This window comes from Amphiura filiformis, chromosome 14 (assembly GCF_039555335.1).
Source record: "Amphiura filiformis chromosome 14, Afil_fr2py, whole genome shotgun sequence".
NCBI lineage: Eukaryota > Metazoa > Echinodermata > Ophiuroidea > Amphilepidida > Amphiuridae > Amphiura > Amphiura filiformis.
The window spans coordinates 22,648,747-22,720,835 of record NC_092641.1 but is presented as its reverse complement, the minus strand read 5'-3'; the positions used below and the strand labels follow the sequence as shown (position 1 = coordinate 22,720,835).

Below are 72,089 nucleotides of genomic sequence, written 5' to 3'. Positions count from 1 at the left end.
CCTGCATCATTTTGTCGGCACTCGCAAACGGCTTTACGGGCTTAACGCGGCTGTGTACTCTAGCCATTGTTTCTTTCTCAAAATTGAGGTTTTTTTGATATGTTTGTACCTTGTTATGTTTTTTATAAATACAAGGAATGAAAATCCAGATTTGTAAACTCCAACTGCAATATTTTAAGGATTTTATTTCACTATTCCACTCGTGTTTGAAATTGAAAAGGAAAGAAAATCTTTGTTGTACCAGCAAGGTACACGCGCGCAACAACGCATCGCGTTGCGTATCGCGCAATTTGTTAACGCACAAATACGCTACGTATACGCGACGCTTATCTGCATGCGCGGCGCATCTTATGGAAACACCACGGAAGCACTGATTTCACAAAAACCTAGTGGTCAAATGGCTCCGTTTTAGCTGTTCTCAAGGGGCTGTGGATTTCGGTGTTTATGTAATGTAAGGTAGAAAAATAAAAACTGCCGCATTCTCCTGTCAAATTCGATGAAAGTGCAAAATGTGACCACTTTAAACTTCAACGGCCATTATTTCAATGTTCATTTTCTCGGTAAAATGACGATTTAGGTACACGATAACTCAATAAATACTGCATCTATAGGTACGCAAATATGATCATCATAAAAAGCATGATCGACTCAAGAAACGGTTTTCTCATTTTTTATATTTTAGTCTATTTCCGATTTTAGGCATCATTTTTGGCAAATAGGCGTTTGTGAATTTAAAAAAGTTCAATTTGATGCCTTATATGGTCAATATCTCAAAAAATATGGCCAATATCAAAAAAATAAAAAAAACGTTTTTGGAATGGAGCCTCAAGATTGAGCTAAAAACAAAATAAAATACTTTGGAAAGATTGTTTTTTGTTATGATGTACCTAATAAATATGGCCAAAACTCACTTTTTTGTGATTTTCTTCATAATTGTTGTTTTTACCCCAAATCTGTATTTATATTAAGATTTATTGATGTCTTGCCTTCATAAAAATGTATACTTTTATATGTCTTGCGCGAATAATTTCAAAGTTATTGCACTTTTACTACATGCATGTCTGAGAGTACACAGCCTCCTTAATAAAACAACGCAGAAAATATTTCACAAATTTAGAAAACGTCTGTTAGGAAAGTTTGTTTTGATGTTTTTTGTTTGTTTTTTATTATTTGTCTGCTTGTTAGTTTTTCCGCTATCTACTCAAGTAAAATACAAAAAAATTGAGAAAGGTTGAATATATTTTGTCAGGCCTATCTACTGATGATAGCATTATAAAACCTAATGAAATAATACAAAAAAAGAAGGAAATTATAAGACTGTGACGTAAACGAATTAAAAATGATAATTTGATATGTTTTTGTATATTTCATGTTTGTTTGTCTGTTTGTTTGTTTTTTTTTGTTTTTTTTTTATCTACTCAAGATACCATTTACAGTGCGATTTGCAAATCACCCGTTGCGACATGCATCTGTGAACACGCACGAGCCCACTTACGGCCTGCGTCATTTACGATCTGCATCATTTTCTCGAAACGCGCAAACGGCTATCTTCTGAAGATAACATTGCGGGCCTAATAAAGCAACAGAAAATATTTCACACATTTAGAAAACATCTGTTAGGAAAGGTTGTTTTGAGGGTTTTTTTGTTTGTTTGTTTGTTTATTCCGCTATCTACTAAAGATATTTTTTGTTGTTGATAAATTACCAAGAAAGTACATGTAAGTAAGAAAGGTTGACAATATTTTGTTATCTACTGATGATACCATTTGGAACCGTATGAACCAATTTCTTGTTTGTTTGTTATCTACTCAAAGTAGAATTTACGGTGTGATTTGCAAATCATTATATAGGCCCTTTGCGACACCAAGCATCATCTGCTGTCCAAAAAACGCACTCAAAGCCTATTTACGGCCAGAAAATATTTCCCACTTTTGAAAAACATCTGTTGTTAGGAAAGTTTGTTTTTGATGTGTTTTGTTTGTTTGTTTTTCCGCTATCTACTCAAGATAGTAGTTTTTTTTAATAAAATAGGCCTAAGGTCTAAGAAAGTAAGAAAGGTTGACAATATTTTGTTATCTACTGATGATACCATTTGAAACCGTATGAACTAACATTTAAAAAAAATCATAGAAGAAAATATTTCACAAATTTAGAAAACGTATATAGCCCCAGACAAGCAACGTGTATAAGTAGGCGTAAAACTAATTTGGTGGGTTTCATTAAAATGATCTTCGATTTATATATCAGGTAAAAAATGTACCAGTGTATATTTGAAGAATTAATACTTTCCAGCAAAATCATGAAACGTTTCATAATATTTTAAAAAGGCCTAAAAACGGTGCCTTAAATTAAATATTGTTGTATACGTTTTTCTAACATTTTCACAAATCATATCGGCTTACTGTCAATATCAATACGGCGTATTTTTATTCATAAACAAAACATTGATTATAATAAAAGTATTTTGTCAAAATCGGTAACAAATTAATTTAGGTTTTCTATTACATATGTAAAACAAATGTTAAAAAAATGTTTTTTAATAATTTGTGTTTGCTGGGTTCGTGCAAGATCTCGACAGAAAAATACGTTGAATTTTATTAAGTGGCATTGTTTATTATAAGGGCATTATTTATTATAAGGGCATTAAGGGCGTGTATAGGCTAATCTTAAAATACAGGGTGATTTAAAATGAACTGTACCCAACTTCAAAAATAAAAATAAAATACTTACCGACATTTAAATAATTTGTGTTTGTAGGCTGTAACAGGATAGTATGTTTTCTATTATTGGTGAAAAATCATGTCTTTACCTCTAATGGTTTGGACGAAAAATACATTCTTAGAAAACACAACAAAAACGATGTTGCACACATGAGTATTTTAATCAAATATTCTGTTCTACAACGGTTTGATCACTCAACCGCCCTCAGACGCTTTTAGTTCAAAATAAATTGCGCATGTTTATTTAAAAATGAAAATAAGATGAATTGATAAATGAATAAAATTAAAATTAAATACATTTAAATAATTTTATGTAGCAAGCTGTAATAGGGTAGTAGGTTATGTTTCCTATTATTTGTGAAAAATTCTGTTCTCAATTACGAGTGATATTGCACCAGCACCATTTCTATTTGCATTTAAATTTCCCTCTACAATTTCAAGTCAACGAGTCCTTTGTTCTACATGTATTATTTACATGTAATCTTTGGAAACCTGACATTGTCATAACCGTCATAATATATTCAATTTAGTGATACAAAAGTTCAGCAGTTTAAAAATTGTAAAACGTATACGACATCGTTTTGTGTCATTTTTTATTTATTTCGTTTGTACATAAATTAACACGGAATAAAGCTAAATTAACTTTGAAATCTGATTTTCTCAAAATCAACTGATTTTACAAAATGATGTACGACAAACGAAAAATGATTATGTCGAATAACACCAATAATGAAACTGCTGTTGAAATATTAACCATCAAACGGTAGGTCTACTCATCTTACTCATGGTTGTAAAAGAAATAGGCCTATGTACACACTTAAAAATAGGTAGTCAAAATTTTGACTAATTTAGGGGGGTCAATTTGAAATAACCCGGATGAAGTCAAATTTGACCACCATAGGGGTCATTTTCAGGGCCATATTTAAATGACCCCAATATAGTCATTTTTGACCCACGTTCCAGGGTCATTTTCAAACTGGGACCCCCAAATGTAGTCATTTGAACTACTTTAGGGTAATTTTCTAATTATGACCCCGGATATAGTCATTTTTGACACTAATAGGGTTATTTTTCAAATGACTCTGTTAGGGGTCAATCATTTTTGACCCTAAATGTAGTCATTTTAACTACAATTTGGGTCAAATCATTTGACTTCATCTCCGGGTCAAAAATGACTTCAATGGGTTTGGTGCATAGTTGACCCTGCCATGGGGTCAAAAATGACTACTTTAGGGTCATTTTTGACTACCTATTTTTAAGTGTGTAGCCCCCCCCCCCTCAACACAAAGGTTGACAACCACGAGAGTAACCAAATCTTTCAAAGGTCCCCTTTGCAATGATTTTTCATCAAATTTACCCCCCTTTTTCATGCAAATTCGAGGTCAACAAATTAAATAGACCCTACACCATATTTTGCCAATTTCACGATCCTTGCTTAGGCTGGATCCTTCAGTCTTTCAACAACTACGCACGGTCATCAGGTTAAGGCAACGTGAAGGATTGTGGGTAAATAAAAGGCGCCGTCATTAGAGGCCAGAAGGATTCAGGCTAGTCCTTGCTGCTGTTAAAAAATAACCCTTTTCCGCGCAATTTGGTAACTCTCATGGTTGTCAACTTTTGTGTTGACTAGGTGCTGGATAGGCCTAAGGCCTATGTATAATCATTTTCAAATAAACGCAATCTACAGCTGCTAGCATAAGTTCTGAAGAAAGTTTTATATTTTTGCTGACATTTACCCGAACATTTATTTTAACCTACGTCATGTATATTCCTGAAAACAGTCACCAGCATGTACTTTTCAAATAATTTAGCTATTCTATTTTGATAATTTCATAATAGTTGAAATTGTAACAAACTGACATAAGAACACCCCAATTATGTTTTACCTTTTCATTCCTATCGTGCTTTTAAACCTCTAGATCATTGAGCTGCTGAAATATGCTTATCATACGAGTACGAGTTTAGCGAAAATAGTGAATCATACAAGTATTATTAACGTGGCTGTGTACTCTACTCCCCATTCCAGAAAAATACAGAACTAATTTTTTAAATAAAAAAAATATTATCCTAGTAATAAAAGTCAAATTTTGATATCTAGCCACTTTTTGAAAATAAGGGCCAAAAACATGCGTTTTAGGGTGTTTTCCGTATGTTGTGATAATCAAGCCCAAAGACTTGAACTAAGAATAATAACATTTTATGCCTTCTAATTTTGGAAAAGACATGTTTCATTCTTATATAAACCAACCATTCATACATACACGCTATATAACAGCGCGCGTGATTGGTCGAGAGCCGGGCATAAACAGCGTTTATGCCCGGTGTCCCGGATGTGAGATCGCCGGGTAGGGAAAATGCAAGGAAAATCATGTTTTTAATAATGTTACTCGTAATTTTTTGTTATTATTTTGATGAAATAAGCATCACAAAATGTTCTGGTATGTATGAACGGGGTTCATTCATATATTTTCATGACTAAACGAAGTTGTTTATGCCCTCGGCCGCAAGCGGCCCTCGGGCATAAACAACCGTTTAGTCATGAAAATATATGAATGAACCCCTAATTTATTAAAGTAACACAAAAAAGTACACGCGAGGAACAACACATCGCGTTTTGTAGTCGCGCAATTGGTTAACGCACGGATACGCTACGCATACGCAACGATTATCTGCATGCGCGGCGCATCTTATGGAAGCACCACGGAAGCACTGATTTCAAAAAAACCTTGCGGTCAAAGGGCTCCGTTTTAGCTAATGTGATTTTTTTTCAAGTTCTTTCCCCGATTTTAACATCAAGATATGAAAAGATTTCGCCGAAACTTCTCAAGGGGCTGTGGATTTACTCGATGTTCACGTAATGTAAGGAAGAAAGACGAGAAATGCCGCATTCTCCTGTGATCTTCGATCAAAGTGCAAAATGTGACCACTTTAAACCTCAACTGCCTTTATTCCAATGTTCATTTTCTCGGTAAAATGACCATTTAGGTACACGATAACTCAATGAATACAGCATTTATTAAGCAATTGTGCTCATCATAAAAAGCATGATCGACTTAAGAAACGTTTTTCTCATTTTCTTATATTTTAGTCTATTTCCAATTTTAGGCATCATTTTGTGCAAATAGGCGTTTGTGAATTTTAAAAAGTACATTTTGATGCTTTATAGGCCTATGGTCAATATCTCAAAAAATAAGGCCAATATCAAAAAACTAAAAAATATTTTGGAAAGAGTGTTTTTTTGTTATGATGTACAGAACAAAAATTGTCAAAATTCATTTTTGTAGGTAAAAATCAAACAAATAAAAAACAGACAAACAAACATGGAAAATACAATAATATGTCAAATTATCTTTCCGACTCGTCTCATGCTAAGTCTTATAATTTCCTCTTTTTTTTGTATTATTTCATTAGGTTTAAAAATGCTATCACCAGTAGATAGGCCTAACGAACAACCTTTCTCAATTTCTTTGTATTTTACTTGCGGAAAAACTAACAAGCAAACAAACAAATAAATAAATAAACAAACAAAAAACATCAAAACAAACTTTCCTAATAGACGTTTTCTAAATTTGTGAAATATTTTCTGGCCGTAAATAGGCTTTGAGCGCGTTTTTTTTTGAGGAGATGATGCTTGGTGCCGCAAATCACACCGTAAATTCTACCTTGAGTTGATAACAAACAAACAAGAAATTGGTTGATACAGTTCCAAATGGTATCATCTGTAGATAACAAAATATTGTCATTCTTTCCTACTTTCTTTGTAATTTATCAAGAAAAATAATATCTTTAGTAGATAGCGGAATAAACAAACAAACAAAAAAACCCCTCAAAAACAACCTTTCCTAACAGATGTTTTCTAACTGTGTGAAATATTTTCTGTTGCTTTATTAGGCCCGCAATGTTATCTTCAGAAGATAGCCGTTTGAGCGAGCGCCTTGCGAGAAAATGATGCAGATCGTAAATGATGCAGGCCGTAAGGGTCGGTTCATAGTGCATATTCGAAGGCGAATATTCGGCTTCGAATACTTTTTGTGACGTCAAAATATATACGGCAACGAATACACGCCGAGTTGAATCGGATTAAATATCGCGCAACTGATAGCGAGATACTATTGATTTATATGAAAGGCTCGAGGTCACCTGAATATCGTTCGACGAACGATGATTTCAAAAATCCCCAATGAAAATCAAGGGATCTGGAATGAGCGTTTTGAGCGTTTCGACAGTATTTTTGTGGGACATGAGAGCACATCAAACATATCGAATTACATTATGAATACGAAGAATGTCTTTCTGATATCAAATAATTTCCATTTTTTTGAAATTCACGATACAATACAAACTTTATGACAAATTATTAAAATTTGATATTTTTCACATATTGATATAACAGTCCTCGAAGTAAATATTATAAATCTAATGATATTTTTTAAAGTGTATGTAGCTGGGAGAAAAGCCGACGATCAATTGAAAATTTTGCCCTTTCATATTGAAGATATGGATTTTTGTCCCCCAAAAGACTGAATTTTTTTGGTGTTTTGGGGAAAAAATCCATATCTTCAATACGAAAGGTCAAAATTGTCAATTGATTGTCGGCTTTTCATCCCACCTACATACACTATAAGTATAATGCGGACCTATTTTCTCAATAATTATAAAAATGCGCCATTTTTGGTGACTCAAATTTACGTATAGGCTTTCCACTTTTATTTAAGCTATAATTCGCCACTCTTTCTGATTAATAAGTCCAGCCCAGCCCAAAATACCTCAAATAGTTTCTGTATTTTACCGGAACTCATTAGGGTTACACAAAGGGCGCATTCATTTAGTGGTGTTCCCCCTTATTAGTGCGGTACAAGCGTACCCATTTTTATATGATATGAAAACTTGTAGAAGGAAAATGCCTGGCAGGCAATAGCATTCCAATGCTGTAGTGATGGTAAGTAATGTTTTATGCAAATAATATGATATTTAGGCTTACAAACATAACCTAAAGAATGTTTCCATATTTTAAATCGACTGATGCAGAAAAAAGTCCAAATTCAGATTTATGCCTCCACCCCGGTTTTACATAAATAATGTTTGGCCCCAGTTCTAGGTCCCCATATCATGGCCATATGCATCTGTCCCTGGCAGACGATGTGTGAGGAGGGTCTGGGGTGGTAAATCATTGGTTATTGATATAAAAATGCGTTTGCCATGGAGGTTCAACCATTTTTGTCATCTTTTCCGCACTAGCGGAATTCTTGACGTTTTTAGCCCCAATAAACGATGTTATTTTGGGCGGAATAAAGATGTAATGCGTTGTTATCAGTCAAATTCATAATTATAATTAATAATTAAGAGGGCAAAATAAGTAATATGTAGGAATGGATATATAGCGCTTTGCAATGAATATCTTCATAAACTATGCAGAACAACCAAAACCACGAGCGTTGGTATCCTATCATTGCGTGTTCTTTTAAAATAAATTCTTGTTTATTTCTATAATTTGTGAATCAGGCATTAAAACACACTTAGGCCCTAGCAATGTAGGCCTACACAAGTTCGGAACGAGACTTTTTATCTTTTGACGCGTATTTCGGTCAAATGCCAAAATTGATTGCTCAATGAATCATGAAATGAGAGCAGTACTACTTTGATGATACCGATCTCAAGTGGATATCAGCCAATGAAAAAAGTATTCACCGGAAATATATTTGTGGGAGTTGAATTTTGTTGAACTCGACAGATATATATTTGGTGGGTCACCGTGGGTGGTCTCATATATAACACTTGTGAGGGCTGTCATATTAGTCGTCGCTTCAATCATATCTTATGATATTTATATATATATTTATTTATTTATTTATTTATTTATTTATTTATTTATTTATTTATTTATTTATTGACTTATTTATTTTATTTATTTATTTTTTATTTTTTATTTATTTACTTATTTATTTATTTATTTATTTATTTATTTATTTATTTATTTATTAATTTATTGACTTATTTATTTATTTTTTATTTATTTATTTATTTACTTATTTATCTATTGACTCATTCATTTCTTGATTTGCCTTGCAGTTGAAACCTACAAGAAGGTATAGGTCAACCTCCGCGCCTGTTACAGGCAGGTCGTAAATGCCCTGAAAAGCAAATCTTTTGACTCCTATTCAGGTCAGGGGCGTAACCAGACCTGACCTTCCGGGGGGCAAGATTGAAAATTTCCCAATTTCTGATCAAAAGAGGTGGAGTCGGTGGGGTCCAGGGGTCCAGGCGAGGATCAAGGGGGCTGAGCGCCATGAAGCTCCTGGTTTTTGGCATATTAGAAAATATCAGTGTTTCAGAGTACAAATTTCACAATGAAAGTAGTAGGCCTACAGCTCTTCTCTCTTTCTTTCCCTTTTCTCTTCTCCCTTGAGTCCCTTCCCTTTCTCTTCTCCTTCCCCTTTCTTCCCTCTTTTTCTTTTCTTCTTTCCCCTTTCTCTTCCCTCTTTCTTTCCCTTTTTTCTCTCCTCCCTTCCCCTTTTTCTCTTCTTTCCCCTTTCTCTTCCCTCTTTTTTCTTCCCTCTTTTTCTCCCTTTCCCCCTTCCCAATTTTTTACTCTCCTTCCAGGTTTTTTGTGTCCGGGGGGCAGCTTGCACCCCCGGCCCCCACTGGTTACGCCACTGCTCCTATTTAGACCCATTTATACAGACAATAAATCATGACAATAGTTCAATGGAGAATAAGATTTTATTAACTTCGTTAAAGAAATTCTCTAAATTTTGCTTACCTTGGTCAACGGGCAATACTTGTTAACAGTCGGGCAACGCTGTAAATTGTAGAAATATATCTTTCTCCGGTTCATAGTTTTATATTCGAAGCCGCATATATTTTGACCCCCAAAACGTATTCGAAGCCGAATATTCGGCTTCGAATATTCACTTTGAACCAGCCTTAAGTGGGCTCGAGCGTGTTCACAGATGCATGTCGCAACGGGTGATTTGCAAATCGCACTGTAAATGGTATCTTGAGTAGATAAAAAACAAAAAAACAGACAAACAAACATAAAATATACAAAAACATATCAAATTATCTTTCTGACTCGTCTCATGCTAAGTCTTATAATTTCCTTCTTTTTGTATTATTTCATTAGGTTTTATAATGCTATCTTCAGTAGATAGGCCTGACAAAATATATTCAACCTTTCTCAATTTCTTTGTATTTTACTTGAGTAGATAGCGGAAAAACTAACAAGCAGACAAATAATAATAAACAAACAAAAAACATCAAAACAAACTTTCCTAACAGACGTTTTCTAAATTTGTGAAATATTTTTTGCGTTGTTTTATTACGCCCGTAAAGCCGTTAGCGAGTGCCGACAAAATGATGCAGGCCGTAAGTAGGCTTTGAGCGCGTTTTTTTGATGTCGCAAAGGGCCTATAATGATTTGCAAATCACACCGTAAATTCTACCTTGACTAGATAACAAACAAACAAGCAAACAAACAACAAACATGTAGTACTAAAAATATACCAAATGAAATTCTTTGATTTAAAAAAAAAAATTAGTTCATACGGTTTCAAATGGTATCAGTAGATACCAAAAAAATTGTCAACCTTTCTTACTTTCTTTAGGCCTATTTTATAAAAAAAAAAAACCTGCTATCTTGAGTAGATAGCGGAAAAACAAACAAACAAAACACATCAAAAACAAACTTTCCTAACAAGAGATGTTTTTCAAATGCGTGAAATGTTTTCTGTTGCTTTATTAGGCCCGCAATGCTATCTTCAGAAGATAGCCGTTTGCGCGCGCGCCTTCCGAGCTAGAAAATGATGCAGATCGTAAATAATGCATTTCTCGTGCGTGGGTGATTTTGCGTCACCGATCAATCAACTTGGCTTATCCGCGCTTGCGCTCAAATTACGCGCCGGTACGCGAAATGAACTTTGCGTGGCGCTCTGCGCCATGTGAGTGGTGGGCAGCGTAATACGCGATTCAGTTCTTCAAGCCATAAAAAAGTAAACAAAATTTTTAAAAGACTGAAATTTCAAAACTCATTTAATCTTCGCCAATACTTGTCAACCTCCCGGTTGATTTACGCCAATATGTACACCATTTCCGTGGTATTGTGTACAAAACCGTTTTATCTTTCATTGTGATTTTAAAGATTGTGTTATTTAAATTGCAAACAAAAAATGAAGTTCAATAATGGTGTTTCTTCTTACTTTTGACTGAAACACACACTAATTTTTCATCTGAATAATCTTAAATCTACTTTTTTTTTGCGACGTGCACATTTACTGGTTTGGTATGATAATTTGTCATTAGAGCTCTTTCACATACAACAGCATTTGAGGGAGCTCACGACTAAACACAAATCTAAAATGCATAAATGGAGCCGAAAACACCGTGAACCAGGACAGGAAATCATCTAACAATACATTGTTGTTCCAAAATAATTTAGGCCTAATTCTTGCAAATGAGAGAGCCCAAACTACCAATGCACCAGTAGGCCTACTATCAAAACAACACGGAGCCAAAACACCGGGAACCACTACAGGAAACCATCCAAAAATGCATTCAATGTTCCAAAATAATTTAAATCTTGCAAAGTAACAAAAACATATGAAAGCACAAATCAACCAATGCACAATTACTATCAAAACAACACGGAACCGAAAACATCGGGAACCACCATAGGAAACCATCCAAAAATGCATCTTTTTTTTTTTGTTCCATTATAATTTAAATCTTGAAAAATAACAAAAACACATCAAAGTACAAACCTGCAAATTCATAATTATTATCAAAACGACCTGGAGCCTAACCCCGGGAACCACCACAGGAAACCATCCAAAAATTGCATTTTTGTTCCAAAATAAATTAGAATAATAAAATTAAAAACACATGAAAAAGAAATTCAATCATCAGAAATAGCTCATTTTTATACAAAATCATTGTTTTGATTTATTCAAATTACAAAAACCAATGAAAACAAAGATCATGCAATGTTTTGTATGTTCAAAACAATATGGAGCCTAAAACACTGGGAACCACCGCTGGAAACCATCTAAAAATCTCATTTTTGTTCAAAACTAATACAAATCTATAAATCACCAAAAAATGATAATGCCAACCCCTGCCAGATTGACACTTGCCAACCTGGTACAATTGGCAGATGCCAATGATTTCTGACACTCTGGATATTGATGGCAAATGCCAATTTGGCCCGTGACTGCAAATGCCTGGTTGTGCGTACCCCTTGCACATTCTTCTTGGCCGAACCTGGCAAATGCCACATTGGTATCAGTTGGCAAGTGCCAACCTGGCACTATGTGGCATATTTTCCCTGTGTAGTGCTAAGATGAATATAAAAATGGACTTTGTTTGGGTCTATATGGAAAAACAAAATGACGACGTCTGTTTATACAGATTTCTGTACAACCCCTGTATTCTGGCGATTTACAATACGATGCGCCACCAGCGGTTGCTCTTTCCAGTCAAAAGTTTGACCTTCAGGGTCGACATCGACGTTCTAGCCAATATTGGATCTCCACGCGAGTGTGATAATGATAATGTTGAAAACAGCTCCACGAAGGATTTCGTGTGTTCAATAGATAGAAACGGATCTTTGATAATGGTAAATTACTGTTTTACTACGCATTCGCGAGTAACATCATTATATTGATATTTAAACATACAATGCTATCTTCTGTTAATTAAAAAAAATCAAAAATATTGATAGGGGCCTATGTCTATATACAAATATACTATATACAAAAGGACACCATTACAAAATATTCAGCATTTTGCAAGTGAAATATGTCTAAAAATAACATAATCATACACAAGCGCATATTATCATGATCATGCCCAAAGTTTTACTGTGCAAAAGGTAGGATTCTACTGTTGTGATTTTATCAAAGTAGATGCTAAAGTACAAGTTACAGAACTGTAGCAATTAATTACCTATTGTTTTATTATATCTCGTATACTCGCTAAGTTTATGCCGGATAATTGCATCGCAAAAGTGTATTCGTCCCCTGTACAAGACACACCCACACAGCTATATCAGGGGGATAATTAAAAGAAAAAAAAGAGAGAGATTTCAAAAATGTATCCAGGATCTTTATATAACCCGACATTATGAATGTTATTAATAAACGTTTTAAGAACATATTTGTGTTTCCTGGGTTTCCATTCGACTTCCCTTTTGACAGAAATTAAATGAACTTGAATGAACTGAACACACACAACTTTTATGCACAACTCTTCTTTCCCTATGATACTATGGCAAGGGACACTGTTTCATTTTCTCTCTTCAAAATTTCAAACAAATTGCGAAATTCCAAGATCAAACTATTATTACTTGTTAAATTGAAAACACACTGCATTTTTTTGAAAGAAAAACATGGGATATAATTCCATTTCATCACCTGTGCGGGTGTGCAGAACTAGGCAGTATTTCTAATTAATTGAGTTTCCTAGACCTAAAATACCCCATTGTCTCTATGCTCCTTTATTATCCACTCCATAAAATATCTCTTCTTCCCTATAAAAATATATAAAATCTGAAGTTGTTTTTAGCGTTTTGGGCATTGTACATGATAAAAATGTTTATGTTAGTGGAAGACTAGTTTACAAATTAATGGCTGTGGTATTCTGATATCGAAATGAAAAAGTCAAACAACTTTTGACTAGAATAGGACGATAGAATACAATTTTTAGATTCCCAGATAGGAATAAAATTCGAAGATATAATAACAGTCACACACACACACACCTGTTTGCTCTCAACTCGAGTTTTGACCAGGCGATATTATTTATATCAATTCAGCTCTTAATGGGTTAAAAGCTTAAATTGTCCCCGAATGTCGATCAATGTGACATGAGCACTAGCCCTTTTTTTGACAATTCTTGACAAATTTTGCTCCACCTTTAAAGTTGCCCCACCCTGAAAAAGTCTTAGCTACGACAATGGCGGAGGGAGACTACCCATCGACCCGTTAAAATGGAGACATTCATAGGAATTTTCACCGTCATAGTTGGGACTCAAGTGTAAAGTGGGGACATTGCGATGGCCCCCACTTCAACGGTGGGCTTCATAAAAGCATAGGCGGAGCGCGGAGCTGTTGCAAAATGGGGACTATAGTAGAGGTTCCCCCTAACGCGGTCGTTTTCCTGTCAGCCATTAAGAGAGTACAGATGCAAGATTTAGGAGATATGACTGTTGAACTAAAATGTGGGGAGGAAAATAATTTGACCCCACTATGCGGTGAAAACACACATGGTCCCCACTGATTTTTATCTCCTTTTTTTAAGGAAACACATATCGGCAAGAGATATTTGAAACTTCAAATGGAAGTAGGGTAGGCCTACATAGAGAGATAGATATGGGCCTGCTCCAACAAAGGATTGATTCCCCTCCCGACAAAACTCCTAGCTATACACCACTGGTCTGATCCCAGGCCCGTCAACAGGTATACCTATGATATTTATGACGTTTGTTGGTGTCTTCCTATATTTGCCAATGGAAATGCCAAACCATGCTGTATAATGGAGAGAGAATAAGAGAGTTGATTACGAGTCATGCCCGTTGATCCAGGGTATGATTATTAACACATGAACAACATCGTTATATTATTATTATTTGCATATTCTCAGAGCGTTTCTTCTTACATGATAAAATATATAAAATATAAAACATCATACAACACATATGTTGACATTTAAAAACATTGCAAATATCACATGCTAAAATTACACATGCATGAATCCCTCAATTAACAATAATTATCGAATCCAACAATGCAAATGCACAGTCATTTATCACATCTCACGTGTCTCATGCACTTTGAAGTAGGTCGACTCACTTTATGGTTACTATTGCCAAAAAAGAAACATATTCATGACCATATTTGAAATCAGCATGAAAATTGCATTAAAATGAGTACAAACAAGCCTACTATTGGTTCAGTGGTTCTTAAGATAGTTCTTGATATTTGAGAAAATATCTCAAAATTTAGGACTTTTTATGTTGAAGCATATTCGCCGTAGAAGTGATGATGTAACAGGGTTAATTACCATAGCAATAAATGAATACAATTTTAAAAATATCGCCCTGTGTATGTCGGCAATCATTGATTGAATGCATACTGATACCAATCTTTTCAAAGATATTAATCATTCTATAGAATTACGAACCAGGTGTTTATCCCTGTTCTGTGACATATGTGGTTCAATGCATAGATACCGCGTGAACGTTGTAGTGCAGGGCGATATATTCAAAAATTGTATTCATCTATAGCTATGGTAGTTAATCCGATTATTACATCATTTCTATGGCTACCACGCCGAGCATGCATTAATGATCTGGATGATTCAAGTTTTAATACTTCCTATCCATAAGAAGTGCTACAGTATACCTTTTTAGAATCTCAAGGTGAACTTGGCAACACTATCTTCTCAATGTTGGTCAATCTTTGTTCAATGTCGTTCAATTGTGTGCACATAGTTTCTATGCTGGTACGATTCTCCTTCATTCCATCGTCTAATGCCTCAATCAAGCTATCAGAAAGATCCAGTGCTCTATCGTTCATTTCTGTTGTGACCTTGGATTGGCGAATCTGTTTTAGATGATCATAATAAACACGCATAAATGTTCTGTTCTACAAACAAAAATGTTATAAGCTGTTGATAAAACCATGGAAATAACTACATCTACAATGATCATGAGCAGGGGCGTAGCCAGCTTTCTTGGTCAGGCGAGTTAAAATAAAAAATTCGAGGGCAATGACGCTCGCGCAATGACGAAATTAATTTCCGGTCGCATCATTTTGACCTGGTATCATGGTCGGATATATACTTACAGCGTTTTTTCAAAGAGACTGTAGATTTAAAGGTCTTTGAGGTTCAAAAAAGGACTTTATTTGGACAATATGCGCGCGTGGTATTTTACGTTACTTTTGGTCCATGATCGGGTTAAACTTTGGTGAAAACAGACTCCTTGTACATTTTCTTTTCCTTTGCCTTCCCATTTTTTCCGTTGTAAATTTCAGCTCAATTGAAGCATTTTTAAAAAAACTTGACCTTTGACCCCTTTATGACCCCTTAATGACCTTAAATGAATTTTAAAATATTTTTGAAATGTTTAGAATGTCATAAGGATCATTGCATTTAAATTTCAGCTTAATTGGAGTATTTTGAAAACTTGACCTTTGACCCCTTTATGACCCCTTAATGACCTTAAATAAATTTTGAAATATTTTAAACATGTTTAGAATGTCATAAGGATCATTGAATATAAATTTCAGCTCAATTGGAGTATTTTGGGTTAAAATGCCCTTTTTTGACCCCTGTGACCCCCTGGATGACCTCTGACTTTAAACAACCCATAACTTTTGTAGCCAGCTACCCAATACTGCTTGTGACTGAGTTTGGTCGAAATTCGATCAACGATGTGGAAGTAGTAGCAAATTGTGAGAAGAAAGAAGAATGAAAGAAAGAACTAGATATATTGCATCCCCAGAAGGCTGCGAAGTCCAGCCGTGACCTTGAAGTGACCTCTTATGACCTTGAAAAGATTTGTAACACAATTGCCTTTTCGTGAAAAATGTTGGCATTACGTTTGAAAACAATCTATCTAATAAAATAATTTGACCTTTGTTGACCTCTGATGACCTTGAAATGACCACCATTTTGTTTGAAATCATATCAATATTACATATTCTAATTTAGACTTAAATTGGACGAATTTTGGAATTTGACCCTTTTTGACCTTTGATTGACCTCTGGTGACCTTGAAATGACCTCCATCATATTTTGAATCCTACCTTGATTACATATACTAATTTTCGTTTGAATTGGGCAAATTTCAAAATTTTACCCCTTTTGACCCCAAAACAGACCCCTCCCCATGTTCAAGCCAAATCTGATTATAACCCTATATGCACCCTATGCTATAGTCATTTTAGCATTATTCTGATGATCACAGCACTTAATATGCAGGAAACAAATTAATTTTAAGGTGATTTCAGTAATCCACCATATTTTACCCCTTAATGACCTTGAACTCAAAATCCGTGTTTACCCTATAGACACCAGCTAATGTCAGTGCATATGTCTTAATCTCATCTCTGTACTATGTAATCTGTAGGAAAGGAAGCATTTTGAAAGTATTTGGTTATGTGCAGAAAAATCCCTTAATGACCTTTTGACCCCAAATCTGTGTTTACCCTATAGACCCCATCTATAGTCCATGCCGATGACCAAGTCTCATTGCGCTACCATGTAATCTGTATAAGAAGAAGCATTTTTGTTAAGAATCGCATTTTTAGCCAAAATTACTCATGCGTGACATTTGACCCCTAATGGTTCATGTCTAATGTAAAGGCTGGGGTAGTGGAGCCTTTGCCCAAGTTTGGTTATAATCGGTCAAATAATTAGGGAGCTAGAGCCAATTATGTCAAATGTTGACAGAAAGAAAGAAAGAAAGAAGAAGAAGAAACCGCTGAAAAACAGGAGTCCAGCCGTTGCTCGGCTGGACTAAATGGCAAGAAAGAAATAAGTTAGGCTGCCCGCCTAACTTAACTATCACCCCTGTATTACCTTGTTAAGGCACGACTTAATTTCGTCCGCCTTCAGTGATGGTTGGTGTATCTTGAGCGAGTTGACAACATCTTCGATATCATCAAAACATAGACCAAGTTGCTTTTCTGATATACACATGTTGTCCTTTACTTTCATATGGGACAGACAATTTCTGATCTCTAGAACCTTTGAATGATTAATAATAAAAACATAATAACAGAGGTAAAAAGTAAATATTAAATTCACTACATTTAAATATAATAACAGAGGTATATAGGTTTCTTTAGAAATTATCCCTGCAATTAACTGTTTTATGAGTCCAGATCTTCGTAAGACATTATACAAGGATCACAATAATTTAACTACACGTGTATAATAATATTGATATCCCTTGTGATTGCCTAGTCACGATTTCCATATTTTGGCAAGGCAATGCTTATCAGATTATGGAAGGGTTAATGGACTGCCTTTTAAAGGCGACAGAAGCTGAGTGATGCAAAATACACGCCCCTCCCCCTAAATTATTCATTTGGGGACAGATCGCTCTAAAAGTCCTAATTGATGAGAAAAAAAAGTGGGTTTTTTTAGCAAGAAAAACAGTGTTTGGGGGTAAAATATCGTAGAATTGCAGAAGTTTGGGCACTGGTTCATTAAATACGCAATTTTACTTTTTTGACCAATTCGTTGGTAAATGTCCAAATGACCGACCCCTCCCACATTTGAATGCTTCCGCCGTCACAGCTTCCTTTCATAAACAAAATTATTTCTGTTTGTTTCAAATAATAACCCAATGTTGGTGTGCTATTACCTTTTGCATTTTAGCATAAAATGCTGGATCTCCACTGTAGCATTCTTTAAACCCCATTAAGAGCTTCAGAATTCCTCCGATGTCAAAATCTCCAACCGTTGTAAAACTCTGACCCTTAGGTAAACGGAACAAAACCCCTTGGCAACTTCAACAGGGTCCTTGTGAAATAACGTAGCATTGATGTTCCTCCAATCCACTCCTTTTCCAGGCGGACATGGTGGATAGCATACGGCTTCTACAGCATTGGTCCAATCAATGCAAGGTTGGCATGCTCCTGACTTCTTAGTTGGTTTCTTGTTTGGTAGGCATTTCGCTGTAGCCAGACATGGTTGCATCTGTTGCTGTTGAATCTGATCACGATGCCATTTTTCTACACATTCTTGAACAGCTGGAGCACTAAGGTAGCACAGAGCTTGAATGGCTTCACACACCTTCACGTAATTTTCAATGTCAGGTACATCTATAAGGAAACGGCGAATGAGAGCAATATGCATTCATCAATTTATTTTCCTAAATGTTTGTAGAGTCGAGCAGTTCCTTCCTCAGTAGGTGAGGGACATGAGTGAGATGATGATATCATAGAGTTGTAGCTGGCTTGATATCGAAATTTTATCATCATTGTTCTTAGTATAATTTAAGTGTTGACTTGATGATTTTCGGTCGCTCCAAAAAATAAAAAATAAAATTAAAATAAACACCGATCCCAGCATCTCTAAACCTGTTTCACATCGTTATAGAGTTAATGGGAATTAATAATCTAATTGTGCTGTTATGCTTAAATAGTATTTCCTACATTTTACCTGCGGACTCGAAATCTATCTTGATTGCTACAGGTGCAAATATATCCTTCTTCAAACATTGGTACACCTTGGTCAATTCCTTAGCCAATGGTGAGTAGTACTTCTCTAGAGATGCCAGGAACATTTCGGGCCACCTAGGATTCTGAAGAGCCATCAACGTTCCTATCAGAATATCAGTCGCTTCAACGCACAGACCTTGACGCTTCTCCTTCACGTTGATTTTGTCCAGCTCTTGTGGTGTTAGCATTTTCGATAGACCGGTCAGCTTGGATGGTTTGATGTTTTTCACAATCACATCGTAGGTTTTCCTCAAAATTGCTCGCCAAAGAACCAGAGTTTCATCAATTTCTGTGGTTATTATTAAAACAAGTACCATGACAACTTACAGTCCCGAACCCGACTACTCCCTTTTAAAGGGGCTCTATGAGATTTCCCCAAAAAATCAAATGAGAAAACATTTTTTGATATATTGAGTGAGCAGTTATTTAGAGACACGCATCTGCAATATTGAAAATATGCTATGGCGAGCACCGATTTAAGCTTAGCTCCAATTGAACTGCATTGTGGTATTTCCGGATTCGGAATTGTATTACAAAACCTTAGGCGGAGGCGCCGTATTTAGGGTTAGGTTTGGATATTTAATTAATTTCTTTATTTTTCACCCCGTGTAAGCCGGGTGGAAAATAAAGAAAATAATTTTTGGATGTATAACAACATCCAAATCCATGCTAAATACGGCGCCTCCGCCTAATATCATAAATTTGTATCCGAAATACGCTGAATTTAGCTTAACTCTTTCAGATGCTGATGGACAAATATTGAGTACATATAAAAACCTGGACATACCCAGCTTTACATGGGTATATTGGGAGGATATCTACTAGACTAAAATACACACACCGGACTTGTCAGTGATGGATATGCCTGTTGACTGTTTCTTTACTTACTGATTTCGAGGCTGCAGGATGGGTACGGACCCTGAAAAAGGAAAAAGAACAATTCTAATGTTTGGTAGTACCTTGCAACAAACATTTGGGTTATTTATCTGAATTTATACTCCATCGCTGAGCGACGAGCGATTGGTATTTGACCAATGCAGCAGCGCGATTCGCCCAACGCAACAAAAAACGCGTTACCTCATTGGCTAGAAATCAATGGCTTGTCGTTCAGTGATGAAGTATAAATTCAGCTTTACTTTAAATATTTAGATAACTTTGGTAAATACAAATGAAGGGATCTGTAACGTGCTTCAAATTCTATAACCTATTAAGACTTACCTTGTGATCACAATCTGCCAGATACTTCTCAATAATCCTAGCAGCAGCCTCATTTGCAACCAGACCAGGGTGGTGTAACATTGTAAGCATCATTTGGAAGGTCAACTTTCCTCCTGTCGTCTCGCGCCATTCCTGAATGATACTTTCTGTTACTGATTCTTGATGATCTCTGCATCGTCGTACTATAAGCTGTATCTTGTTGTTTGAGATACCTAAGATTTCAGCTAGTGAGCGATAATCTTGTCGCAGAGATCTGTCGTCATTATCCATTTCGCTCAGGAATTCTTCTTTCTGAGCTCTCGTCATCCATTTCATGTCGCATCTGATGCCGAGTTTCCTGATGAAGGTTGTGTCAAACCCTGCAACTAGGATATCGCTGACTTTTTCTTTTGTGTTTTTGGATTGGTGATACACAAAGCCATCTGTATCTTCAGCAGCTTCTATTTCTTCCTGAGTGTAGTAACTGACGTCTTCTAGAGGTAGATCTGGCATCAGCAACTCGCGATGGCTTAGATAACCTATGGTGTAAAATTTTTAAAGGATTCGCTCTCAGCCAAAAATGTTAATCTTCATGACTGTTATAGAGTTATGGGTGTACAAACATATCAACAAGCAGACAACGACATAATAAGAAAAGCCCTCATCTCTACCAAACCTTGTTTTTTTCTACATTAACCTGTTCTTCAAACTATATATATTCTCAAAAGATACTAAAAGCAATATAACATTAATTTTACAAGTTCACTTCTTCACACCCAAACTCTGACCACTCCTTTCCCTCAAGCCATGTACTCGGGACCATCAATCAATCAATCAAACCTCACATACTGACCAATTGTAATCAAGGACTCATAATGAAAATTTTTAAAATACTTCATGTCTCATAACTCAAAGTTGCTGACTCTAGCCCCATGACATTTTTACACAAACTCTATTATTTGCAATATCTAACTTCATAACAATGACATTAGCTCCATTTGAAGGTCATTCATTTTTATTTGTACTCATTGCACTGAATAGCAATATACTTTCAAAAACTAAAAGGTCCAAATACACAAAACAAGTTAGACCTGGTCTACTTATGCAGGTTACACTTTTGCTCCTTTATTCCTGGCAAAGTCCAAAAGATTAACTGTATAGATTTAATAAAAAGCTACATGTACTTGCCCTTAATAGGATCTACAATATTATGGAACAAGGTATGCAAGTACCAAAACTTTCATTTTCTGCATAACTAAGCAGACCGGGTCTTAAGTTACAACTGGTTTATCTTTTTTTGTGCATACGGACCAAAGTGTCTCCTGGTTTTTGTTTAGCTCTTTTCTTTTGCAGGTTTATCTGAAATATTTAAAGCCTAGTAATCATAGTTCATGTAGCTTTTAGCTATACGAGCAGCTGCCGTCCGTGTTATCGTAAAAACCTCATGATATAATTTGTTGTCTTACCTTTCTTGATTGTTGTTCCACGTGATACTTCAAGTAGAGCAGTTTCTATAATGTCACTCACAGCTTCTAGATCCTGGTGACATTTCTCTAGATTATCATCATTCGTTCCGACTACGTATTTGATGATCTCCTTATTGCTGGAAAGCTCTATCAGACCCTCTTCTTCCTTCACAAACTTCAGCGCTCGTTGCGTGATCGATGGAAGTCGATTTGCCTGGATCCCGAGAATCTTCATGATTCGGGCCTGGACAGCCGGGTACAAGCCTGGTGTAAACATAGTTCTATTGTCTGCACAGTATATGCAGATTCCAAACACGTGCTTCATCTTCGGTAGATTGAGTCGTTTGCCAGATTCTAGCTTGGCAAATATGATAAACTGATCTGGTGCAAAATTCACCATCAGGTCCAAACTGCTCAGAAGAAGCTCAAGAGTCGAAAAGTTGGCGTTGTTTGCATAGTACCGCTCTAGTTCTTCTGTTCTAAAAAATGGTTTGTCTGGTAGCTTCACCAGCTGGCCTTTAAACTCGTCTCCGGCGAAGGTAGGACCGATTATCTCGAAACACAACCACTGTGTGTTCAAGACAACATAAGTCTCTTCACTTCCAAAGTTTGCTAGGAAGATCTTAGTACAATTGAAAGACAGAAAATCTTTATGAATAAGAGCAGGTAACCAAGTTTTGATTGTATCAATTTGTATTTAAGGTTGGTCTTAACTCTAGAATTATGGTATCTTTTGGCCTCATGAACGTTATATTAAAGTATACAGATTTAGAATGACAAGGATTTGATGAATCCATCATCTGTGAGGTCAAATTTGGGCAAGTTTTGGAGAAAATCCAAATAAACGTGTTTTTTTGTGTGTTTTTTTTTGAAAAACTAAACAGGCCCATTCCATGTCAACTCCAGGGATGTGCACCGCAGCATCTCTTCAATTTTTCTTTTTCTGTGTGGTGGTAGATATTGATGTTGAAAGAAATCAAAATCCTGAAAATCAAAAGCTTCATACTCCATTTCGGCAAAACCGTAACTGCATCAGCCATTTGAAATTTAGAAATGTTGCCAAAAATGTGTGTCGCAACGCGAAAGACGATGTGCGGAGCTCCATAAATGTATAAAGGAACCCCAAACAACTGTGAAAAGTATGTATCCTGGGGACTCTTTGGTGTGAATTCAAATCTGGTAACTCCTTTACTTTAAAAATTGTCTGACAACTTTCCAACCAGGACCAACTTTTTCAGGGGGTCAAAATGTAAAAAAAGTGGTTTTCCAGGTCAATATTCAGCTAAATGTATTCTAATATGCTCAATATTGGATAAGAGTAATGTCCTACCAAAGGGCTCTGACTGGCAAAAAAATTGACGCTAAAATTATTTTTACTTTTGGAGTTCTGATCCCCCCAAAGTTGGTCCTGGTTGGACGAAGTTGCATTTTGAGGGCCCTATATCTTTTAAAGTAAAGGAGTTACAAGTGTTCTGATAGCAGATTTGAATTCTACACCAAAAAGTACCCCAGGATACATACTTTTCAAAGTTTTAAAGGGTGCTCTTTATACATTTATGGACCTCCAAACGTCGTCTTCGCGTTGCGACACATTTTTACGCTGACCCCCTAAATTTCAAATTGATGCCACGGGAAAACGAAATGGAGTATGAAGCTCAAATTTTCAGGATTTTACTTTTCATCAATATCTACCACCACACGGAAAAAGAAAAAAAATTGAAGAGGTGCTGCGGTGCACATCCCTGGAGTTGACATGGAATGGGCCAACATAAATAGCTAGGACACTTTTTTCTTCTTCTTTTTTTTTTCTTTTCTTTTTTTCATTTGTTTCAATTTTGACCACCTTTCAGAAATTTTATCAAAATGCTAAATTTTGCTCAAAAATCATTTTTTTAAAACCTGTTTTTCAACCAGATTTCAAATATTTTTGTTAGGTTTATCAAAATTCCAAAAAATAAAAATAATGGTCCTACATAGTTTATATCCAGAGTTTTTTTTATTACGTTTCCCGAAAAAATTGGGTCAAAAAACCGTTTTCTGGGATTTTTTTGCCCTTTAACCTCACAGATGGATTCATCAAGTCTTTGCCATTCTCAATATGTATACTTTTTATGCTTTAGACCAACACTATAGCAGTTAAGAGGTCCACAGGTTCCATGATTCGATCACTTAAGATCACTTGATAAGAAAAATAATTTTTTTGTAGTCGATGTCGATGTTTGGCGATAATAATTATACAAATATTGACTGCCCAAGAGGTGAATGGTCAAATACATTGCTTCGAGTGATCTCAAACCGTACTATTTTCCCAAAGCGAAGCTAAAGGGAAAATAGTACGATTTTGATATCATGAGGAAGGGCAGTCAATATTCATTTTATATACCTCATACATAACAGATTTTTTACCAAATATTTACACATCGAACCACTATTTTCGGAAATGTCACACAGGTTGGCGCACGTCATCTCCACGAGCAGTGCGTACAAAATAGTATTACTATTCCCCTGGTTAAAATACTACCATTTCCCGCTATACCATGGGACCAAACCTTTCAACTCAAGAATAGTTGACCTATTTCATGCCACGTGACGCGATTTTAGCCAATCAAGCAACAAGAATCTATGTACGTGGTATATGATTGTTATTATAATGAAAATACACATGGTGTTGTTGCTGTTGTTGTTTTTTATTTCTTTTTTTTGTGTGGTGGTGATAAAAGAACAAAATAGGAAACTAACTTCACCCATATCTTGTAGGTAGTTCCCAGCAATTCTTATGATATCAGTTGTTACTAGCGGGTCAATCTGTCTGACTAGAGCCTGGAATTGTATGTAGGATAATACTGGACAGCTGTTTGTCTTGGCTGTCTCGTCTTGTTCTGGTTGTCTCCGTCTACTCGTCAAAAGCTGCCTAACACGTCCTGTTATACCTTTTGGGGTATTCGATTCTAAGATGTTGTCGTACAAAGGGTCAAAGCCTGGCGTTCTCAAGGATGTAATCCACTGTTTCCTATTTTTTAAGATCTCCTGGCAGATCCTTGGGATCTTTCTGCTTCCCTTGAAATAGTAAACAAACAAAAATATCAATCAATCAAAAAACACCACAAGCAACAGAAAAAAAAAAGCCAAAATCCAGCCAACCAAACAAACAAGCAAACAAATAAACAAAGAGAAAATAAAAAAGAAACATAATTATCATAATGAAAATCATATTGTAATCATAAATTATAAACGAATTACATAACAAGAAGAGTGCATGAAAATATTTGATATCTGCTCGCGATCCCTGAAGAAGATAGAAACACTGCAATAAAATTAAAAAGCTGAAAGAAAAAATATTTGCAAAAGTGTGTGGTCGAAGTTGAAAATATTTTCACGATAATTACCCTGATTTTGTCAGCAGCATTTCCGATACATTTTCGAAGCGACTTCATTTCTTTTGAATTGTGTACACAGCCATTGACTGTTATAGGTCCCGTCTCAATATCCAAAACATCCCCAAACTCTCTCACACTGTTTGTCATGATCTGTTCCCAAACAGCATAAGCTGTTAAAAAATAAATAATATAATGTTATCCTCTGGCGAAAAATACACATCTATCTGATCACGCCGCGGCGCGCCGGTACATGATGCTGCTCAATTACCTTTGTAGTTTAATGTCCAATAGGTAGACTTTTGAAATTGAGCAGAATGAGATGCTTTACCACTTTGGTGTTGTCCTATCGCAGTCATTTAATATTCTAACGCCTCACGATGACATCTTATTTCTGTATGCCTGTCCGTCTCCTTTCTGTTCTGCCAATCAGTATGACCTAAGCTTATTTAGTCATCAACAGTGGCGTAACTAAGGGGGGGCAATGTGCTTCGTTACTTCTAGTAACCAAAATTAATTAGTGGTAGGGTTTATTTGTCCAAAATTTCAAGAATATTTTTTTGGAGGGGGAGGTGGGGGCGTCTAAAAAAATTCTCGGGGAGGGGGTAGGGGCGCCAATTTTGTTTCTTGCCCCTGGCGCTACCAACCCTAGTTATGCCACTGGTCATCAATGATATTTTCACATAATATTTACCTCTTCTAGTATCTTGAATCTGATCCATATGTGTCCCAACAAGCAAAACTTTGAACTTGCTCTTCTGTATCGCTGATAGGCCACTCGCAATGAACTTGAGCCAGTATTTCAGTTTCGTCTATAAAATGTAAAGCCGTTTGTGTTTAGAATACAAAATAATTTTAAGCTGTTCAGAACTACTTCTCTCCCATACTTCAGGTTTACTCAATGCCAAGCTCACAATCCTCATAAACTGCTAAAAAAAAAGTATCATCGCACTTAAAACAGTCGCCACGATTTAAAAAACTAAAAGAGCGAATTAATAAACTCACTGGATGGACCATTTATAGTGCGAATTTTGACACCTCACCTGTTGCTCTGCAATCTTGTTGAAAAAAATTACAAGCATTTCAATGGTATACCGTACGACGGCAACTTCGTGACCTCTTTTGTTCGACAGAAAATTTATACGGGTTGGTGAACACGAGTTACGTAACACCATGTTGAAATTTTAGCCGGCAAACACGTTTTATCAAAATAGCTCCAGAAATGGAAGACACGGGTCGTATATTGCTCCATTTATGAACCCTAACCACAGATAAGATATCAGACATTGTGTAAAGCAACAAATAACTTGTAAAAGTTGAATTAAATGGACAATAAAGAAGCTTGAACATGTCCAAAGTAGCTCGGAAAATGAGAAAAATTGCATGTCACGAACACAAAAATGTTCATATCATTAAGCAAGAGAAAGCGCCGAAATCAAAAATGGGTGTCATGTTATAGAATAACTAAAGTGAGCTTGCCTGAAAATGTCAGCAATTTTGGTTGGGGTATATTCTTAGTCGTATATTGAACATGTTGAAATGTTTATCTTTGTGCGTGACTACTGTCACGCGATATATTGTAAGGCCGATGTTTTTCCTGCAAAGAAACTTGCATTGTCAATTGTCCATTGTTGGTTATTTACCTTGAAAATAATACTCCCAACGTTCAAACAAATTTAAAGTCAGCATAAAGGTTTGTGTTACATTATTTGGACGGTGTTAATTCATTCCAGAAATAGAATGCACGAGTGAGCCATGAGTGGGAATAACATTGCTATTATTACCGTATCTATCAAATCACTGGTATGGCTTGGTGGTAAATACCGGGGGTAAATTAAATATTTGGAAGTTCGATCTTGGTTCGAACCCCGCTCTTTGATTTTTGATTTTATTTTAACTAATTTTTTAATCCTAGTTTTCATATTTTTATTAAATTTGAAGTTTTGTTATTCCAAAAATTATAACAATATTTATAATATTAATAAATAACTGTCTTAGGTTTCACATTTATACATTTGGAGTAGGAGTAGCGAGATAAAATGAAAGAATACACCTAATATCTTGACCGCTTAACTGTGGTGTTCTATGTGGGATTAAATAAGACATCAAAGTTTGTTGCTCTATCTGGAAAACTTGGCTGATTCCAATTAGGTGTAATCCGAGGTGTAAGTTGGACATTGTGTAAAAATGACAAATATGCCAAAATATTAGGTTTGAAATTCGTGCATCTCGTGATTTAATATGTATGCATAAAAGCTCATAAAATATGTTGTCGATAGGGGAGGGGTCTAGTCCAATTAAAAAATCGTGAAAATCTGTGTTGATGTTCCTTTATTTGATAGGCCTATATATAATCTTGTTTGACATGCTTTATTTGAAATTATTTCATATTGAAAGTTACTGAACTTAAATGCAATTTTTAAAAAAGATATCAAATCGAATGTAGGATTAGGCCTAAATATGAAATACTTAGCAACAAGAAATAAATCATGAAAAAGGTGGGCCTTCAAGCTGACATTCATTAGGCCTATATTATTAAAGACAAAAGGGAGAGAAAAAAAGAAAGAAAAACGAACTGAAAAATTCTAAGAATAACATGATGGGAATCGAACTCTCAACCTTCCGCACTGCAAACCTTCGCTCTGTCCAGTGTCCACTAAGCCATTGCATCTTGTTCTTGCAACGGGTATTATTTTGCTATCTTATTTCTCGTTCAACATTTTCAAGTATCTCACTCAACAACAGTCTTTTTAAAACTGCTTGTACTTCAGTTAAATGAGATGATACTACCTTCTTTGACGACTACAATATTTTGTTACGCAATAGAGTATTTTGCATATATAACAATAGACGTTTTTAATTGCTATATTGATCAATATAACATGCATAATAGACAGCGCCGGCTGGGATCCATTTCGTGAAGCATCGTGACACTTGCAACGTGCGCTTACGACACGAGAACTCAAAGAACACAACTGTTCAACCTACGACTAGGTTATTCCACCGCTCATTTTCGCTGAAAATTTAATAAAAGCTCTGGTTAATTAATGTTTATCATTAACAGAAAAGCATTAGACCGGCGTTTCTTCCAAGCTGTAGATATAACCATTTTAGTGATCGTGACATGCATTTTCTCTCATTTTTTAGGCTACTTCGCGCACCAAAAGCATTCATTTTTTCCACAATAATTCAACTTTTACACGTTATTCTTTGCCTTATACTCATGTTTCATATCTTATCTATGGGCTCAATATGGAAATGAAGGGAGGAACGACTCGTGTATTCCATTTTTTGATGTTTTCTGAAAAATCGTATTTGCCACCTGATTTTCAACATTGCGTTACGTAACAGCAGAGGTCACGCCGGTAAAAATTACCGGAAGTGAGCTAAGTTGCTGTCGTACTGTATTCAAAAGTTGCATCTCCTTATGTAAACAATTCTCCATAAATTTCTGGATGCGTGGATTTTTTCTGGATTGTTAAGGCATGTCAATTCATGCAAACATTCCGGATAAAAGAACTTTTCCGGCAGTGTAATCTAAAAAACGCAGAAGGTAACCAAAAATTAGACCCACTCGAAACGTTTTTCTTTCTTTAATAAATATTGATTAACCGGAGGTCAAGTCAAGTCCATTGATGTAGAATAATCTGGATAAATGAAATTTGCGGTTTGTTACGTTATGCGTCGGGGTTCTGAAAACACAGTCATACAAAAGGGGACAATTTTCAGCATGGCTGACGCATAATGCAACAATTTTTTTATTTTGCACCAAAGTGGTTCAAAACCCCAAGGTACTGTTTGTTATGTTATGCGTAAAACACATACAAATAAGGAGAATTTTTAGAATCCCTGAGGTATAACTTAACAAAATTTAAATTTGCACCAAAGTGGTCCAAAACCTCTAGAAATTGTTTTTTTTTTCTTCCATAAATAATAATCAGAGGTCAAATCAAGTCTATTCATGTACAAAAAACCACTAAGAACTTTCTTGACAAGTAAACCCTCCAAAACGCATAAAGTAACAAAAAAATTTTCGAACAAATTTCTGGCAAGGCAACCGTTACTACTTAGTTTCACAGCATGTGCCAGAGGTCTATACTTTGAATTTGTTTCTTAGCTCACCTGTAATGGGTTTGAGCACTCTATAATTCCAAAGTTAGACACTTGTAAAGTAAACTTGTTATATTAATTTCTAATTTCTTCCCTTAAATAAAATGGAAATAAAATAGTAAATAAATCAAAGATATGGCCCCTGGTTGTTTTTCTAATAAATTGCCACAACGAGGAATTGCACAGAGCGTACAGCTTGAGGATATCAGATTATGGTCATTTGCCTGCTAGGCTGCAAAGAAAGCAAGCTTAAACTATAAATAGCCCCAGATAGAGGGTGGTAGAATGACAACACCAAAAGGATAAGTTTTTTTAATGTTATAAGTATGAAATCTAAGTATGAAATGGTGACGGGCAGTCTATAACGAAAATAGAACTCGGTTTAAATAAGGTTGTGCTTTCACCTTGTTCTCTTGCATCTCTATTTGATGTTTTCTTAATGCTGGGCTCCCAGCGCATCAGGGCTTTTAAAATAAACATCAAGGCCGCAAGCCCGACAGGGCTGAGGTCGGAGACTTCCATAGTGAGGACTTGTAATTAATGGAGTTCCAATATATAATAGCCCCGCAGGGCAAGAATTCAATGGTGACGTGTTGTCTCTAACGGAATTGGTATTTTAACTTGACCCTAATGCGTAACCTTAACGTAACGTAACGTTGCTAACAAAGGGCGTCAATATAGTCATCCTAAACCAGTAACCAGTTCAGCATTTATTATAAATATCTCCAAAGTTGTAAGATACAACTTACACTATCATCTTGATAACCACCTCGCAAGTCATAGACAACCACTGCCATAGCGTTCTCTGACCCGAGAAATAGAGAATGGGTGATGTGAAATTCTATATGACCAGCTGTATCCCAAATACAGAGAGGCCCAACATCGTCTACCTTGTAAGTACCTATGTCTATTCCTGGTGTAGGGATGTACGCAGACTTCCCCGTTCTCTGAAAAAGAGAGAGAGAGAGAGAGAAAGTTTAGCCTGAATACTCAATTCTTGTAGTTCAGTTGTATTTTCTATTCTAGAAATACTCCTTCGGTAAGATTTTATCATTGAAACCCGACCCCTAGAGCTCGACACGCGAACAAATTGAAATAGCAAACACGAAAGGGCTATTTTCGTCATGCTACTTTGAACCATTTGTTACTTTCTAGTGCATAACGATACTCAGTAAATTATTCGGTAAAAAAGTCAGGAATATTGCTCACATCTTTGGCTTTCGTAAAAAAATGATGGCTTTTTCAAAAGTGACTTGGTTCACTGCTTCTCTCACGGAAATCGACTGTAGCCTCATTACCCACATGCGATGATGTAAGTATTGAATCATATACGTGATCTGGTGTAACTGCCGATAATTTCCCAGTTCATGGTGTTAATTGGGCCCCTTTCTCCTCATCCATATGGCCTCCCTGACCTTTCTTTTGAGAAGCAGTGAACCAAGTCACTTTCGAGAAATCCATCATACAAGATGGCGAAAGCTTTAGATGGGAATAATATTGTTGATTTGTTTACACTTATAATTTTCTGATAACCAACCCAATCCTACAGATGATACTGTTCAGTAAAACGAGACTCAATACTCAAGCAAATTTTGTTTTAGTCCCATGAAATTATTTACTTTAAAAATCGATCTTTTATCCTGGCTGCTCTCACCTAAACTGTCCCATCCTCTGCACTTTATTTCAATATCAGACTACGTAAAGTCTAAAATATTTGATGGAAAAGTGCCTATTTTACGCTATTTTGGTCCCAATATTCGTGCTAAAAAGGAAAATGCACAGGTCAATTATTGCTTTACTTTTTCTTCTATTATGATTTTTATGGCGGACGTCACCCATGCAATCATTTAGGGGGCGTATATGAACACAAAAGTGTTAGCCTCTTCGAAGCTTCCTCCCATGGTGGTAGCCTCTTTGAAGCTTCCCTCATGGTGGTATGCCATCCGCACTATTCCGAGAACCATTATGATATAGTGTTCAAACACTTAAGTTTCGATTGACAACCCAAATTTGGAAAGATAAGATGTTAATTCAAGTTCAAGTTAACTTGTTTTCATCTCAATTCACATTAATGTTATAAAAATGGAAAATACGAGACAAAGTATAAATTATGATATTACTAAGATAAACCACAAGAACATGAAAAAATGTGAAGAAATGTGGATGCCTCAAATACTAAATCTAAAACCTCATATACAAGTGCAATATTTTTTCCAGTTTTAGTCATTTTTAAAAACTGCAGTATTCTTAACATTAATACATTAATCTTACAAGAAGTGATACGTCTTGCAGTCCTTGAGCATCAGAGCAAAAGTTTTGGACGTTTTCCCCCATCCCGAGTAAAATCATACACATTGGGTGGAAATGATACCCCTTATATCAAGCTTTGGGATCTCCTTTGATTTCTATGGTATGTATTCAAAACGGTCCATTAACATCCCATCTTGAAGATGTTTATAAAAACCCACCGAAAGAAATATGTAGATATACCTTTATTAGTGCTTTCTTCAAAGTAGTTTTACCCGCGTAAGGGTGTCCCAACAAGAACAGTTTTACAACTTTCAAAGGAGCTACACCAGTCGCCAGGAGTTTACTGAATTCACGTCGCTGTTTAAATCACACAAGAAAGCAAAAGAAAACAATACATTTAACTAAAAAATCTTGATAATATTTAATTGAACAAACCTCTTTTTTACTTGTGGCTAAGGTGTGAAAATATAAAAGTTGTTTCATAATATTTATACACATAGTGTTAAAGAAACCCTACCGGGTTTATCATGATTCAATGGGCTAAATAAACGATGAAGAAATTGTAAAAACAATGGCAGCAACTGCTGAAAGTATTATATGTAGACACGCAGTAAAGTTATAATGTACATTATATGAACTTGAAAAACGCCATCTTTGGTGTTGAATTCAGAGTGTATGTAAAACTCACTTCAAGAACCTTCTTTATAGGTTGATACTTCTCGTCATTTTGCTTCAACTGTAAATAGTCTAGAGGTTTTCTGCCTCCCTTTGTTCAAAAGAGAAATAGTATATTAAATACCGTGCTATACTAAGTCCGGATTTTGTTTTTCATCTTGTAATAATTGCAGATACCAATTTACAAAAGTGTATTTGAAGAGCTTAGATGCAAAACGTACTAAGTCCACCCGAGGTCGAAATTGAGTTCTTTTATATGAACGTATTTTAAAACACGTTAAAATACATTTTTTGGTCTTTGTTTCACATTCATATTTTTCCGTTGCCAATATATTCAAATTATTGATTTCCGGAAATCTTCGTTATTTTCCGGAAAATGTGGGTATAATTTGAATAAAAACAGATATAAGAGACCAATAAACGCACATTTTAACGGGTTTTTTTTTTTTTGTTGAATTAGGTTGCAGAACAGTGTTCTTTTGCGTTTAGGACCTAAAAATACCATTAAAAAAAATAGTTAAAATTTAGCAAAAACCGAAATTTTATGAACTTTTGGAAAATCCCCAATAAATCGTCAATTTTGGTCATTTTCGCTAAAAGGTAAAAAAAATCACAATTAAAAAGGAAATGAGATTTATTCTTTTTGATATGACAAGCAGTTGCCAAGCTCTTAAGACTTACAACTAAATTAAGATTATAAACGGTATAAAGGGGGGTTTCTAGAAAGGAGATCAATCTGATTAGTGGCAAAACTTTTTTTAACAAAGGATGTAATAAAAAAAAATATACGAAGTTTTAAAATTTCAAATAAACCCATTCATTTTACCTTAATCCAAAAGCAATATGAACAAAATCAACAAAACTAAAATTGCGTGTTATTCTCAGAATTGTACTTTGTGGAAGTTTTGCAACTAAATTCTTTATTAATCATCATGTCAATGTTATTGACAAATATTAGCTGTTTTGAAACAAACGTGAGATTATATATTGTTAGCTAACAAATAAGTTATTGAATTGTAAAAAGAAATCACCTTGTCTACAATCTCAAAGTTTGCACCTGCTTCGATAAGAACCACTATCTGGCGAATATCGGGGCGCCATGTATCACATGCCTGGTGCACAACAGTTCTCCCATCCTGATTAATGAAAAACACGACATTTTCTGGTTAAGACCATAGAGATTTCACTTTTTTGGTATCTAAGCATCAAGGTTAATGCACATATCAAATGCATCCCCGGCCCCTGGGGACCCGGGGATGGCCGGGTCGTGGGCCGTGGATTTTGGGTTTAAAAGTTCAAGTCCCGGGGAAACACCTGGCCAGTCCCGGACCCACCCGGGCACAACGCTCAGCCACTCCCCGGCCCCCCGGGGCGAATATCCGATGCAAACCGATGCAAACCCCGGGTATTCCTCGGCCCAAGTTCCCGGCCCTGAGCATCGGATATAGGCCTGGATCTACATATGGTTTTAATATCGCGGGCTCAAAATTCGGTATTCAGGTATGTCTTCACTAAATGGACTGCCGAGCTCTGGACATGCTGGGAGGATTCAAACGCTTCAAATATAGGCCAACATGTGTGTTCCATTGCAAATACGTCAGTTACTCACATTGTTGCGGAACAATTAAAACGATAACGAAATTAGGCTACCTAGATTCTCGTCACTAGTGCAGAGCAGTGTAATTCTCAGATATAGGCCTACTGTTTCCACATTCGGACTAACGTCTATTATGTCTAATGACCCTTTTTCGGACGAGCACACCGTCGAAGGAATTTTACGTTACATGTATCAATGTCGGACCCCAGTCACCCGACTTTCCCACTTTTTGCATGCTTTACATTGGCAGGGGAACGGGACAAGTAGGTCTATATGATTAAAACATCAAAGATATGAAAGAAACATATATCACTGCATTTACATCTGTGCACGATTATACGGGAGTGGCGAATGTTCGATCTTTGCATGAACATTTTAAGCACATAATATTATAGGCCTATATATGATTTTTTTATGTCAATCCAAAATGCAAGTTCAATAATTATAATGAGGCTATTCTGTAAAGGCCCATACCCCATCCAAATAGGTCTACCTTGTATCTTGTTTAAAATCAAATGACCATCTATCAAATATTTGGCGCACTAGTTATTAATAGTTTGTTTGCTCACGAGGTTGTCATTTTGGGTAATATTGAAAACATCCTTTCAACGATTTGTGATTAATGATATTGTTGACGCTCCAACATCATGAACATGAAAATATAATTATAGTTTTGATATCTGTATATATTAACACAAGACATTGAATTCAATTTTTATATCATACACCCATAATTATTTTTTTTAAAGAAGAAAAATACAGCTGGAGAGTTTATAAAGAACATGTACACTACCTATAGTATATAGTCGTCTATTAAGTATTATGGCCATGTAGCAGTCGATCGCAGATGTCACAAAAGTATCATGGATTTTTTTATTATCACGGTCAGTTTTGTTTTTGAGTGTAGACCTAATAATTTAAAACTTTACTCTCGGCGGGTGGTTAAAAACAATACATTCCGTGCATGCTAAGAAGCCAGTGTGGTCTGGTTAAACATGTTAACTTTAGAGCCCCGCTAAATAGCAGATACATAAACTACTATGGCAAAATTAGGAAACAACAGCCAAGATTTTGTTTTTGGAATGGATTTATATGAACAGTAACATTAATGTGGCGACTCAGTGGATTATTAATATACATCCATGGCTCAAGTACGGCCAAGTGATAGGATTCCCTGACCCATAAATGTGGACATCCTTACTAGCAAACCACGGCCCATTTTACTGGTTGGAAAACCCCGGGTAAGTTACGACATAATCCCGGCCCGGCTCGGGTAAAGTCCCGGCCCACTTTCCCGGGGTTTTGGCCGACGTCAAGTCTTATACCAGTCCCGGCCAACACCCGGCTCCCCGGGATACATTTTGAGTCAAATCCCGGGTCACATGATGTCAAGTCCCGGACCATCCCCGGGTCCCCAGGGGCCGGGGTTGCATTTGATATGTGCATAATAACATGGGTTTTTCATAACAGAAACAGTCTGCAAAAAAGAATGAACTCAAACGTACTTAGTATATCTGCCCACGTGCACAAGATCACGAACTTTGGCGTAGATCGTGAGTCATCCTATGGGGGGGGGGGGGCATGATTATCCTTGATATTTTGGTGAAATAATTACTACAACAACAAAAACAACAACCAATATTTGTAAATAGAATTTGGGCAAAATATTCACGTACAAGACTTAGTAGACCTAAAATATATAACGTCACCCTCATAACCAAATTAATTGCCTAAGTTTTAGGTTGTTTTTGCTTAACTCAATCTGTATAACAATTGCCACCTTGTAACAAAATGCCTTAATCATTAATTACAAATAGAGAGCCCTCATAACACCTTATGATTTTCTGCTTATTATGTGGGTTATTTCAGGACTTGTACCACTTATACTATATCAGTGATGTTGTCTTTATCATTGGTTTGAATACGTGAAAAGAAAGAAAGAAAAAAGAAAAAAGAAAAAAGAAAGAAACGGAGAACAAAAAGAGAAAAGGAGGGAAGAAAGGAAGAACAAAAGAGAAAAAGAAGAAAAGAGAAAAATTCGAACCAAGGTTTTCTCAAAAAGGATGCATACTAAAAAAGTACCCTTAGAGCATGTAACTATCATCTTGTAGAGACTTCTGAAATGTTTGCCCCATCTTCGAAAGAATGGCAATGTTTGATCGTGTTACCCTGGTTAAATTGTTTCGTGTGTATATCCATATCGAAAAGATGCACTTGTCGGCTCTTACATGTATCTCTTTTAACATAATAGTTGGGAATAATTACAAGACTCATCTCAAGTGGAGGTCTCTTTAAGTCATCCCAAAGTCACGGTTTAGGAATACCGAGAATATTCCTAAACCATGTGACTTGGGGATGATTTGAAGATATGGACGTACACATATATATCACATAAAATTGCGAAAAATCTCACTTTTTGCTGGATATCCAATGACGCCTTTGCCTGAATAAGACACGTGACAGGCTCTTTATGTGCATATTGAAATGCCAGCATTAGAGCAGAGTGTCCATCCTGAAATGACAAATTGACACCTGGTTACTGTACATAATCAGCATTGTAACCGTCCATCCGTATATGGTTACTACATATAAGATATATGTGACGTGTCATGTCAAAAACAGACACGTTTGGGCAGGTTATCAATTTTGAGGTTTTTACATATCTTAAATATAGAGATATTTTGCTCCACAACGCCGTTTTCCCCTATGAAATCGGACATTCCTAAGCGAAGATATTGAGTTCGTAAGTTATGGTATTATAAGATTGAAAATTGAGATATCGGCCTTTACAAATATTATTGCCGATGTTGGGAATAGGAATTTCCTTGAAAAATGGCTCAAAAAATACAAGATGGCAGTTATATTCCGGTCTGACACTATCAGACAATATTTTAACATTGATAACATCACAAATTCGCAACAAACACAAATTGTGAAAAAATTACCACCGGGCAGATTTTTGGCTATTTCTGCATTTACGATCCTGCCCAAAAGTGTCTGCTTTTGACATGACACGTCACATATTATCAGACATAGAATGTTTATATACATCCAATGACGCCTTTGCCTGAATAAGACACGTAATAGTAACTGTATGTCCATTTGTTGATGCTATCATTAGAGCAGTTCGTCCATCTTGAAATGACAAATTGACGCTCTGTTACATCTCATTCATAAGCAGCAACGTAAAAAAGCATTGCATCCATCATGTAAAGACATCACACCTACTGGTTCCAATCGCAACCCAGTTGGATGGGTGTTGGCGCCTATTGTTACGAGTCGCTTAATGACTCTAAGGCCAAAAACACCTTTTCCCAAATTCACTTTAGAATGAACAACAAAACACACTGATTAATTAAGTTAACAATAGCTTTTAAACCAAAAGTCTTTTAAACATAAAATAAACACATACAATCAATCATACATATACACTCTTTTCTAGCTAAGTTACTTATCCAGTAGCCTTCTTATTGTTGATTGTAATGTTCAATTTATCAGTGTTTTTGATGTGTATCCTAATTCACTTGTCCTGCGAAGATCACTGTTCAGCGAAGTTCACTGACGACTTTGCATAAAATCCTCTCAAGTTGACTATGTCCAAAATGGTGCTAATTTCACCTTTCACACAATTTCTGCTGGAAAAAAGGACTATGTTGTAGTTGTCCCCATGTTTCCACTTATTGACAGAAGTGTTGTTTCATAAACCAGACTTCAGCAAGTCGACAGAAGAGTATATTCCTTTTTTGGAAGAGGTACGTACTTTGACGTAAACTAGATCTCCTCCAACATTACTGGCTAGTAGTACATTGACTACATAAAATATTTCTGGTTCGCAACATGGTATGCCAGACAACACGAACTACATAGCTACTATCGCATTCCGCACTGCATATGATACAGCCTACATGAACCCAGCCTTGCCTCTTCCAAAGAAGGAATGTACAAACATCCTGCAAAAGGCCAATGACTGGGAAGTCCTAATGGATGAAGAACACAAACAAAAAGAGTTTCCTCCCCCAAATAGCAGAGACAGCTAAAACGTCCTGACATTATCATCTACTCTGAAAGGGCAAGAACAGTAATTATAATCGAACTCACTGTTCCAATGGAGCAGAACCTGTCCAATGCATATACCAGAAGAAAGTCCAAATATCAAGACCTTGTAGCTGAATGCGAGAATAGAGGTTGGTACACCCCACTACTTCTCAATTGAAGTAGGAAGCAGAGGCTTTACAATACCTCACTAAGCAAATCCCTTCTAGCTTTCGGAGTTCCAAGTGGGAAGAGAAAAATCATCATGGAGACACTCAAAGCCTCCAAGACTGCATTTAGAGCTAGCTACGTTATCTGGCTATGCCAAAGTCTGGTGCCAAGTCCAGAGAACCCAGTACACACTTTATTGTGAAACCCCAACTATTCCTCAATGACACTTTCATAGCTCAACACTAGTCCTATATACGTGCTGCCTTACATCACCCCGGGTTGACCGTTGTAACGGTGTGGCACTTGCTACTGTAACTTAAGCCCCTTGTTATTCATAGGCTTAAAGGAGGATTTCGTGATCCTAGCATCCTCTTTTTATGACATTTTCAGTAGATATCCACGAAAAAAGCTTATTTCCAAAATTTCAGTTGATTCCGATTTTGCGTTTGCGAGTTATGCATGATTATGTGTATTACACGGCTCCATAGACAATGTGTTGCAGAACGAAATTCAAATTTGGCGATATTTTGCTAAACGAATTAATCTGCAAGAAATATTTGGTACATAAACATTATGTAGCCAGAGGTATCCAGTGGTGTAAAAATCTCAATTTTTTTTGGGAAAAGTGGGGGGATGAGGCTGTGGATCACGAAATGCCCCTTTAAGTATAATATGATTTTATTTGTTTATAAGTAAGCAAAGTCAAGAAACGCAGTTCAAGGAACTATTCCCAAACCACCTTCACAAGAGAAAACTACAATGGAGTGCTTATCATAAGAAGGGTGAAATAAGGCTCCGAAGGTGACAGCGCTGGTGTTCTACCAATGAATAACGTCTCATCTATGACACGAACAAAGGTGTTAAAATTTGAATTTTGATGATTTTTACTATCATCCTTATGAGCAAATCAATGAATAGGCCTTCAATATACAAACTTTTAACCAGTGAGAAATAATATTCATCTTCATAGTTTCTTTCTAAAGCCAAGGCCTGCTCTATATGTCTGTCCTCTGCACATCTCATTTAGTATGAGGTGGCGTTCTCTCTGCTCTTGTTCCTTCATTCCATTCCATCTGACTTGCTTTGCCTTCTTCTGGAGACAGTCTTTCTACAGAGCTTGAGTGCTTTCATCTATAGAGGGTTTGCTGAGATGGTACTAGGTGACCTGCATGCACATTTAGCTGTAAGCCGTATGTATTCCTACTTCGGTACAGGGCGGTGTTGGTGGTGCATCGGCCTACTCCAGTCTATTACTTCAAGTGCTTGGTGCAGGTATCCTACAGATTCTCGAGGAACGTAATTGGGAAGTTATAGATGGTGACCTCCCATGTCAGTTTGGGTATGATTGCATTGTTGTAGATTTAAATCTTCATGATACCGTTAAATCTTCATGATACCGTTGTCAGTTGTTTTTAGCATATGCACCAGTTTGTATTTTAACGGGTTTAACGGGTTGTCTGATGGCATGGTATTTCAAGGCATCAAAGATTAACTTGCCAAGAAATCTCATCGGCTGACTGTGGACGCTAGCAATCTCTCCTCCATCAATTGTTAACTTAGGGTCATATGTGACATACTGAGTCTTCTGTCCTTCTCATCTTTGTATACTGTTTAGGACGAACTTCTTTATTGCATGTGACCGCCATTTGATTGGTTTGGCTTTCATGGTGCGTGACCACATGTGAAAGTCATTGACTTGTTGCTCACACGGTACCCAAGGTGGTTGTGTTTATCAAGCAGATCAGGACCTAAGTTGAAGATAGAAAGAAATAGGATGCAGGCCCAGATGCAGGATAGTGGGCCTATTATAGTGGATACAGTCTGTTGTCCAATTCATTGTCTGTACACGTATGTAACTCTCATCATAAATCTTGAAAAAGAACATCCTCTGGATGTTTTCTGGGACATAGTACCATTCCAATGCAAACTGAATCAAGTTGTGTGGTACAGTGCCATACGCATTTTGGAGATCAAGTCATGTTGTCACAATACGATTTGTATTTCTTTTGGCATCCTGGATCATCTCGGTTAGTGCCTCTGTATATTCTACACAGCCTGAGACTTTCTCCATGAAGCCTTTCTGAATGGATTTGTCAATGTAGTTGTTTTCAGTCAGGTAGATGATAGTCCTTTGAACCATCTGTGCTAACATAGCCTGCTTGTTGTTAACCATATGTGCTAACATAGCCTGCTTGTTGTTAAGCCGAAAGCTTATGGCCAGATACCGGGACAAATGGGGTGTTTTTGACCTATTTTTCGCAAAATTTCCTGACACCCAGGTGGAAGCCCTCTCGTGCACCCCCAGGATGGGTCAGCAAAGTTTTTTTGTTTGCTCAGCCCCCCCCCCCCCCAAAATAAATATTAAAAAATCTTCCTAAGGAAATGCTTAGTACAATTCTGAAGAATGATCCCCGTCATAGCATCCGACATAATTTGCTATACATTAGGATACTTGAAGTAAAACCTCACCTCGTCCTGGATATCCAATGACGCCTTAGCCTCAATAAGACTCGTAACAGTCTTTGTACGTCCATATCTTGATGCCAGTATGAGAGCAGTATATCCATTCTGAAATGACAAAAAACCTAATCTAATAGAGTTATGTCAATCAGGTTACTATCAAATCACAATCAGAAAGGGTGTTGTATACGAAGATTAATATTATAAGACTGCCATCTTAATCTCACCGAGTATCTCATTCCTTATGTTCCATCAAGAGAGAATTTGAGATTTGGTGATGACAAGTTACGTCTTGACGTACCACGCACAAAACGAACACTTGGCAGACATGTAGTACCCGTACAAGTACTCGTACCCGTACTCGAGTCCCAATTTCCCTACCCGTACCCGTACTCGTACCCATGGCTTCGGACCCGTACCCGTACTCACGCCCTATTTTGATTTGACTTGGACCCGTACCGTATCCGTACTCATGGACTGGGACCAGTACCCGTACCCGTACTCATGACCTGGAACCCGTACCCGTACTATTGGCCTGGAACCCGTACCCGCACTCATGGTATGGGACCCGTACCCGTACTCATGGTATGGGACCCGTACCCGTACCCGTACCCGTACTCATGGTCTGGGACCCGTACCCGTACCCATGGGTACGAGTACCATACAGTACATGGTTACACCAATGCAGGAAAGTGAGAATAGATAGAATACTCTCACTTCCCAGTTGCATGTTAACTCCACTCATGAATCCCACTGTGAGTCCCCTGATCATAATCAAAACAAATAGGTTACATCATGGATGGGGCTGGGTGGGGGAGTAACACATGGATCTAGATACAAAGCTATAGCAAGTGTCCTTTATTTTAGCATGTTCCATAGCCCTGAAAAAGATCAATCCAGCCCTGGCTAAACAAAACGAACATGAATGCTGCACACATAGCGTTTTGTTATTTAAATTTGTGCCCAGACGTATTGAGGGCGACAGTCATGTTATCCAGACAGAGAATGGCTTGATGCACCAGGCATGTCAAATTGCTGAGTGAATGTGTATAAATCCCCTTTCTGTATAGGTAATAAGCTAGTATATTTCGTGTTCCAGTTTGTTATAACAAAAAAATAAGTATTATATTAAATATATTAAGTGTATAAACTTTGAAATTGACGTGAATTTGAAGTGCAGAGCTCCAAATCTAGCTAAATCGTGTAGTGTGAAATTATGCTGTGTGACCCCCTCTGCGTGGTAGAATTATATTCATAAAACATTGAATTTAACAGATAATATGGGCAGCCAATCACGATTTATCATCATTTAAAAGATATATTAATTAACAAAGATAAATAATCAATAATACAAATGACAATTTAACTAGTAAACAAGTCTGAAATCTTAAAATGTTGCCACGTGATTTCCCGAACACATGATAATGTCAACATGTGACCATTATTCAGATTTACCGGAAGTATTTGGAGTATGGTGCACGGCTTGCAGGCAACTATGTATTTCTTTACCTCCGTATAAAATCAATAATTCATGCTGGGAGCCAAGTAACATTCTGTCTGCTTAGCTTAGGTCAGGTCGGGTATCAAAGGTTATTGTAACTTCAAATACTACTTGTGTTTCACACCTTGCCTCTTTCACGTATTTCCTTCATATTATTGACAGCAAGTCCTAATTTTGACTTTGCTATTGCAAAATGTCATTTCATATCAAATTAGTAGACTGTCTTTGAAAAAAAAAACATATCACTGGTGCCTGATGGGAATACCCGTCCGCCATTTCATTAAACTGGGTCGTTTTCGCCTGGTTTGTGCCCAGATGTATTGGGGGCGCGCAAAACTAACAACGTTGTTATTTGCCAATATCAATTAACATGATCCAAGGGGTCGAACATGAATTATTCATAACGGATCGATAACTGGCCTCACTTTCTAGCTAGTAAACCAGCGGAATTTTTCATAGGTTTTGCGTTGCTAATAGAACAACCGTGAATTTAGTGTCACCCCCTTGATTCAACGTCCAGTTTTCGAAATTGGGTGACTTGTGCTTGGCAGGTGTGAAATACATCGGAGTGGGCGTTTTAATTACGTAACGAATAATTGACATCGTCGAATAGCTGCCCAGTGCTGTTATGTGTTTACTTATTATATAGACGAATCCAACGAGCCCAGTCTTGGTCAGGATTTGGTCGGCCATTTTTGGGTAGCCGCTAGCATTTCGGCAACAAATGGATGGTTAATTCTGCCCTCCATAATAAATGCAAGTGACACCCTGTAGCTTAAGATGACAGCGAGACGGGTTTCTAGATCGATTCCACGACTACCATTGAAGCAGTATGCAGACTTTTTATTAGACGTACAATATTGTATGTAAACATATCTACGTTATTTAATCTATTGCCATTCTATTTCCAGTAATTTTTAAGTTCTAACGAATGTTTGATGACGTACAATCGATAATATATTTCTACCAGATATTATACGTAACATGCGAGTGATCCTTGATCTCTGAGTTCTTGGTCCTATTTTATGAAACTTTGGAACTTCTTAGTTCTAAGGTGACTGACTTCCTTCCTAATATTTGTCTTAACTTCTTGTCCACCATGCACATTATTTTCTAAACTTAGGGTGTGTGGTAAAATTGATAACGGGACCCTGTCCCCACACTGACCTCAAAGATGTCAAAAATAAAGGTTTTGATACTATTAGATAGCCCCTACTTGTCTCCTGCTCCTCCTAAGATTTTACGCCCAAAATCCTTGTACTTTTGTGTGAAAAAAGCTGTCAAAGATGTAAGCATTTTCTTAAATGGTTTTCTCACAATTTGTTCAAATGTACAATGACTTTTGAGCATAAAAATTAGGATATTGAGAAAAATAGGGGCTTTATGATTAGAACCAAAAGTTTGAGATCTTTGGAATGCTAAGAATCAATTTGCACCATATTAGAAGATATTAGTGTCTTTATGAACATAGAACCTATAATTTTTCCACATGACAAGAGAGACAGTAGATATTCATCTAAAGAAAGATTAAGAAGAACTCCAAAAAAGTCTCAAAAAGTTTAACTATACCTGTGTATGAGAAATGATATCATACTTTAATTTTCTTCAATATAGGCCTATGTGTATTTTATGCTATCATTTTTAAATGAAAGCTTTCCAGAATACTTGCAATATGTTTTATAACAATATTGATGCTAACATTTTAATGTGTGTCTCTTGTGTGAATAGACCTGGAAGCGTATCAGAATTCAGAACGGGAGAAGGACACTTTTTGCAGGTGGAAAGATATGGAATCACAGACATCTGCTTGTGAATTGAAATGCTGAATTGAAATCAAAGCTGAATTTTATTTCAATTCCACTTCATTCTTCATCACTCAACATGATTTCAATTCCAATCCAATTAAATTCTTCATTACTCACAATGATTTCAATTCCAATCCAATTCAATTCAATTCATGCCCAAGCTCACTCATTTCGATTCCAATTCAATTCCAATGCATTGAAATGAAAATCGCCCAAAATTCATTTCAATTAAATTCGATTTTAATGCATTGAATTAACATTAGACTTGACATCATCTTCGCAACCCAGTTCTGGATGCGTTGAATACGCTGAATGTCAGTTTTGTTTGACCCTAGGAGCAGACCATTACCATAGTCGATTTTAGACAAGATGAGGGCACGGATGACAAGATGGCAAGTATCACGATCAAGATACTACGAATCCTAGGAAGGTTTCGAAGATGGTATGTTAAGCTACAGCAAAGGTTTGTAGTATGGGCAGAAAATGACATGGACGAATCAAATATAATACCTAAATTGCGGATGTTATCAGATGGATTGATTAACATATCACCAACACACTATGACACAGGACCCACAAAATGTTTCAGGTGGGATGGAGTGGCTACAAAGAACTCTGTCTTGCTGTCATTGAGCTTAAGCATATTCCTCCTCATCCATTTTCTGAGAGTATCAACACAGCAAGACAGGTTATTCATAGCAGCCACAATAGAAAAAGAGTCATTGGGGTTAACACTTCTTATGTGTTTGGTTGATGATTGTACATTGGACAAGGGGTCACAGAGTCAATTGCTCTTCTTAGATTGAGTACTAGTTTTCCAAGTCTTCGGTTGTTCAAATGAACAAAGTCATAATACAAGTCTCGGCGAATTTGTCCATTGACATCCACAAAATGAGGAAATATGGTCCACGAAGTTGACTCTGGTGCTATTTCTATAGTTAATTTCAAATTTCCTATTCAGTTGAGAGATCACAACATTGGTATCTCTCTTGTTAATTGTATTACACAAAAGCACTGGCTTGAAGGGGACACTTTTCAGCAGTTCCCTAGTAGCACTGTTTGTCCAAGCTTGTAGGATAACATATTTGGGGCCATCATAGCTACATTTCTCAACTAGTCTTTGAACATCTGCAATTGATGCCCCAGACTTAGCAAAGACTTTAGATGTTCTCCCGCGATAAAATCTCTGTTCATTGATTCTGCCGCACATCGAGTTGCTGAAGATTATGATTTGGGGTTGGGTTGGTGTTTGGTCTATTGGAGTGTTAAATGGTGGGTTGCTTTTCCTTGTCATTTTTGGAGGTGAGGATGATACATTTGACGATGTTGATTTAGGTGCATTCAAAGACTGGGGTTTGTTAGAAGTTGGAGGCTTAACTGGGGCCATTAGGGATACACTGGGGGCAGATGGGACAGTCTCTGTATCCTCAGACACTTCATCAGCTAGGGCAGCGAATGAGTTTGATGTTGGCACTAGCACTGGGGATGTTTGTCCTGAGGTCTGTTGACTTTCCATGTGTCACAAAATCAGGAGTATCATCAGTTAAACTGCAAAGTCTGCATTTAAGGAATCTCAAAACCCACATTTGTTCAGCAAGTTTTCTTCTCGCCTTATGATAGTGAACTTGTTACCTGTTTATTTATGTTTTTTATCATAAATTATGTAGATTTAATTTGTAGCTTAACAGTGCATGCATGTTTTACCATTATAGTTGTAACTTAACATGTCGCTAAAAGTCTGTTTGTGCAGCGCCTTGACCACTCTGATAAGGTACTTAATAAATGCTGTATAATAATAATAATAATAATAATAATAATAATAATAATAATAATAATAACTAGAAGGCTAAATATTTGTACACAAATACGGCTATACCCGCATGTTATCGGTTTACACAAACTTACCGTCCTTATTTGCTGAGGACTTAGCTTGCTGTTGTCAGTCTCTCTAATTCACAGTGAAGCTATGCAATTTGATGGATTGAAATTCACAATATGCAATTAGGGGAAAGCTATTCCAAAGGGAGTATGTAAATTAAATGGAACAGCCATTTCAGAGGGAGTATGTAAATTAAATGGAACAGCTATTTTGGAATCATTTCAGAGGGAGTATGTAATTAAATGGAACAGCCAAAGGTATGTTATTTGAATGGAACAGCCTTAACGCTTCACACATGGTATTTCCAATTATCATCATCTATAATTATTATAGGCCTAATACGCTATTGAAATTCACAATATGCAATTTGATTAAGGGAAAGCTATTCCAGAAGTAGTATGTAAATTAAATGGAACAGCCATTTCAGAGGGAGTATGTAAATTAAATGGAACAGCCTATTTTGTGGCCAGTTCAGAGGAGTATGTAAATTAAATAGAACAGCCAATGGGTATGTAATTTAACTGGAACAGCCTTAACGTTTCTGTCATCTATATTATTATAATTACGCTATTGTCTCTGTGAATGGGGTGGGGTGGGTGTTATTAACAATATAATTCTCAGGTGTAATCTGTGTACAAACTCTGAGCCCTGAAGCTGCTTTATTTGATGATAAACGGACGACCCTTTTTAACATTTGGGGCCCTGGGCCCATAATATTTGACTTATGAGGCTCATGTACACATGTTGAAGTATAATTCTCAAGTGCTATCAGTAGACTCAAGCTGGGCACTGTAGCTGCTTTATTTACTGAGTAACGGCCGGCCCTATGTGTTAGCGTTTGGGGCCCTGGGGCCCATATTTTGTGACATATGGGTCTCGTATGTACATATAACAATATAATTCTCAGGTGCAATCTATGTACACACTCTGAGCTCTAGAGCTGCTTTATTTGATGAAAAACGGCCGGCCCTTTGCTTTAACATTTGGGGCCCTGGGGCCCATAATATTTGACTTATGGGGCTCATGTGCATATGTTGAAATATAATTCTCAAGTGCTATCAGCAGACTCAAGCTGGACATTGTAGCTGCTTTATTTACTGAGTAACGGCCGGCCCTATGTTTTAGCGTTTGAGGCCCTGGGGCCCATATCATGTGACACATGGGGTTCATGTATACATATAATAATATAATGCTGAAGACCTATTAGTGTACCAAATCTAAACCCTGTAGAAACGACCGGCCCTTTGTTTTAACATTTGGGCCTTTGGGGCCCCTTGCCTAAACCATCTGGTGCCAAAATGGGCAAAAGGCACATTTACAACTTAGGGCCCATACATGTGCCACATATGAGCCCTAGTGCCCTTGTAGTTTTATAGCTAGCCTTGTCAATCTGTTGCCCCTTATTTTAACATTTGGGGCCCTGGGGCCCATAATAATATATGACATGTGGGGCTCATGTATACTTGTATATATAGAGTACTCCTGGATCTATCAGTATACCAACTCAGGGCCCTGAGGCTGCTTCATTTAATGAGAAACAGCATGCTTTGTATTTTTTACATTTGGGCCCCTGGGGCCCGTGACCTTTGACCTCTGGAGCCAAGATGTGCAAAGGATAAATTTACGGGGTAGGGATAAGAAGATACCCTGCATTGGTATAATAATAATAATAATAATAATAATAAATAAAATGCAGAAGAATCATCTCTAAATTCCGGTATTTATCTCACCTGAGTTTGGATATCCAACGAAGCCTTTGCCTCAATAAGACACGTGACAGTTTCTGTATGTCCATTTTGTGATGCCAGCATTAGAGCAGTCCATCCATTCTGAAATGACGAATTGATATCTCGTTACTATCCAATACATAACCAGCACTAGAGCAGTCCATCCATCCATCACGCAAAGACATGACACCTACCGGTTACTATCAAATCGCAATCAGAAGGGGTGTAACACCGATGACATATATTGACATGAAGACAAATTATCAAATGCTGAAGAATGACGTCAACATATCATCAGACTTAGAATATTTACACATATGGAAAGATACGGTCAAACTTCATCTCTTGCTGGATATTCCATGGAATAGTCCAGTTGAAATCCATACACCCGTATGGAAAAATGACCTTAATATCCCACACAGAGGGTGTAGAAATCACATGGAGAGGTAAATGACTGGTATATCAAGATAAATATGTTCATGTTAACAGGCCTATATTAAATGCTGAGGAATGACACGACATTCCGTTGTCGGTATTAATCTCACCTTACCTTGCATATCAATTAACGTCTTAAGGTTATTAACAATTTTACACTGTTGCAATTTGGTAGTTCACAGCATATTGTGAATGGTAGTGAGCTTTGACAAAAACTGCATTGCTCAATTCATAGCGAGCGTGTAGAAGATTTCAAATATCACAAATATACTTTGTAGGCCCTGTGGTTCTCTATTGACCTATATAGAAACACAACAGATTTGGTTGATTCCATTTAGATGCAAGTTTGACATCGGTAAACATTACAAATATGAAAAAAAAAAAAAAAAAAAAAAAAAAACCCAATTTCATATTATAAGATCGGTTGCAGGCATATAATAAATAAAATGCAGAAGAATTCAGTAGTCTGTATTTAGCTCACCTCGTCTTGGATATCCAATGACGCCATTGCCTGAATAAGACAAAAGACAGTCTCTGTAATCCCATATGTTGCTGCCAGTATTATAGCAGTTCGTCCATCCTGAAATGACAATATTATTTGGACAGACAAAGTAAAACCGTACTTTACCACAGACACCTACTGTACTGATTAATATCAAGGTACATTCTCCGATAAAATGTTCAAGTTTAGTCTCAGAAATGACAAAATGCCAACCACGAAGAATTCATGAAAATCATTCAGAATCGTAAACTTTAATAGTTTCAGAACGCAAAACAATTCATGGGCGATTTTTTAACAATACTTCACTTTTGAGCAATATTACTTGTTGGGGTTAAAGTATCTGTGAAGCCCTTTTCCACCTTTGTCTTAATTGTGCAAGTGTAAAAACTTCCCGACTTAATACCCATACTTGATCAGTCATCACCCAATATACTAAAGTCTGGTATGGTATTTGGCTTCATTTATTACAGCGGGTTTTTTTTTCGAGGAGAGTAGAATTTAGGTAACGTATCTGTGACGACATGAACGTAACGTCAGGACTTTTTGCCATTAATAGACCTGATTTTTGTTTTTTACTTTGAAACTATTGTGTTATGTATCACATATATTATAACTATGGAGTCTGCTTGATCCATCACATAATTATGAGAACATTCATCTAGCCAGTTATTTTCACAGATTGTTATCCATTAGAAATATGGCTACGTATCTGTTAACAATATTGGCGACATAATCTCAAAGACCTGTTGGAAACATTAAATAACCTGATGTTTTATACTTATAATTAGGGCATGATACCAGCTAATAAAAATTATCTACAATCCTTTATATGCGCGCACGTTTAGCGAGCAGGGATACATTATACGGAACGCGGTTGGCGACATGGAGGAAAACAATGGATATGCATAATCAGCTTTATTGTTTTATACTTTCCACTCCAGGCATGTAACAACTACTAGCCCCACACATTTTAGAAAGCAACTCCTAAGTAAGTTATATTAATAAAAGTCATTTCTTTGTGACAAAACAAGTCTGAATACGACTATGGGTGACACAGATTTGGCATTTTGAACACTTTATCGGAGAATGTGCCTCAAATCGCAATCAGAATGAGTAGGACAACTACGACATGTATAAAGGTTAAATATTACTTCGCCCTGGTTAAAGTTTGTAGGCATATAATAAATAAATCGCTGAAAAATGCCCCGACATTCCGTAGTCGGTATTTATCTCACCTTTGCTTGGATATCCAATGACGCCTTTGCCCGAATAAGACACGTGACAGTCTCTGTATGTTTATTTCTTAATGCAAGCATTAGAGATGTTTGTCCATCCTGAAATGACGAAATGATACCTGGTTACTATCTAAAAAACAGCACTAGAGCAGTCCATCCATCATTCAAACTCTTGACACCTACCGGTTACTATCAAATCGCAATCAGAAGGGTTGTTAACACCAATGACATTTAGACAACGATAAATATGATTTCTCACTGGTTAATGTGATGCAGGACATGGGTGACTTTGATAATTACTGATCACATTATATTCATATTTGGTCAAAATGTTCCTCTGGTAAAATAACTTCGGTTGCCATGGAAACGGTGGCCATCTCTTGGATTTAAAGGTAAAGGTTTGCGCGCAGTCTTTTTTACACTTCCTGTGGTCCAAATGCCATGAAATTTTAAACTCAAATAAAAAGCTTTGTGTAGATAACTTCTCCCTGGTTAAATGTTTGTATATGAAATGCTGAAGAATGACCTCGACATTCCGCAGATGAGTCTCCGCTCAAATTATCCCTGGCTTGAGCGTACCCCACATTTATTTAAGACTCTGACTATTTACGATGTCCACAAGATGAGTCTTTGTTTATTTATGCATAACTGAGTCCAAAAACCTGATTACTATCTAATAAATAACCAGGATTAAAGCAGTCCTTCCATCATGTATAGACATGACACCTACTGGTTACTATCAAATCGCAATCAGAAGGGGTGTTTACTACATATAAAGATAGATATTATTTCGCACTGGTTGATCTTTGCAGGCAAACAATAAAAACAAATGCAGAAGAATTCCGTAGTCGGTATTCATCTCACCTCGTCTTGGATATCCAATGACGCCTTTGCCTGAATAAGACACGTGACAGTCTCTGTATGGCCATTTCTTGATGCCAGCATTAGAGCAGTCCTCCCGTCCTGAAATGACAAATTGATGGTGACTATCTAATATATAACCAGTACTAGAACAGTCTATTCATTATGTAATCAAATTAACTCAATTGCTGACGAACGACCCATTACATATCAGAATATTTACACATATGGATAGATGAAGTCAAATTTCACCTCCTCCTGGATATTCATTGGGCTATTCCAGTTAAAATTCATACACCCCTATGATATACATGACCTTAATCTCCCCAAAGGGGGTGTAGATTTAAAATGGACATCCATTCTGGAATGACAGATAAACACCTGGTTACTATCTAATTAATAATCACGTTTACACAATTTCAGCCATCATGCATGACGCCTACTGATTACTATTCATCTAAGCGCAATCGGATGGGTGTAGACACCTATGAAAATAAATGGTGTCTCCCTGGTTGAATGTTTGTATATGAAATACTGAAGAATGACCCCGACATAGCATCAGACATGTCTAGAGACATACAATAATTGCTTACACATTAGGATAGTAAAAAAACCCATAGACACCTACTGCTTACTATCATTGTATCAAATTGCAATCACAAAGGGGTGTAAACCTATGACAGGTATATAAAAATGATTATGATTAATCCCTAGTTAATGTTTGTAAACATATTATAATAAATGCTGAAGAAAGACATTCCGTAGTCGGTATTTATCTCACCTTAGCTTGGATATCCAATTGGATATCCAATGACGCATTCGCCTGAATAAGAACAGTCTATACACCATGTAATCAAATGTATTCAAATTAACTCAATTACTGAAGAACGACCCCATTACATATCAAAATATTTACACATATGGATAGATGAAGTCAAATTTCACCTCCTCCTGGATATTCATTGGGCTAATTCAGTTGAAATTCATACATCCCCTATGGAAGACATGATCTTAATCTCCCACACAAGGGGGTAGATTTCAAATGGACATCCATTCTAAAACGACACATTTATTTATTTTATTCATATTTATCCAGGGTAGCCCAATTCAGCCGATAGCTGATCTTACACGGGGCCCTGCAATACATTTACATCACATTAAGGGGGTTCGAAACGATGTTTCTGGAAAACAGAAACTGAATTTAGAACCATTTGAATAGATTGAATAAGTTAAGCTAAATACACTGAGCAAAATAGTTTTTGTTTGAAGGAAATCCGACATACGGTTGTAAAGATATGCATGTTTTTAGTTTCTTTGTATTCTATTGTTTTTACCAATATATTGATGAAGTTAATGAGGAAAATTGGCAAAATGTGCTCATGAATATTCATGTTTACCAATATTATACCAATATCTTATGAATAAACCTTCATACTACTTTTATTTTATATAATTTGGACATGAAACTTTGCCAATGTGTTTTTATGGCCTAAAACATTAACATGTGATTTTCCCGCCCATCTAATTTGCATATTTGCATAATTAATTAGCATTATACTTAAGGCTAATTAATTATGCAAATATGCAAATTAGATGAGCGGGAAAATCACATGTTAAAGGTTTAGGTCATAGAGACACATTGGCAAAGTGTCAGGTCAAAATTCTTAAAGGTAAAAGTAGTATGATGGTTTATTCATTAAATATTAGGAAAATATTGGCAAAAATTAATATTAATGAGCACATTTTGCCAATTTTCCTCATTAACTTCATCAATATATTGGCAAAAACAATAGAATACAAAGAATCTTTCAACAGCAATATCTCAAAAACTGTTTGTCCGATTTGGCTCAAATTTTAGAATTAAGATTATTTTGCATATCTCTCTGCAACAAGTCTATTTTAACCTCAATCAGAGCAACTTGATTTTGCCTTTCGTACCACCTTAAAAGGCAACAATTTTCAACATGCAATTTATATAAAATATACAACTATTAGATACAAAATTAAAATACAGAAATATATACAATTTTCAAAGTAAAGTAGAAATACATCATTAACAAGTACATGCTCAATAATTTTTTAAGACTTGAATCTTTGCTTGAAAGTCTGCACATTTATTGAACTTCTTACATCATTACTCAATTTATTCCAAACCTCAACCCCACTGTATGAAAAAGATGATTTAAAGTACCCAGTGTCATAACCATTTGTGCAAGGCGGTAGAGCCAATAAATTGGACGCAGCTTGTCTGGTGTTCACATTATGCTTTTCATATACATAAGAAAACCTGTTGATAAGGTACTGTGGTGATATATCGTTAAGACATTTAAACATTAACAGTGATTTGAAATATATTGCACGAGTTGGAAGTGATTCCCATCCTAATATAGGAAACATTATATCAGAAGACGTAAGGTAGTTGGCACGCAATATTATTCTAGCACATCGCTTTTGTAAAACACATAATTTACGTACATCTTCATTGAAGCGACCAAACCAAACTACACTGCAATAGTCGAACTGCGGTTGGATAAGAGCCTTATATAAAACATTAAGAGTGCGAACGTTAAGGTTTTTAGACGTCTCACATTGTTACGAGTCGTACTGACTCAAGGCCAAAATCACCTTTTACCCATTTTCACACGAATGCACAACACAAATACACTGTTTGATTAAGCTAACAAAATTTAAGTCTTTAATTGAAATTAAAATATGATTGGTTGGTACAATATATGACAACAAATGCATATACAAAAATCATACAACCAGCAGCCTTCTTCTTGGTGTTGATTCTTGATTGTAAAGTTCAGGTTCTCAATGTTCTTGATGTATATATATATATCTTGATTCAGTGTCCTGCAAAAATCACTGTTCAGTCCACTGTGCACTTGCATTTACAATCCTTTGCGTATAAAATCCTCGCTCAGAAATGGTGCTGCTTTCTCCACACTAAAACTCCCTGTGCAGTTCTCCAAACACTTAACTCCCTGTGCTGTTCTCCCGGGGGCACTTCAATTTGAAATGGATATAGGGGTAGGGCTGGCACTTTCGCACTAAGGGGCATTCGGTGAGAGCAAAATGTAAACAATATGGGGTCATTGGGTGAGAACATGACTTTTTTTTTAAATGGAATCTTTGGGTGAGAACCGAAATTCGCGAAACAGCGCCACAGAAACCGCGAAAATCAAATTTCTAGTTCTAAATGGTTTAAAATTTCTTTGTTTTTTCAAAATAAGTAAAAAATCATAAATGAAAGTTGCTGTTCAAATTGAACTCCCGGGGGGGGCACTCACATTTCCCAGCTATACGGGTATGTGCCGCGGCGACGACCCCCTTTTTCAGAGCCACTGGCCGTTCCTTAGACCCTCTGAATTCATTGTTTGTCCGCTCTGAAGCCCCAAAATTTTTCTAGCCGTTCCATAGACCCCGAGATCATCGATTTCCGCTCTCATCGGCATCTTGAGAGACGTGTTTTCTGTCCTACTATTTCAAGCCCAAAAGCAGACCCAAAAGCTACTTTTGCGAGCCCAAAAACTTCAAAGGGAATTTTCCATTAATTTCTTCCCCATTGAAACACATTGTAAGGAATAAGGTGAACTTTGGGTGGGATTTTGGGCTCCTTTAGTAGTGGCAACACTGGTTGACTGATAATAAATAAACATTGCAGCAATGCCGATCGCGAGAGTCCAGCCGGCTGGTGAACATTTAGCTAGAAATAAATGATTTTGAGATCTCTTTTTGGAATAAAATGGCCAAATATGAGGAAAAGTACCTTAATAATTATGTACACATCCTTGCAGCTCTCCATAAACAATGAATTAAAAGGTAATTTACGATCTACTGGTCTAGTAAAATCGGGACTGGCTGTCAAATTCTGCACACTTCACTCAATCATCTCATGGTATAAGCATGACAGTTCAATGTAGTCTAAATGTTTTTCTATTCGGCACTGAAAAAAATAATTCTTGTGGGTTTGTTTTTATGGTGGGCTTTTGTAATGCTGCTATAATTATCAGTAGGCTAATAGCATAGATTGTAGGTCTACAGGGTCTAGTAATTTTGATTTGAATGCTGTTTTGCTTTGTTGAGGTTTCCATCGTAATGGGCCAAACCAGACCTATTTTGCATTAATGATTTTCCTGATTAATAATTTAATGCACAATTCAAAGTGAAATCGATTCCTTCAAAAATCTGTGGCAAAAACGCAACAAAATTGAACCCTGGTTTGGCCTGCGGGTTTAGTTTCCGAGATTTTTCAGATTTTGGCGGCCGATCAGTTCCCAAGACCCCCCCTTTTGGCCAGTCAATCAGTTCCCAAGACCCCCCTTTTTGACCGGCCAATCAGTTCCCTAGACCCTCCTTTTTGGCTGGCCGATCAGTTCCTTAGACCTCAAGTTCGAAACTGGCGGTGGCACACCCCTACCAAAAAAAAATTCGAGTGCCCCCCCCGGGATTGAACTTTGGGTGACAGATTAAATGGAAAAAAATAGGGGGTCTTCGGGTGACAGAGCATGTGTTCGTAAAAAAATATGGGGTCTTTGGGTGACAGCGATGCTGAAAAAGGGGGGTCTTAACAGCCCTACATACGTGTCATCTCCAAAGTTGGAGTGCCCCCCCCGGGGGCTGTTCTCTATCTCCAAAATGGTGCTATTTTCACCTCTCGCACAATTTCTCCAGGAAAAAGGACTGCGTTGCAGTTGTCCCCCGTTTCCACGTATATTGACAGATGTGTTGTTTCATAAACCCAGGAGACTTCAGTCGACAGAAGAATATATATATATATATATTCCTTTTTTGGAAAACGTATACTAGATCTTCTCCGATATCACTGTATAGTAGTACATTGACTACATTAGATATGTCTGGTTCGCAATTTCCTTTCTTTGAAGGAATTGAACTGTAAGTACATTAGCTAGCCCAGAACAACACTATACTGTCCTGAATTGTGTTATCATTTGCTTATATACCAAGCATGGGAAAATCCCATTATTTTAATAGCCAATTGCTATTTACAAGACACGATGTAATCCTGGATATTCCCAGGTCTTAATTATTACATTAAACTTTCACATTACATCACTTTCTGTGGGTTTTTCTCATGATGTCATACCTACTTCATATTATCAGGAATGAGGAGTGACACAGGTCAAGAACAGAGGATGATTTAAGCACTTCCCACCACGCCACTGTGTTGACTTGCGGTTAGCACAGCTGTGTGAGTGAACATGACACCACCATTGACCACTGCTCGCACATAGCATTGACGGGCATGGTTAAATTTGAATTTGGACTGATATATTTACAATAAAAACGCATTCACAATGCTGGTCGATTTCACATTTTATGTTACCTACAGAAGGTGCGAATTATCCTTCATACATACATCACTTTAGATCTGAAATCGACCAAGTAATAATGACAGACGCACAATTCTTAAACAACATCTTTTGCACAGAATTCAATGGGATTTGAAAAGTAAAGTGGCAGTTGAAACTCTGGTGATAACACGTTTGCAGTGCATGATGGGGCTTCCTTAAATCATCCTCTGGGTCAAGAACTTCTATAAGCACCTAAGGCACTATAAAAGAAAACCACATGGGCCAATCAGTGGTTCAAATCAGCTTAGGAATAACAAGAGTGGAGGGGTACATTAAAGCATCAGATACATGGAATAAGATACTTAGGCACTCTGCTCTTGAAGGATGGTGCACATTTGTCAGATATGTCTCCAACTACCCCATATGGTAGTCAATTCCAAAAGTGAACTGCAGTGTGGATGAAGGTCCTGCCAGTAGATAGTGTTCTGGAAACTGGTACTTGTGAAAGCAAGGCAAGTCATGGACAAGCTGGAGCGGGTACCTCTTCTGACTGCGTAGAGGTAGAGTTGGTTTTCAGTTTTCACACTCATCACCCAGTTGTCCAAATCCATCTTCTTCAATCCTACCTCAGGCAAAGAGATTCTTGACATCATTGGCACTTTCAAAAATGACAAAAGCTCTGGTTTCGATGACATCAGTCCCACTGTAGTCAAACAAATTAGTCCCTTCATTCTCAAGCAACTTGTTCATATCTTTAACCTCTCTTTGTCAACTGGTATCTCTCCTTCTGCTCTGAAAATTGCTAAGGTCATTCCTATCTTTAAAAAGGGTGATCCCCACTCATTCTCCAACTATCGGCCAATCTCTCTCCTCCCTTATTTTTCCAAGATTCTCGAACGCCTCATCTATAACAGACTTGATAATTTCCTCTCTTCTCATTCACATTCTTCATGAAAACCAGTACGGCTTCAGGAAACATCACTCCACTGACTTGGCTCTTCTTGACATCTATGACAATATTTCTGGTGCTCTTTCTAAGAAACTTCACACAATTGACATCTTTCTTGATCTATCCAAGGCGTTCGATACTATTGACCACAGCATTCTTCTCACCAAACTACACCATTATGGTATCCGCGGTACTCCCTTGACACTACTCTCTAGCTATCTTCATGATAGACAACAATTTACTTCTTTTGATTCTCATTCTTTTGGCCTTCTTCCTGTGTCCTGCGGTGTCCCTCAAGGTTCTATACTCGGTCCTCTACTCTTTCTTCTATATGTCAACGACATCCCTAACTCATCTAAATCTCTTTCTTTTGTACTCTTTGCTGATGACACAAATATTTTTCTCTCTCACCCTCACTTGGATTCTTTTATCAATGTCTTCAACACTGAGCTAGCTCGTGTTTCTTCCTGGTTCAAATCTAATAAACTCTCCCTCAATGTCAGCAAAACAAATTTTATCCATTTTACTACCCAAAAAAGAACAGGATCCTTCACACAAATAATATAAAGATCGATAACGAAATAATCCATCCTGTTGACAGTACCAAATTCCTTGGGGTTGTCATTGACAATCAACTTAATTGGAACGACCATATCACTAAAATCTCAACCCAAATTTCCAAAAGCATGGCCATTTTAAAAAGGCTTCGACATACTCTTCCTCCCAACATTCTCTTTTCACTCTATAACACCCTTGTTCTCCCTTACATTTCATACAGCAACATTGCTTGGGCAAATTCATCACAAACCCTTAACCATGACCACTGTCCTTGGACTTACTACAATTCAATATTGAATAAATAAAATTATGTTTATCCTATATAATTAAGGCACATCCATGTCTTGATCTACATAGGGCTTTTTCCACCTACCGCCACCAGCACGTGCTCATGCTCTTAATCCTGATCTGGATGACTGATACATATAGCACTCCTATATACGACTACTTTCCATAGTAGACTTCATTTTAGAGTTAGAGGTTAGAGGTGGGGCCAAGCTGAAAGCTCATTTGAGGTTAATGGCCTCTCCTCCATATTTCATAATTTTTACCGATTTATTTGGTATACTTTTTGCAATAGCAAAAATCAAAAAAATGTTCCATGTCTCAGTCTTGATTTTAGATTTACCTAATATGTCATTAATAGTACGCCAAGTATTTTTAATATTATGTTTATAAGAATCAAATTTATTAGAATAATATTTTTACACGATATCCTAATAATGTGCGTTAATTTATTTCTATATGATACATATTTACTTTTATTGCTCATACTTGGATGGTTTATATACTTTTTATAGAGTTTATTTCTTGTTTTTATAGATTTAATTATTCCTGCAGTGATCCATGGCTTTGTTTCTTTTCGTATATTGACTTTTTTCTTTACTTTTGGAAGATGTTTACTGTATCAATCTTTTCAATCTCAATCTTTTTTTATTTTTCATCAATCTCATAAAGCATACAATGTAACAACAGAGGTAAATTAAATTATTGCACATTAACAAGTATTGATGAAGGCAGGCACATCACAAGGCCAAGAGGCCTGAAAACGATGTACCACCTTATAACATATAATTATAATTGTACATTAAATAATCAAAACATTAATTATACACAAAAACATAAAAACATACAAAGAACCCATCTTAAGTTATACAAAATGCAAATTAAAGCAACAAATAATTTAGCAGTGTTTGATAATACATTATGGTGAATTTTGTACAGAGTCGGCAAAAACAAGAAATTATGAGATTATGAGAGGTATTAATTAGATTTTAAATACCTTATAATGCTATTTTTGAATTCATTTACCCGTTTAGCTTCTTTAATTTCACTTGGCAAACTATTCCATAACCTAGGACCAAGTGTTAGAACATCAGTCATTTTATGGATATCAGTACGATAGTTCTCTTTCTTTCTGGTATTATAATTGTGAATAGACTTCATGTTTATGAACAAATTGTCAAATGATCTTGGTAATAAACTCATATGATATTTGTACATAAAAATACCCAGTTCTTTATTAAATAATTGACATATATTAAGTAAATTGTACTTTTCGAACAGTGGTTTGGTGTGGCAAAGATACGAACTATTTGTGATAATTCTAACTGCTCTTTTTTGGAGCTTCACAGTTCTGTTTAAATTATAGTTATTAGCAGAACCCCACAATACTATACCGTAAGTTAAATATGGTAAGATTAGTGTACAATACAACTGATACAAGCTGGGTTTAGGTAAAAATAGCTTTACTTTGTTTAAGACGCCAATATTCCTAGAACAGGTCTTACAAATGTTGTTAATGTGTGACCTCCAAGTAAGGTTTTCATCAAGTGTAATTCCCAGAAATTTGACATCATACACACGTGAAAGTTTGCATCCATCGAGAAATACATTGTGAACTTCGGTTATATTTTTTGTTTGATGAGGTGTTCCAATAAACATAAGATTTGTTTTACTGGCATTTAAGGATAACTTGTTACACTTAAACCAGTTAACAATTTCCTTCAACTCTTTATTTAAATTATCACAAAGCCTTTGAATATTGTTATCAGAAAGAAAAACAGTTGTATCATCTGCAAATAATATGAAAGATAGAAGTTTCGATGTTTCACTGATGTCATTCATATATACAATAAATAGTAGTGGCCCAAGGATGGAACCCTGTGGCACCCCACATTTAACACTGGTATGAGATGAATTTGCAGAATTAAAGGATACATATTGTTTACGATTTGACAAATAGTTTTCGAACCAGTCATATGATACACCACGAAAGCCATAATGGTACAACTTTTGTAATAGAATGTCATGATCAATAGTATCGAAGGCCTTTGAAAGGTCCATGAAGATACTTGCAGTACACATATTTTCATCAATAGCCTTATTTGTATCTTTAATAAAGTCTAATACGGCCATATACGTAGAATGTTTATGACGGAACCCGTATTGTCTATTGTACAATAATTCTTTGGCATTTAAAAAGTTACTACATCTTTCATGAACAATTCTTTCAAGAATTTTGGAGAAACAAGGCAACACAGATACTGGTCTATAATTACCAAATGATTGTGGAGAGTCTTTCTTGTATATAGGCACTACCTTTGCTATTTTCATGGCATCAGGAACTATTCCTTCTGTGAGCGACTTGTTAAATATGATTTTCAATGGATATACAATTTCATCGGCAACCAATTTTACCACATCAGACTTTATTTGATCATAACCTGGACTTTTTCTATTACCCAAATTATTAATAGTCTTCAGGATTTCATTTTCGTCAGTTGGTTGGAAAAAACAAGTAGAGTTGCTGCTATTAATTAGGTATTCATCAAAATTTTTACCTTGATGTTTTATAGAAGCAGCTAATGAGGGACCAATGCTTGCAAAAAACTCATTGAATTTGTTTGCTACTTTAGGGGGGTCAGTATAAGTTTCATTGTTGCTTACAAACTTCTGACAAGATGTCTTTTTCGGACATCTGAGCACCGAATTCAAAATTTTCCATGTATTTCGCATATTAAACCTTTCTTTGTTCAGTTGGGAACTGAAATAATTTTGTTTTGCCCTCCTTAATAAGGAGTTTAACCTGTTACGATACATCTTATATCTTTGTACATTTGCATCAGTAGGTTTTTGGATTTGTTTTTTGAACAGCTTGTTCTTTCTACGAATACATTTCAGCAGAGAATAGGTTATCCAAGGTGCCCTAGGCATCCTATTTTTAGTACGAGATTTCTTAACTACCTTTTTAGGAATACATTCATCAAATACCTCTTTAAATTTATCAATAAACTTGTTGTACGATGCATTAGCATCATGATTTTCACACACATTGGCCCAGTCAACCTTACGAAGGTTATCTTTAAGTGTATCAATGTTTTGAACACTCATATCCCTAATTTCTATGACAACATCATTGGTATCTTTACCATAAACACTTAGGTTTGTAGACACAAATATAGGAAGATGGTCACTTATATCAGTAAGAATAATGCCAGATGTTTGATTTGCATAATTGTTGGTAAAGAAGTTATCAATAAGAGTTGCTGATTTTCTAGTTATCCGAGTCGGTTTAGTTATACTAGGGTATAAAGAGTATGATGTTATAACATCTACAAATTCACCAGTTGGTTTATGAACATCGTCATTAAATAGGTTAATGTTAAAATCACCCATTATATATAGAAGCTTATTTTCCTGACCCGTTATTTTACATAATACTGCATCAATATACTTATTAAACTCATCAATGTTTTGGTCAGGTGGTCTATATACTACACCAACTACAATGTTTTGCGAATTACTTTTTCAATTTCTATAAACAACGATTCAGTATATTTCAGCTGATTTAGATCATTAATATCATGTCTAACATTATAAGCAATATTTTCGTCAACATACATAGATACACCACCGCCTCTCTTATCATTTCTATTACACAATTCGAGGTTGTATCCTCTTAGATGATAGTAATCGTGAGGCTTTTCGTTCAACCAAGTTTCAACCAGTCCAATGATTTGGAAGTTGACATCAATTTCTGAGAGTAACTCCTTTAGTGTATCGAAATTTTTAGTCAGACTTCTTACGTTACTACAAAGTAAGGATAAATTACTGCTTTTGATACCAGCTGTTTCTTTTAGGTTATCGGTGGAAAAGTATTGTGTGTTGTTATTACAATCATTTACTTCAAATGCATCACTCTTGTCTAGAGGATTATACTTCATGTTTTCAAAATGAGATTTCAGATATTCAGTATCAGCCGACATATCCTCAAAGCACCTGTACAGTTCAAGTTGGAATTCACGCTCATCAGTAAAGTGATTAAAAGGCAGTGCCAGATTTTCATTACAATTAGAACAATGCCAATATTTGGTATAGTCATTACTTCTGAACTCCTTTGCAGATAGGTCACTGCAACATTTGTGAACATATTTCTTACATAATTTGCATATTAACTTTCTATGATTTCTTTTTACAAGATGGGAACATATAGCACATAAACAAGACATAAAAATATAAATGAAAACAACAAAAGGAACAAATTATAAAGCTATAACCTAGATATGCTGTAAACACAGCAAAATATTAGGGTTATACTTAGATATTACTTGGCTTGCATATGCCATTATAATGAACATATTTATCAAACACAGTTTGCATATTAAGATAGCTACATATATATACTCAATGTGATAGATGACCAACTTATGGAATAAACATAATATATTCATATAATCAGTCACATTGGAAATACAAACATTCATGAATTTGAAAATACAGAATATCATTAATGGAATCAACATGGATTCATATGTCAAGGACATTGTGTATCATTGTTCATATATTAACATATGAGAATTTCTAGCTACAAAAGATACATTTTTTAAAGAACCAACATGGATTCACATATTAAGCACGGTAAGTATTTATACACCGGTATTACATTCATTAGCTTGCAAATATAGCATAGATATCATTTATAGAACTACCAAAATGGGCTTATCGTGCACATTGGAACATTACGTCAACATACTTGGAATTTTAAAGATTAATCATGTGGAAGAACATTATATTCATACATATATATATATATATTTAATGAATATACAACATACATTAATTTGAAGAAATAATAAGGATACTCTAATTGAATCAATTTGAAATTCATGGCATATTGTATCACATGCATATATGCATTTTAAGATACAGCAATAATTATCATATAACATAAAATGTTGGATACCAAAGAACATATATCAGGCACAAGGTGTGTATTAACATGAGACTGCAGATACAACAAGTATAAGTTTGAGAAGATTCATCAGCAGAGGTATTGTTTAACACATCATTCCAATTTGTTTTACTTAATTCAACGCCTAATGCCGAGATATTAGCTAAGTTGATTTTCCTAGTTATATGATAATTATTTTTAGTTTTTGGATGTTTGGTTTTATTTTCATTTAGGTTTAGGATTTGAAAGACAGGGAAGTGATCAGTGATATCATTAAAAAATATGCCTGGTGTGAGTTTATTATCAAGAATGTTAGTGAATATATTATCTATTAAGTACATTATTGTATGGTGAAAATAAACTAAAACTGTTGTCGATATTTATCTCACCTCGTCTTGGATATCCAATACGCATTTGCCTCAATAAGCCATGTGACAGTCTCTGTATGTCCATATTCTGATGCATTTATTAGGTTATTCCAGTGGCGGATCTAGAGAAGTCACAGTTGGGGGAGGGGTATTTTGAGAAAAAATAAGGCGCGTCGCAGGGGTGTTTTAAGGAGGATGTGCCCTTGAGAAGTGAGAAAATTTTGCAAAATGAAGACCTAATTGAAGCCATTTGGTGAACCATTTTGGCACTATTATTGTGTAAAATTTTAGTTTGAAAAAGCAGAACATTTGTATAATGAGGGCCCAATCGAAGCCATTCTCGGACAAGTTTTGTTTTTGTATAGATATTGCTTTACACATAAAGTGTCGGGAGTCCAAAGCAGAAGTAAAAAGGAAACTTCTTTAAAGCATACGCAGGGGTATGTGAGGGGGATATTCCCTCAAAGAAGCTATTTGGTGCATCGATTTTACACTATTTTTAAATAATGTAAAATAATATTAAATGATATTATTAAAATTAAAATTAAAATAGCATTGAATGACCCCGACATTCCGTAGTCGGTATTTATCTCACCTCGTCTTGGATATCCAATGACGCATTTGCCTCAATAAGACACGTGACAGTCTCTGTATGTCCATTCATTGATGCCAGTATTAGAGCAGTTCGTCCGTCCTAAAATGACAAATTCACACCTGGTTACTGTACATAATCAGCATTATAGCCGTCCATCCAGCATTATATTATGCCATGACTGGTTTGTAAATTAAACCAACAGCGGAAGAATGACCCCGACATATAATCAGGCATAGAATATTTATACATCTGGATAAATTACGGCCGACTACAGAGGTACACCGTCGCCAAGGTACTTTGACATAGCAAGATAATTATCTTGCCAGGTCGTGGCACTTAGATGCTTCCGTAGTACGTTGTCAAACTGTTCTTTCTTTCTTATTATATTCAGTTTCCTCTTGTAGCTCGCAATCGTTCCCCCATTGTGTTTATATGATCATGTGCAGGATGCGTAGCTACATTACCTACTTAATGTGTAGGCAAATGGTGAAGAATGACCCCGACATTCCGTGATCGGTATTTATCTTACCTTAACTTGGATATCCAATGCCTTCATTATGGCAGTCGATCCATACTGAAATGACAAATTGATACCTGGTCACCACAGTATCTAATACATAACAGCACTAGAGCCCTCCATTGTAAAGACATGAGACCTACTATCAAATAAATATCGAGAATTAGAGTAATCCTTCCATCATGTAAAGACATGACACCTACTGGTTACAATCAAATCGCAATCAGATATTTACTGCATATAAAGATAAAAATTATTTCGCCCTGGTTGGTCTTTGTAGCCATATGATAAATAAAATCACCCATTATATATAGAAGCTTATTTTCCTGACCCGTTATTTTACATAATACTGCATCAATATACTTATTAAACTCATCAATGTTTTGGTCAGGTGGTCTATATACTACACCAACTACAATGTTTTGCGAATTACTTTTTTCAATTTCTATAAACAACGATTCAGTATATTTCAGCTGATTTAGATCATTAATATCATGTCTAACATTATAAGCAATATTTTCGTCAACATACATAGATACACCACCGCCTCTCTTATCATTTCTATTACACAATTCGAGGTTGTATCCTCTTAGATGATAGTAATCGTGAGGCTTTTCGTTCAACCAAGTTTCAACCAGTCCAATGATTTGGAAGTTGACATCAATTTCTGAGAGTAACTCCTTTAGTGTATCGAAATTTTTAGTCAGACTTCTTACGTTACTACAAAGTAAGGATAAATTACTGCTTTTGATACCAGCTGTTTCTTTTAGGTTATCGGTGGAAAAGTATTGTGTGTTGTTATTACAATCATTTACTTCAAATGCATCACTCTTGTCTAGAGGATTATACTTCATGTTTTCAAAATGAGATTTCAGATATTCAGTATCAGCCGACATATCCTCAAAGCACCTGTACAGTTCAAGTTGGAATTCACGCTCATCAGTAAAGTGATTAAAAGGCAGTGCCAGATTTTCATTACAATTAGAACAATGCCAATATTTGGTATAGTCATTACTTCTGAACTCCTTTGCAGATAGGTCACTGCAACATTTGTGAACATATTTCTTACATAATTTGCATATTAACTTTCTATGATTTCTTTTTACAAGATGGGAACATATAGCACATAAACAAGACATAAAAATATAAATGAAAACAACAAAAGGAACAAATTATAAAGCTATAACCTAGATATGCTGTAAACACAGCAAAATATTAGGGTTATACTTAGATATTACTTGGCTTGCATATGCCATTATAATGAACATATTTATCAAACACAGTTTGCATATTAAGATAGCTACATATATATACTCAATGTGATAGATGACCAACTTATGGAATAAACATAATATATTCATATAATCAGTCACATTGGAAATACAAACATTCATGAATTTGAAAATACAGAATATCATTAATGGAATCAATATGGATTCATATGTCAAGGACATTGTGTATCATTGTTCATATATTAACATATGAGAATTTCTAGCTACAAAAGATACATTTTTAAAGAACCAACATGGATTCACATATTAAGCACGGTAAGTATTTATACACCGGTATTACATTCATTAGCTTGCAAATATAGCATAGATATCATTTATAGAACTACCAAAATGGGCTTATCGTGCACATTGGAACATTACGTCAACATACTTGGAATTTTAAAGATTAATCATGTGGAAGAACATTATATTCATACATATATATATATATATATTTAATGAATATACAACATACATTAATTTGAAGAAATAATAAGGATACTCTAATTGAATCAATTTGAAATTCATGGCATATTGTATCACATGCATATATGCATTTTAAGATACAGCAATAATTATCATATAACATAAAATGTTGGATACCAAAGAACATATATCAGGCACAAGGTGTGTATTAACATGAGACTGCAGATACAACAAGTATAAGTTTGAGAAGATTCATCAGCAGAGGTATTGTTTAACACATCATTCCAATTTGTTTTACTTAATTCAACGCCTAATGCCGAGATATTAGCTAAGTTGATTTTCCTAGTTATATGATAATTATTTTTAGTTTTTGGATGTTTGGTTTTATTTTCATTTAGGTTTAGGATTTGAAAGACAGGGAAGTGATCAGTGATATCATTAAAAATATGCCTGGTGTGAGTTTATTATCAAGAATGTTAGTGAATATATTATCTATTAAGTACATTATTGTATGGTGAAAATAAACTAAAACTGTTGTCGATATTTATCTCACCTCGTCTTGGATATCCAATACGCATTTGCCTCAATAAGCCATGTGACAGTCTCTGTATGTCCATATTCTGATGCATTTATTAGGTTATTCCAGTGGCGGATCTAGAGAAGTCACAGTTGGGGGAGGGGTATTTTGAGAAAAAATAAGGCGCGTCGCAGGGGTGTTTTTAAGGAGGATGTGCCCCTTGAGAAGTGAGAAAATTTTGCAAAATGAAGACCTAATTGAAGCCATTTGGTGAACCATTTTGGCACTATTATTGTGTAAAATTTTAGTTTGAAAAAGCAGAACATTTGTATAATGAGGGCCCAATCGAAGCCATTCTCGGACAAGTTTTGTTTTTGTATAGATATTGCTTTACACACATAAAGTGTCGGGAGTCCAAAGCAGAAGTAAAAAGGGAAACTTCTTTAAAGCATACGCAGGGGTATGTGAGGGGGATATTCCCTCAAAGAAGCTATTTGGTGCATCGATTTTACACTATTTTTAAATAATGTAAAATAATATTAAATGATATTATTAAAATTAAAATTAAAATAGCATTGAATGACCCCGACATTCCGTAGTCGGTATTTATCTCACCTCGTCTTGGATATCCAATGACGCATTTGCCTCAATAAGACACGTGACAGTCTCTGTATGTCCATTCATTGATGCCAGTATTAGAGCAGTTCGTCCGTCCTAAAATGACAAATTCACACCTGGTTACTGTACATAATCAGCATTATAGCCGTCCATCCAGCATTATATTATGCCATGACTGGTTTGTAAATTAAACCAACAGCGGAAGAATGACCCCGACATATAATCAGGCATAGAATATTTATACATCTGGATAAATTACGGCCGACTACAGAGGTACACCGTCGCCAAGGTACTTTGACATAGCAAGATAATTATCTTGCCAGGTCGTGGCACTTAGATGCTTCCGTAGTACGTTGTCAAACTGTTCTTTCTTTCTTATTATATTCAGTTTCAATAAAAATTATTTCGCCCTGGTTGGTCTTTGTAGCCATATGATAAATAAAATGCAAAATAATTCCGTAGTCTGTGTTCATCTCACCTCGTCTTGGATATCCAATGACGCCTTTGCCTGAATAAGACTCGGGACAGTCTCTGATTTTGGCCTCTAGCACAAAATGCCGGGATTTTCGCGAGGGACATGGGGGCTAATTTTTTTCTAAATAGTCCATAGAAGTCAAATCAATCGTCAAACGTTACTAGCCAGAGAATGGTCACGGAATTGAGGTTTTTGACTACACTAACCTACTGATTACTTTCAAATCTCAATCAGAATGAGTGTTGACACCTATGACATGTATATAGAGATAAATATGATTTCTCCCTGGTTAATGTTTGTAGGAATATTATTAATTAAATGCTGAAGAATGACCCCGACATTCCGTAGCATGATGCAGTCATGTCTATAGTAGAATTCACTACGACCTTTGCAGGACCTAAACCCCATTAAAGCTATTAAACCAAGATAACACTCATTGAAAACAGCTCAACTGATTAAATCAGATCTTCTCTGGTTGTGCATATGTGTCTGTTTTACCAGAGAAGACGAGAATTGTTTTCTCATCTTCTCTGGTTTTACCTGTGCAGTATCGCAATGAGCTGGTATGATGGTTTTAGTTGGGTAACCGATTATAAAGGAAACGAAAGGTAACAATGGTATGTTGGCCTTTGTTCACGAAATGAGACAATGGTCTGCTTTTTGTTAACCAACATTCTTGAAAATGACCAACATAATGATTGTTGACTTAACACGGTTTGGAAATAATTTCTTCATATATTTTGGTGTTATCTGTCGTTTACATATCCTTCCTAAAACACCAAAGTATGAATATTTCCAAACATCTAAATTATCTAGAACCACGCACCTGTTTTTCAAGGTCTCCCTTTCATCTATTGACCTCAAAGAAAGGATTAAAATTATTGAATAGAGTCCATGACCTGATGCAACGCATTATTAATGAGTAGCTATTAGGGACGGTCATGCTGTTATGGTTGAGCGAGCAACGTATGACCACTACACAGGTCAATGGCCTGATTGTGATCTGGCGGTTTTTTTTAAAGCACGGTCCATGAACTACGGTGTACCATGAGGGACATGCAAATTTAAAATAATTTTTCACAAACTCAAATATTTTTTTACAAACTGAAATGATTTTCTACAAACTCAAATAGTTTTTTTACAAACTCTAATAATTTTTTAACATAGGCTTACCACGTGGCAAGCAAAGACAGAAAACGTACCATATTTTGGAATTTTATTTGCTTAAAAACATTAATGTGTATTAATAGCGCTCAATTGTTGTTAAGAGGCGCACCATTTGATTTCCAGGGGGCATGGGAGTTTTTTGAAGAAAAAAAAACTTCGCCCACTAGTGAGACGAAAAGAACAAAACTTCGCCCACAAGTGAGATGGAAAAAATGTTTTGCCTCACTGGTGAGTAAAACAAATTTCTCCCACCCAACTTTGTATAAAGGTATACATTATAATTGAAAAATAAATACTTCGCCGCCGAAGGCGGTGAAAAAAAATCCTGCCTTTGGAGGCGATAAAAAAAAATTCTGCCTGACCAAAACTCCCATGCACCCCTGAGAATCTAATGGTGCGTCCCTAACTGCGTGATCTAGATACAGAAATCCGACAATAAATGGGCCTCTACATGCACAATACATTATATTAAAGTTTGCAACAAAAAAATAAAAGAATTAAAAAAAAAAAAAAAATCATTTGAGTTTGTAAAAATTATCAGAGTTTGCAAAAATTATTTTAAGTTAGCATGTTCCTCATGGTACACCGTACTGAACATAACATATCCGTGGGCATATGACCGAAATTGCCTAGCAATTGACATCTCATGTCAACACAGTCTATAGTGTGATCAGACCATTATTGTCTGGTGATCATTATAGTATAATCAGTACGAAAAATCCAGATTTTCAAAAATTTAAAGAACCACTTTTTAGCGGGAAGTTACACAGCTGAAGTTATGAAAGACTACAATATTATGGCATAAACAAGAATATGTTCGATTGGTCTTTATTCCTATAGCCTGTACCCTTAAGTTAACAATGATAATGAATGGTTCATACTGCAGTTACTGTCCGTTTTCCTATACACAATACACAGTGCTCTCACCATTGACGCGTGACCCCTACAAATGATGTACGTTGCAAGAATGGGCACTTGCCTAGTTAACATCACTGTATGAAAAATAACCAGCCAATATGTTAGCTATTCTCCAAACTTCTAGCAAATATATTTCTCTAACATGACCTAAAATTACAGCTAGGTTAGATGTTCAGAAATAGTCGCACTTTTGTAAAATATGAGTGAGGGCAAGGCATAGCTAGCCAACTCCCGTGTTAATTGAATGGAGATTTGACCGAAAATATTGGTATCGGACCGCTCACTTCTGAAGGATGCCACAAAAAAACGGTACAAGCTACATCTTAACTATTCTCTGGCAATCATCATGATGAGTTTCTTATATAGTATACCGAAATTGGGTACTGTAGGTGATTGACAAAGGGTCGCACTTTTCTGATAAATAAGTGACAGTGAACATGAAATATCAGCGCCCATAAACCCAAGTTAGTAGCTAGTTAGTGGAGGCCGTCACGGGACTGATTATTGATTATTGAAGTGCCTTATTAATAGATACGCACGATTTAGGGCAAGAAAAAACAAACCGGGACACTTTTGGAGACATCATCATCATCATCATCATCATCATCATCATCATCATCATCATCATCATCATCATCATCGACATCATCATCATCATCACTTTCTACATTTTTTCTAAACAACATAGGGCCTACCGTTTTAATAAGATTTTTTTCTTGAAATGCATGTAACTATATTTATTGTTTAGAGCGTGATGAAATAAAACATCACGATTTTCATCACAAAACAAATATAATGCATAAGAAATCGTTTGTTTTAGAGCGTGATGATGAAATAAAACATCACGATTTTCATCCCGAAACAAAGTAATACATAAGAAATCAATTTTTCGTGAGTGATGAAATAAAACATCAAAATTGTCATCACGAAACAAAGTAATACATGAGAAATCGTTTGTTTTAAAGCGTGATGAAATAAAACATCACGATTTTCATCACAAAACAAAGTAATAGGCCTACAAATGAAATACATTTTTCGAGAGTGATTAAATAAAACATCACGATTTTCATCACGGAACAAAGTAATACATAAGACATCGTTTGTTTGATTGCAATCAACCGCGACAGTTCGTCTCACACACATAACAATGCACTGCGATCAAATAGGTTGATGACAACATTTGATTGAATGGACTGCACTGCGCCATGATTACGTGCACCGGTTCAAATCCTTTGTTTGGAGCCAATCAATAATTTCACGTACAGCCTCTATGCAAATTAGAGTTTACACACGCTGCAGCTGGGGTAATCGACCGAAGCTGATTGCCGTTAGTGATCGAATGCATGAGCTTATTTGCTTTACTGAATCGATTTACTGGATTAATTTCGTGTTAACTGGGTTTAATGCCACAAAGGTCGAATCGCCTTTGCCATGGACCATGACTGCATCATGTCTTATAAGGCACAATCACTTTCGATGAACTCAAAGCGCGTAAAGCACGAAATTGACAAACAAACATAAAAACAATCAATTTACAAAAATTGGTTTTGAGCTGGCGTTTAAATACGGTAACGAAAGTCTGGTGATGTTACGAAGGTTATTTGGAAGTGTGTTCCAAACAATTTGCTTGATACAACATACAGCGTAATAAACTGCTCAAATAAAGAAAGTCCGCAGTCATGTAACCCGTCCTACATAAAGACATGATCTTGTTATGACAATTTGATTGATACGGTCGTGTGCAGAATCTTGTTAGCTCCAATTTGATACCAAATTTGCTACCAAACACTCAAAAGTGACAAAACGAATCACGCATTCGAAATTACTTAGCGTGGTAATATGGTCAAGCTTGCTTGCCCACGATGGGCCCCTGTCGACTATCCCAAGTGAGCGCTTTATTCAATTGTTAATTTAAAACGCATGGATTGCTACAGTGCTTTACTGATGAATACCAGGGCACGATGCGATCGATATGACCTAGCGGTTGTTTCGGGCTATGTCAATGGTCACGCTCTGCCATTCACCTCTACAGGTCCGCATGATCCGTTTTTAATTTGCAACTTTTGAAAATGCACCAAATTTCATATACTGGTATCAATCTCTGTGAATTTAGAGTTTTCGGTAGTAAATTTGATATCAAATTGTAGCTAACAAGATTCTGCACACAACCTTTGCAATCAAATTGTCATAACAAGATCAGGTTTTGGTGTAGGACGGGTTACATGACTGCGGACTTTCTTTATTTGAGGTGTTTATTATAAATGTTTTGTAAATGAAAGTTTTGTTTAAAATATTGCCCAATTGCATGTAAGATTGTTGAATTTTTTACCAAATGTTGGTCAAAGTTGTTTTGAGGAGAAGCATATTTCAACACATTGGTCCGATGATCACGGTGATGATGAAATCAAATAATTAATCACTCACGTGGTGAAAGATCCCCATCGTGCTTAACATGAACAGGGTCATAGGAGCGCTGGGCCTGGGAATTTCTTTAATATTGAAGTTCTGGCAACACTGTAGCCAGGCCGGTCTTCATTATGGCACCCAGGGATATCAATTTACAATGCCTCAGATTTCACGCGTTGATTTTGAAAAATTTTCAGCCGGCAGTAAAAATGGTGAAATCAAAACAGAAATTCTGACAAAACTATGATATATCGCTCACGGTGATGTGCGTTAGAAAGTTGGGAAAAATCCTTGATTAGCGAACTATATTACTTTGAAAAGAAAAAAGGTTGAAAAAAAAAAAGGCTCGCGGGCAGAGTTGAAGCCTATCAAAATCGAAAATCTTACACTAAATGACTGAATTTCACGCCTAAGTTTAACACTAGGATTTGAAAAAAAAAAATACAGTATCAAGTATTACAGTTTTTCTGACATGTACTGAAAAAATGAAAATTATTGCTTTTCACTTGGCCGAGAAAAAAAATTTTACA

The 72,089-nt window shown here is 36.1% G+C and overlaps 1 protein-coding gene across 1 annotated transcript; it reads right to left on the bottom strand.

The window, feature by feature from the left end:
- Positions 1 to 12,790: 12,790 nt before the first annotated feature.
- On the bottom strand, positions 12,791 to 63,809 carry LOC140169287 (uncharacterized). Its single transcript, XM_072192543.1, has 23 exons — positions 63,774 to 63,809; positions 63,245 to 63,343; positions 50,227 to 50,325; positions 49,363 to 49,461; positions 48,107 to 48,205; positions 47,194 to 47,292; positions 40,288 to 40,386; positions 36,029 to 36,127; positions 33,050 to 33,154; positions 32,032 to 32,109; positions 31,584 to 31,700; positions 29,843 to 30,040; positions 25,678 to 25,795; positions 24,996 to 25,156; positions 24,349 to 24,666; positions 21,610 to 22,231; positions 20,165 to 20,682; positions 19,835 to 19,865; positions 18,888 to 19,235; positions 18,088 to 18,547; positions 17,298 to 17,465; positions 15,116 to 15,316; positions 12,791 to 14,239 (listed from the first exon to the last, which is right to left on the bottom strand). Exons 1-20 carry the CDS (start codon positions 63,798 to 63,800, stop codon positions 18,153 to 18,155), a joined length of 3,729 nt encoding a protein of 1,242 aa, XP_072048644.1. The 5' UTR covers positions 63,801 to 63,809; the 3' UTR covers positions 12,791 to 14,239; positions 15,116 to 15,316; positions 17,298 to 17,465; positions 18,088 to 18,152.
- Between the last annotated feature and the right edge of the window lie 8,280 nt (positions 63,810 to 72,089).

Coding starts and splice junctions, on each gene's coding strand:
- LOC140169287 (XM_072192543.1), bottom strand. CDS start 63,800: ATGAAGGCATTGGATATCCAAGTTAAG. Junction 25,157..25,677: donor GATTCAAGATACTAGAAGAG/GTAAATATTATG, acceptor ATTTTTTAACAG/CTTATGCTGTTTGGGAACAG. Junction 18,548..18,887: donor GATAGATTTCGAGTCCGCAG/GTAAAATGTAGG, acceptor GTTTCCTTATAG/ATGTACCTGACATTGAAAAT.